This window comes from Haliotis asinina, chromosome 2 (genome assembly GCF_037392515.1).
Source record: "Haliotis asinina isolate JCU_RB_2024 chromosome 2, JCU_Hal_asi_v2, whole genome shotgun sequence".
In the NCBI taxonomy this organism is placed as follows: Eukaryota; Metazoa; Mollusca; class Gastropoda; order Lepetellida; family Haliotidae; genus Haliotis; species Haliotis asinina.
Genome location: NC_090281.1, coordinates 8,673,875 through 8,745,963, shown reverse-complemented (window position 1 = coordinate 8,745,963; position 72,089 = coordinate 8,673,875). Strand labels below are relative to the sequence as shown.

The window sequence follows — 72,089 nt, the reverse complement described above, 5'->3', positions numbered from 1 at the left end:
CACTCTGTCACTGAGGATGACCCCAAGAGGTGGTATGGCTGATACTCATGCTGTCACTCAGTACTATGTCTTGCTAAGTTACTACTGCTGGCTGCTGCCCACCCTGGGTTTACTGCTAGGTAACCGTAGAACCTTTCCTCAAACACACAACAGAAGAACAACGTCACTGAGGGTGTCATGTACCCAATCCAAATCATGCACGAAGATGGACTAACCATCCAACTTACTGCTTACAGACGTCTGTGGAGGAGCCCTCATCCTCAACACGAGTCGAACCGTCTGCCCCAGAAGAGCCGGCTGCTGGCGCCATGTTTCAGAGACAGAGGTCCATCATCGCACGGGGGATGAACTCTGAGTGCTCCATTTGCCTGGAGAGAGAGGTAATTACGTCATGCTGATTGCGGGGTGATGGTACGGTAGCCTAGTAGTGTCTGAGTCTGGGGACCATATTACAGTATGTGTAAGTGGAGTGTCCATGCAACACTTTGTGTGAGTTGGGTGTCCATGTGACACTGTGAGTGGGTTAACCATGTTATACTGTGTCTGAGTGGGGTAACCATATTACAGTATGTTTGAGTTGGGTGTCCATGTGACAGTGTGAGTGGGTTAACCATGTTATACTGTGTCTGAGTGGGGTAACCATATTACAGTATGTTTGAGTGGGGTGTCCATGTGACAGTGTGAGTGGGTTAACCATGTTATACTGTGTCTGAGTGGGGTAACCATATTACAGTATGTTTGAGTGGGGTGTCCATGTGACAGTGTGAGTGGGGTAACCGTGTTATACTGTGTCTGAATGGAGTGTCCATGTGACATTTTGTGAGAGTGGGGTGTGCATGTGACAGTGTGAGTGGGTTAACCATGTTATACTGTGTCTGAGTGGGGTAACCATATTACAGTATGTTTGAGTGGGGTGTGCATGTGACAGTGTGAGTGGGGTAACCGTGTTATACTGTGTCTAAGTGGGATGTCCATGTGACACTTTGTGATAGTGGGGTAACCATGTTATACTGTGTCTGAGTGGGGTAACTATATTACAGTATGTTTGAGTGGGGGGTCCATGTGACAGTGTGAGTGAGAGTGTTTTGTGCGGGCTCCTTTGTATTATTTTTGGATGTTATTAGTGGACTGTTACAATGTTCAGGGCTAACCGTCTGACATGTTGTCCTTGCAGTCCCAAGTGATCTTCCTCAACTGCGGACATATTTGCTGCTGTGTCATGTGTTGTGGACCGCTGACCCTGTGTCCATTGTGTCGAGCACCGATTGTGCAGAAAATCAAGATTTCACAGCAGACAACATGAATGACCTTCCCCTCAGCAGCTCAGCAAAACCAGTTTCTCTTCCATATACAGGAACCTGTGGAGATGTATTGGAGCTATATTATTTTGTAATGGCGAACTGTAGCTTGTGGCCTTTTTGATTGTTTATTAATAGCTGTGATGAGTGTAGAGACCTAGGACCTTGGTAATTGCTGAAGTGACCTGACCTGCCACATGATTGAGGAAGATATACCAATTCCAGATCGTCTTTGTTATTTAAACAGTGGACCTAGAATAAAAGACATTATTGTTTTGTTTTTGTTTTTGCCTTGATGGATTGTACTCCATCCTTATTTGTTTCTCTTTCTTAAAAAAAAACAATCTGAGATATTGTCTTTACAATGAGAAATTTGATTGAAGCTGTGAAATACTGAAGGTCACTGACAGACTAGGTTTTGAGGCTCTTTTATTGTCTGTGATTAAACATAATAATGGAAAGGTAAGTTAAATATCTCTTTCTGTATTTTCCATTATTCTATCTGCAATGAATCCTAGGTTAATATTTTAAGTTAAATATCTGTTTTTGTATTTTCCATTATTATCCTATCTGCAATGAATCCCAGGTTAATATGTTAATACCAGTCTTAAGGTCAAGGTCAGTTGAAGGTCGCCAACTTATGGAATGGCAGGATGATACCGCTTGGTGTACCAAATTTTGCAATACATTGAAGTGTTTAAATAATAGCTATTCATTTTGATATGAAGTATGATTAGACATCTTTTGATACTTGCATGAAATTATATGTATAGTTGATGTACATATTCACTCATTTGAAATGTAAATAGTTTTTGTGTGTGTTTCCATGTTGTTTTCTGCATGCATGTTTAGTGAGTTTTTCATTGTTTATGGACCAGAGATTTAAGAATTATTAGAATATCTGTGATACAAAATGTTGGCAAAGTTAATAACACCTTTGTCTGAGCCTGTAGTTCCATAAACAATGCCTGATTACTTAATGATTAAGTCAGTAAATGTAGGCTGTCCAAATTGTGATACAGATGATTGTGTTGCTCTACTTTATTGTGGACAGTTGGTTGTTCATCCAGTGATCATTTACACTGACTGACACTTCATTGGTTGCAATAAGAAGAGCAGTTTGTAGACTTTCACAACAAATTGGAACAGACAGAATTATAATGTACAAATACTATTAGAAGTGAAAGATGTTAGATATACTAAACAACATTAGAAATACATGTTTTTCGAAAACATTAATATTCATAGAAGTAAGTGTTTATGTCTCTTGTTTGTAAAGTTGACCTAAAAAATGTGTGTTTCTTTTGCCGTTCAGTATAGTTCTACTGACAATACAGCCTGAATGTCAAGATGGATGTTATTCCTGTGATGTACAGTCTGATGGCTTCAGTAGTTACTATGGCATGTGTGAAGTAACATGGCAACCATCTGGACCTGGGGTCTGCTGTTTTTGTTGTGTATATGTTTATATATATACATGTATATCATAGTATAGATTGTGGAGTTGTAGACTCAGTAATGAAATGTACAGTAGTGTTCTCGGTCTACCACAACTGGACACTGATTCGTGTGAATGTTCGAACTGTTGGGGACAGGTCAAAATGGACAAGGGTCTCTGTGTATCAAAGTCCAGCCATGACTCAAGTAATTTGGTGACCGCACGTGAAGTCTAGAGAAGTGGTGGTTTAAATTGTCTCCCCTGGACAGTTACTAAAGTCCTTGACATTGGACACAAGTCCAACAAGAAATTGCCTGCTCCCGGTCATCCCCCTGAGCCATACACAATATGGATACAATATTCTCTGCAAGATTCCAGTGTTATGAATTAAGACTGCCACAATTTAACATGAAGACAAAAGACACCGTAATGTGCGTGAATGTGATTGATAGAAGTATGTCATCATTATCATTGATAATAATCTCTTGGATAACATCGTACTCTAGAGGATTGACTACATAGATTGCCTTAAAGTCAGAAGGAATTTCAAAATGGTGTTTGTTGGCAGAAAAAAATAATAACAAGTGGTGAGGACTGAATTGCATACATACATCCTGCCTTTTGTTTAGAACATTTGTAATACTATTTATAACAGTATTTGTAACACTGTTGGTCACAATCTCCTAGATAACAACGGTAATATCCCAGCTCAATATTGACTCTACATTATCCTAGCCCATGAGTTAACCCCAACTCCAGCCAGAAGACCCCAGCTACTTAACCCCAGCTACATAACTCCAGCTACATAACCCCAACTACCAAACTGTAGCTGGATAACTGTAGCTGGATAACCCTAGCCATGTAACCTCCACTGATTATTCTTGTCACTTTTCATATTTTCGTAAGTAGATGTCCACAAAGATACACAGTGGCGAGTCAATCTGCTGCTCACTGTGTAGACTTTCCTCCCTTAGCTCTTTCCACAGATATTGTCTGTGAGTGTCACTCCAGTTGAAGTCCTCAGCCTGTGACCAGGGGTTAGTTGTGTTCACTTTTTTATTTCCACAGTGTCACTTTTCATATTCTTCAAACATTCAGCTGCCATGTTGTGATTTAGCTGAAATGTGTCCGAAATCCCACACACACTTAATATATTCATACTGTTGAAAAAAATGCATTTAAAATGTAAGTATTTTAATCAATCAGTGTAGATGCATGTTGTATTTAGTAGTGAATTAACTAACCAGTTTTTATGCCACGTATGGAATATTTTCATGAAAGTTATTTTCAAAATATTCAACTTGCCCAGCATTACTGAGCTCTGATATATTCTTGCTGGTGGGGTACACATCATGTCTACAGCTGTCAGATGACTTCTTTGAGAGGCATTTCCAAGTTGGAGCAGTAAGGAAGGATAGAAATACATGGATGAACAACTTCTTTGTTACAGTGACGACGTCATTTCGGTGTCAGTTCTAATACTGCCATCACTTGTTTGGTAATGGTGTTAGAACCTACACCAAAACATCACTCTCGTTAGAATAAAGAGGCTGTTCATCTATACATTGTTATCCTTCCTTACAACTGTCTGGCTTCCACTCCATGGTAGGTTAGATGGCCAGTGTTGGCGTTGCGGAACCTGACTCAGAGAGTGTGCATTGATCGCAGATGGGACCTCCAAAACTGATAGGGTATGTACCTTACTGGCAAAGTGTAATCCCAAATGTAAAATATTTTCTGAACTGATGCTCTTTTCATTCTACTTTCAATGTTAATTATTCAGTTTTGTATTGGTACTTGACATTAAATGTACTTGTTGTATATACCAAAAAACCTGCTGTGGTGTGATCAGTGATGAATTTCAAGTCAATGTTTTCTCATGTTTTCTGAAAATAGAGAAATGTCTGTTCTTATTTCTACAAACAGCTTCATCCATTTTAACCTGATTTAGTTACATATTTTATAGAATGTTTTAGATAAATATATTAATGACTAAATATTTTGCAGCATTTTGTGTTACTATAGCTTCTTGTGTACATGCCCACAACTTATTGTGTTATTGTCTTTTTGAGCAAGGTGAAGTCTTCACTGGTGTGAAAGTACATACGTGTTATGTCAATATGGCTGCAGAGTGATGATGAGGGTTCAGGGATATACGTAAAACATGTAGCTAAAGTTGTCTGCCGTGAACAGTGTTCGGTTTCTTCAAGACATGTTAAAATATATGTGTTAGCTTCACATTATAAGCATAGAACAGTTGTTTTATCATTTTTCTGAGACAGTACTCCATTGAGTGTTTCTGCAGTACCTTGTATCCCTGAAGACAGATTTTAGTTGTATATACAATGTATTAAATATTGATAAACTTTGTTTTTTTATTATTGTTATCATAATGTGTTAGTTCCATAATTGTATATAACAGTATTACTAACAATATTACATTGCTCATCATTTACACTGCTTGGTCTTATTTCAGAGGGCTGTCTTAGCAGTAAGAATGCTGTGACCAGGACACAAAAATGTCTTATTGATGAGACTGTCTAGAGCTTGATATAGGAGTTACAGCAGTGTCCATAGTACTGAGATTGCTTTGGTAAAGGGAGCCTGGAGCTCCGTTCCACATAGAGATCATAGCATGATTGCTTTGTTGGAAGGATCCCAGAGCTCTATTCCACACAGATATCTTAGCGTGATTGCTGTGTTGGAAGACTCTTAGAGCTCAGTTCCACACAGATATCTTAGCGTGATTGCTGTGTTGGAAGGATCCCAGAGCTTCGTTCCACACCAAGATCTTAGCGTGATTGCTGTGTTGGAAGGATCCCAGAGCTCCATTCCACACAGATATCTTAGCGTGATTGCTCTCTTGGAAGGATCCCAGAAGTCTATTCCACACAGAAATCTTAACATGATTGCTTTGTTAGGAGGATCCCAGAGCTCTATTCCACACCAAGATTTTGGTGTGATTGCTTTCTTGGAAGGATCCCAGAGCTCTATTCCACTCAGAGATCTTAGCGTGACTGTAGTGTTAGGAGGATCCCAGAGCTTGCCTCCACACAGAGATCTTAACATGATTGTTTCGTTGAAAGAATCTCAGAGCTTGGCTCCACACAGCGATCTTAGTACTATTGTAAGTCTGTGTCAGAGCAAGGAGTTATGGTCATCTTAGTAGGAAGATGACAGGGCCCAGGTCTCTGGGGAATTTATCATTGGTTGTGCATGTACTTTGTAATATTTTTTCAGTATTGTGTTTTATTTGTTGAATGGATGATGTCACGATTTCTTTCATTACAATACACTATTTTCTTGTCAACACCAGTGAATATATTTAACTGTTATTTAGTTTTGTGAATAATAGAAAAGATCGGACTGACATTTGTGTAGCATCTGCAAGAGGTGTCCATAATTACAATATTTAGGTAGTCAGCACCTTAGCCTTCAATTTTGAGACATACTGTGAGCATTCCTCATTCTTTGAACTGTGATGGTGGGAAGAAACTGAGATGTGTTTACTGCTATTGTTTGAAAACTGAAATCCAACTCCCTGTCATTCACACACAGCGAATCACGGGCCACAATGAAATACAGTGGAAGCTGTCTAAACCGGCACTCACAGAGCTTGAAGAAATAATCCAGTTTTTACACAATGTGCCGGATTATGGAGCTGATGATAACAAGCCATGCTTGGGATCGAGAGTATATGCTGTTGTTGCCAACTTGCCAGATTGGACAGATGCCGGTTATGACAGCTTTCACTGTATTCTATTTACATCCATATTTTCCAGCTGAAGAAGTATTTAGTTTTTTAGTGCTCTTTGCTCTCTAACCTGTATGTGACGAGGCGATAGTCTGCAGGTGCTTGGTACTGAGCAAGGCAGGGATGATAGAATCATTGGTTGTGGCCAGTGATGTAGTAGGACATTTTGAAGTTTCACTTGTTTCAGGAAAAGTCATGAACTAATATTTTGTAATGTCATGTTGGTTTGTCTAAGCACAATTTTATAATTTATTGTTCACTGTCAGTTTGCTGGAATATTGCTGAATGGGTGTAACCAGCAAACAATATTTAGTACATTATTTTCTCACCAACTTCTAGAATACCTATGGCTCCATTGTATAAAATGACCTTAGTGCTGAGACTGTCATAAGTCTTCGTCAAAGTATGAGCGTTATGCTTAACTTAATGGTAAGAACACATTTTACTGGCTAGCTAATCTTGAAACATTGGTAACCCTACCAACTTAAGCCCATTCTTAACAATATTAGCTACAATCAAATTTCAGAATTCTTTGGGCTACAAAAGTTTTGAGAATAAGGGCCCAGGGTTCCATTGTATAAAACAACCTTAACGCTGAACCTGTCAGAAGTCTGCCATAGTGAAGGAGTTAAGCTAACTATGATCACTTACATACAAAGGCATCCTGGGTAGCTGTTCTCAAAACATTTGTGGTCCCACAAACTTAATCCTGTTCTTTAGAAAGTTTAGAATTCTTAGGGGTATGAGCATTTTGAGAATAAGTGTTTAACTCCCAGTAACATGTTAAGAGCTGAAACGCTGGAAGGGTTAAGTGTTTTCAGCATTTCAGTATAAATCCTTTTAGAATATTTCTCCCGAACAGTCTGCATGGATAAGGAGCATGACTAACCAATATTGAAGTTCGTCTGTACGCTGTAGTAAGTCCGTGTCAGAATATTTTGTCTTCACAGTATTCATTCATGCCATGCTCAAACTGAAGAAATGTTCACTCCCCTGCTGTACAGTAGTAGTGTGTTGCAGCTGTAAATATGGTTGCTTATATTAGTAGAGAGGACTCTCATAGTCAGGAACTACTTGTTTAGATGATATTCAGAAAAGTTAGTGCATGAGTACTGACACCAGATGAGATGTGCCTCATGGATATTCTACCAAGATATGGGTGCAAATCAAAATAATTTATTTATCATGTCTTTCAAAAGCTTGAATGAAAGATAATGGAAGAATAACTGTTTATGTAATAGGTATTCATAGAAAAGGAATAAGTTAAATTAATGGAATATTTTGGATGATTCACAAAGAGGAGGACAGACAGGAGGAGTTAACTAGATGGTGGTTTTGAAGTCCTTGTGCTTATTCTGATAACATAGTTAGCTGATGGGTTCCTGTGCAATGGCTTTAGAATGAAGTAGTATTTTATCAATTTGACGGTAATTCTTTTTTTTCACATGACTCTCTTTCAACTGAATGGCCAAATGTTGACAGGTTGAAGACACTGCGAGTTTCAGATGATGTATTCAGATACATTACTGTTTAAATACTATATTTAAGCTGTCCCTTCTGTAGTATGCACCCTGGCCACTTAAAGACAACATCTTTGGTAGTTTACTATCTGACCTGATTCTGGTGACTTTGCTACAAAGAGATGTATTTCAAACCGTTTTGCCCATGAGATATAAGTTGTATGCACCAAACAAACCAGTGATTAATATGATGAGCACACCATGTAGTGAAGATACAAAGACATGCCATCAACCATGTCACCATCAACAAGCATAATGAACGTCAGTCTACAAAACTGGAACAAGATGACATGCATCAGTCACGTCATGGATTTCAGTCACCAGATCTAACGGTCACCATTGTATGAACAGCTTTGATTTAGGATTAGTCCCCCAAATCATGGTCAATTTTCAATTTGTACTGTTAAGTTTGAACAAATTTGGAAATCTTCCTAACTTGAAATAATTGTACAGGTATTGGATAATGTTTTTGTATATGGAAACAGGAGCTCATGTTTGTTGTTTATTACAAACCATGAACATGCTCAGTATGTCATATATTTAATATCAACAGCTTAAAAGTATTGTTTCCTCATGCATGTATCACTGTTTCTGCAGTACAACCCTCTCCACAGAGATACCATGATACTTCTGACAGCAACCTTCTCAATGGAACTCTCAGGGTCAGAGCTATATGATCCAGTGGCCTGCAGCCAGTGTCTAGTCAAAACATTTCTGCTTTGTAACTTTATGAAAACAATAATAGGCAATATATACTAATGGAAACAAATATGGGAACACATGAAAGTTTTTGTTTACTTCCAGAGTTCACCCGCAGTGCAATACATACCTTGTGAAGAACCTCAGAAAAAAAGTAAAGGAACACTTCTACTTTCATGTGTTCTCTTATTTATTTCCATGAATATATTAATGCTAAATACAAGTGACATGTTTTTTAAGTGTAAATATCATTGACTCACTACTAAGACTAAATGTATAAGCAGGAACTGATGCTACATCTCAGGATGTGCTAGAAGCCTGCAGTCTTGGCTTCAAATAAGTTTCCTTCAAGGTCATTCAGCCCTTCGGCTGTGTCCATGTGCATCTACATAGAAGTAAAAATCTAATCACTCTACGTGGCATTAAATATATAAACATGTCACTTATACTGAACACTGCGTATAAGTTTCTTGTGTAATGCAGTACACAAGTTCTCAAGAAATTCTGTTGGAAAACAGGTATTAGGAGCATGGAGAAAATCCTGTTGATAATTAGGCAGTTTTGTTTCATTTTGATGTTTTGCCAACTGTGCACACTTAAAACCTTTCTGGTGTTGTCCGATCCCGGTGATGTCGGGCAGTCTCTGTGTGTGTATATATACTCAGATCTCGTGCCAATATTGTTTTTGTTTTTTATCTCATCTGTATTGACAAGTTTTTCCTAATAAAACTGTTCTATCTCCTAATCAGTTTGTCAATATCTCATTCTGTGAAACTCGTGTGTAATAATCTCTTTGTTGTTGGATGAAAAATATAAACTCATGGGCAAAAGAAACTTATCACTTTAAAATTTCCATTTACGCTTCTAAACAAAACTGAACTAGGTAAAACATACTGAGAAAACATTCGCTAAAACACATTTTTAAGCTGAGTAGCAAGCAAAAAACCCGAGATATTGTGATTTTCGTGAAAGCACGAAAAACAGTGAAAAAGGTTTTTTGAGTGTAACCAAAAGTTCTCGTGCACATTGGTTGCATAAATACAGCTGTTCGACAGTGCAATCATGCATTATCAAAAAGCATATCAAAGTTATGCCACGACTGTCATCGGAGCAACGCAATAGGGCCATCGGTATGGCCCATATGGGGGCGTCACAACGTCAGATTGCCAGAACATTCCACTGCAGCCAGGCAACAATCAGCAACCTCCTGAGACGTTTTCAGCAGACAGGTCAGACCACTGACCGTCCAAGATCAGGTAGACCAAGGGTTACGACGCCCGCCGAAGACCGCCATATCCGTACGATACACCTACGGAACAGATTCGTCACAGCGACGTCAACGGCGACCACAGCCTTGGGACACCGCATCAGCAGACGAACCGTACTAAGACGTCTCCGTGCTGCTGGTATCAGAGCTCGCCGTCCATTCCGTGGAATGCCCTTGACCCGCCAACATTGTCAACGTCGGCTGCAGTGGGCACGAACAGTACGTCGGTGGCAGCGACGTGACTGGCAGAGAGTGCTCTTCACTGATGAAAGTCGTTTCAACTTGTACAGAAATGATGGCCGAGCCCGTGTATACCGACGTAGAGGTGAGCGATTGGCGAGGAACTGCATTCAAGAGGTGCACCCATTTGGAGGAGGTGGTATCATGGTGTGGGGTGGGATTTGTGCTGATCAGAGGACACAGCTTGTCATCCTGCATGGAAATCTGACAGCCCAAAGGTATAGGGACGAAGTCTTGAGGCCAGTTGTTTTGCCCTTTGTGCGTCAACAGCCAAGAGGTGTTCTTTTGCAACAGGACAATGCACGTCCGCATACTGCCAGAATCGTTGAAGATTACCTCAACAACGCCAACATCAACGTTTTGCCCTGGCCAGCACGTTCCCCAGACATGAATCCCATTGAACACCTCTGGGATCATCTCGACAGACAGCTAAGACAACGACAGCAACCACCAGCAAATCGCCAACAATTGGAGCAAGTTCTCTTGGAACTGTGGCAGAGGATTCCTCCTGACGTCATCAGGCGTTTGACGACATCAATGCGGAGACGTGTACTAGCGTGCATTGATTCAAGGGGTGGACACACTAGGTACTGAGTGCTCAGACACTTCCAAGATTCAGTTTTCCACACACTCTGTGAATGCAATCCTCTGTGTAAACTTTCACGTCCACCCCATGTGTCATCTACCTCACTTCCTGCATGCATGAACATTGACAGGGCATCAACAAATACAGTTTTTGCTGTGTAAATGGCTTATCTTTCTTATATAAACATTCTTTCTGACATTTTTTTGTTTTTGTCGTTTTTAACACAAATAATGTCGGGTGATAAGTTTCTTTTGCCCATGAGTTTATTACTGAAGTTTCAAGACATCAAACGCATTGGCTGAAAATGTTGAAACATGGACTTTCTGAGAGAGTTTATGAGTTGAGTTTTATTCCACACTCAGCAGTCTGTAAATAATCGAGTCTGGACCAGGCAATCCAGTGATCAACAACATGAGCATCAATCTGTGCAACTGGGAACCAATGACGTGTCAACCATGATGTGTCAACCATTAGTCGCCTCTTACAACAAGCATAGTCACTTTTTATAGCAAGTTTCAGAGAGAACCATGAGTTACAGTACAGTGTGTACCTTGAAGAGCAAACAATAACTTTTCAAAACAGTGCAACAGTCTAGTAAATCTTTGAATAACACACCATGTAACGAGCTCTGGAGTTTAGCATGGCTCAGTCAGAGTTCCAGCTATATAGTGACAATGTGTGGTGAGAGCTTCACACCATGTAAGGAGCTCTGGAGTTAGCATGGCTCAGGTCAGAGTTCCAGCAATATAGTGACAATGTGTGGTGAGAGTCTTAATTTTTGCCAGTCTAGGACTCACCAAAAGTATGGTGCTGGCAAATGTGGAAACCTGTCACTGCAGGATTCTAGCACAACATTGTGTCATACTCATACTGATTGTCTGAGAACGCATCATATCCATACTTAAATGGCAGTTTAATGACCGCTAATTAAAGTAACCAGTTCACTGTATATGAATACAATGAACTTAATGATCCTTTGTTTGAAAACACACATACTGGACATCAGTGATTTCTACCTCAGCATAAATTGCTGTTTTTGAAGTGAAAAGCAAATGGTTTGAAGAAGACATTTTTTACTCCAATCACATTAGAAAAACATTGATGCAGGAACATTTGTCAGCAGCACAAAAGCAGCAGTATTCTGCCATACTGGGTCTAGATTGGCTCTTAGATTATTTTAGCAGTCTCAAATCAATGATAAAGGATTGCAAAACTGAAAACAGAGTAGCTATATCTTCTAATTTTAACACAATCACAGATTTCTAGGTTGGCAAATACAAAAGTGAATTAGCTTCTGCTTAAACAGTTAGACTACTTGTGCCTGGAAGAGTTTTTACAACTAGTAACATTGCAGGATGACTTCTATTCCATAAAACGTGGCAAATATTTGACAGACTGAACTGAAAAAGAAATTATAAGAAACTTTTAATGCTGATAGTGATGCTGGTTTTATTTGAGTGAATAATAAGTAGGTTTTCTGACATGATCTGCAAATTCCTATATTTTTGGATTGAAATTCCTGAAGACCAGCAAGACCTGTAAATCCACCATTCCCAAATTTAAGGTATTAAGATTAAGACTCAAGACAACTGATTTCTGATCTTTACTTCAGAAGGATGAAGAACATCTTCATCACCATGTTAGTGTTGGAGATGTGTTGCACCAGACTGTTTGACAGCACACGATATCGTTTATTTTCATACATGATGCACAATTATTCGTTAGGTAAAATGGGGTTTAATTTCAAAATTATTGAACTATTGTAGTGATGCATGTAGGCATTGATAATACATTATACAGAAAAAATGTATAATAGTATAATAGTAATAATAATGATGTAAAATAGGGTTTTACAAGATCAAAGCACCTACTGGACAATGTAATGAGCCCTGTACAGTTTCACAGTTAGTCAAGACAGTGAGTGAGTGAGTGAGTGAATGGTTGGGTATGTGGGCAAGTGAGTGAGTGAGTGGGTGGGTGGGTATGTGGGTGAGTGAGTGAGTGGGTGGGTGGGTATGTGGGTGGGTGAGTAAGAGAATGAGTGAGTGAGTGAGTTCAGTTTTACGTCACCTTGAGCAATATTCCAGCAATATCATGGCAGGGACACCAGAAATGGGCCTCACATATTGTCCCCATGTGGGTATTGAACCCAGGTCACCATATATGAATCTCAGTTACCATATTAAACAGGATATATCAAACGATTAAGACTCCAACCTGTTCAGCATTTCATTGTCAAATGATCAGTTATTCAGAATTAAATGTCACTTTGGTATAACAACACTCTACTGGCTTCCAATCTCCTATACCATACTCCTTACTTCTGGCTTGCCATCAATTTGTGTACATCAACCAAATTAATTGTATAAACAACTCAACTTCTCATTCATTGTAACAACAATTCATGTATATATTCCTTCACAAATTTATTACCCTGTACCATTTGCTTAACATCAACAAAAGTATCTATGCCGAAACGTCGCACTAACTGAATAAAAGAAGTTGTATATCCATAAATCATAGTCCTCATTCTTCTGTAAATCATCAAGCCTGATCCAGTGATCAACAGCATGAGCATTGATCTGTGCAATTGGGAACTGATGACAAGTGCGAACCAAGACAGCAAGTCTGACCACCCGATCCTGTTAGTCGCCTCTTACGACAAGCAGTTGCTCTTTATGGCAAGCATGGTTGCTGAAGGACTATTCTACCCTGTACCTTCAAGGGTCTTGTACCCATGAGGGGATTCGAACTGGGCCTTCAGCATGATGAATGCTGTTACCACTGGGCTACCCCACTGCCCCATTAGATCATGAAGATGATAAATGCACAGTAAACACAAACAAAGTGCACTGATTTGTATATGGATTTAATACAAAGCATAACTCTCACTGCTGGCGGTACAATAAAGGTCAACTCAAAACCCTTGGATATCATTTGATTCTTGCATAACATTGCACTCAGCAATGTTTCATCTATATGATGTTGTCTGCAAATATTCAAATCCGGACCACACAAGCCAGCAATCCCAATTATACTCATCACCATTACTGAAGGGTCACCCAAACACGTAGAATATCAAACAATAATGTATACTTATAATATAATATTATATAATATGAGTGCAATGTTTCAGTGTAGGTCCTAACACAGTCATGAAGCAAGTTATCATCGTTACTTTATAAGGATGAGTAAAATAGGATTTACAGTTTAAGAACACGTTTATTACCAGGTCATAACCACAGGACATTGTTTTGTTTAAAAAAAAAATGAACAACTATTAACACGATAAAAGTGCCAAACTGGAATGAAATACCCAGTCACACCAGAACACAAGCGGTTTATCCAAAGCTGTGCCATACAATATAAGTAAAAGCAGGTATATACGGGTTCATTCCAGATATAACTGAACTGTGCTTGTTTGATATCTTTGTATACGTGGCCCCTCAATCCTGTTGTGTTTAGATCTGTTACACCATCATGCTGATATTAGATCACATTGTTCTGAATATGCAACGTTTTTAAGTCTCCTCAAACCTGAAAACTTTCCTGGAATCATATGACACTGTGTCACATCCTGATTAAACATGACCCTGTTTATACCCAGCCAATGAGATCAGCAATACTGAGTTGAGTTATTGATATGGCAAGAGCAGTTAATTTTGTATATTTATACATGAACTTGGAAACTTAAACATGAGACATTATCCACATGTCAGAATAATAATATGAATACTGTCTCTGGCCATCCACCGAGGTAATATAGTTCTATATAGGCAGGTAAACACAGTGAGATGCTGCAATCACCAATATTCCTTCTGTATAATTCCAGCTTGTGAAAAGACAATTCCTGGCCAGAGATTGAAAGCATGAGCCACAACTGTTACCACTGACAATGTACAATCAGTCATGCCACAGACAGACCACCCCAAATCCATTTAAGTTCGATCAAAAGAATGAAGCAGTGACAGAGGACCTACAATATTTGCCCCAATAAATGCTCTCAGTGTTTAGGAAATAGCCAAATGAGTTGCTTATTACAATTTTGTTGGGCAGTAGTGAATAAACTTTAATTCAAATACAAATGTAGTCAATAACAAATATATACCCTTTCCACAGTCATGACTTTTGTGAATAATTTGCAACAGTACAGTGACTACTTAGATGCTGGTTAAGAAGCTGGTTAGTGCAAATGTAAAACAGCATAGGTATTGTATTCTGCTTATTCCCACAAAATTAGCTTCAAGATATGTCCCTGTCAATATCAGTCTGAATCTAGTTACGTGACTTTCAGCAACAAGCCAATAGCATCCCATCTGGGACAAGAGGACTGGGCTTCACATACTGTTCCCATGTTTGGAATTGAATCCAGGACTCAGAAAATTGGGCACACGCTTTAACCACTAGGCCACCAAACAGCAACCTATTGTAATGATACCAGTCAAAAGTTAGTGTTACATATGGGATAAAATCCACTTAAAAATTCCTGAAAATACATCAGCTCAAACATTTTGAGATGATTTGATTTGGTATTTTGTTTATTAATCTTTTGCTGACACTGGTTGAAAGGAAATAAATGCAATAACATGGTATTATTTTGAGCTTGTATCAATATCATGCAAAACAATGATCTCATACATGCACACAAACATGCTCATCATAAAAATATATCTATTGCTATATTATAGCAACATAGCATGATATTTTCATTTAGTTATTTTCAGTAAGTCTTCAGAAAATCAAAACAAAACCATGATTACACGATGCCATTTAGAAAGTGGTCAAATCTAGTGCCTGACTCTGAGGGTGCGGGTTCAAATCCCGGATGGGACTCAACCGGAAAAAAAGTACTAGAATTTGTACTTTACTAAGAAAGTGAAATCCCAAATATGACATATGTTGCAAAATAAAACCATGACTTCTAATAAATATCTTCAAACATCAAACAAATCCCAGTAACAAAACACAAAAATAATTATAAAAGTATTAAAATGATTTCAAAGTAAACTAAGATTGAGAAAGAATTTAAAGGATACTGTATAATAATTCCTGACACCGTTCCTCCATATTGCCTTACAAACAATATCACATGGACAGTCTGTGGAACACTCTTCTCGACTAGTTGGAGTGAAGATCACATAGTTGCCATGGAGACAGTTACAGGTGCCATCCCCCTCCTAGTCTGCACGGAGTCAACACCACCCACTCTTACCTGTAGGCTTGTTACGAACAGGTACAGTAACAGAGGTTACTGTCTAGCTGTAGACTTGTCAGGTCCTAGCACTGTCCTATATCTCATTACAACAATGAAATGCACTTCCCTGGAGATGGCAAAAAGTGTAGACGTGACTGTTACTCTTACCCCACTATCAGAAGATACACTTATCTCCCAAGGACCTCAGTAGTATTGAAGCATAAAGCAGTAATGAGTATTATTGAAGTATACATCAGTACTGACGTAATGAGTAGTACTGACAACAGAAACATAGTGGTGACCATCTCATTGATGTGAAGTAACGTAAGCCCTGACATCATCTCGACAGGCCATTCTACAAGATCCTGTGAGAAAGCAGGTATTAGGTTCCTGGAGGTGGCCGCAGCTGGGACGTATGGTACAGGCTGTGGATGGGGTGTAGAGGGAGGGGGACATTATAGTGATGCCTTCCACTCCTGGAGGATCTTGGCTGCCTTCTCCAGAGTGCTGTCCTCCTGAAACACACAGTCAAGCCCCAATGTCAGACCACAATCACTGGCAAGCCTTACAAACAGTCCACCATCACCGTCATGCCTCACAGTCAATTCACCATTACTGTCATGCCTCACAGTCAGCCCACCATTACTGCTAGGCCGCAGTCAGTCCACCATCACTGTCATGCCTCACAGTCAGTCCACCATCACTGCTCGGCCACAGTCAGTCCACCATCACCGTCATGCCTCACAGTCAGTCCATAATCACTGTCATGCCTCACAGACAGTTCACCATCACCGTCATGCCTCACAGTCAGTCCACCATCACTGCTAGGCCACAGTCAGTCCACCATTACCATCATGCCACAGTCAGTCCACCATCACTGCTAGGCCACAGTCAGTCCACCTTCACTGCCAGGCCACAGTCAGTCCACCACTACTGTCATGCCTCACAGTTAGTCCACCATCACTGCTAGGCCACAGTCAGTCCACCTTCACTGCCAGGCCACAGTCAGTCCACCACTACTGTCATGCCTCACAGTTAGTCCACCATCACTGCTAGGCCACAGTCAGTCCACCATTACCATCATGCCACAGTCAGTCCACCATCACTGCCAGGCCACAGTCAGTCCACCTTCACTGCCAGGCCACAGTCAGTCCACCATCACTGTCATGCCTCACAGTTAGTCCACCATCACTGCTAGGCCACAGTCAGTCCACCATCACTGTCATGCCTCACAGACAGTCCACCATCACTGCTAGGTCACAGTCAGTCCAACATCACGTCAAGCCTCACAGTCAGTCCATAATCACTGATCATGCCACAGTTAGTCCACCATCACTGCTAGGCCACGGTCAGTCCACCATTACTGTCATGCCTCACAGTTAGTCTACCATCACCGTCATGCCTCACAGTCAGTCCACCATCACTGTCATGCCTCACAGTCAGTCCACCATCACTGCTAGGCCACAGTCAGTCCACCATCACTGTCATGCCTCACAGTCAGTCCACCATCACTGTCATGCCTCACAATCAGTCCACCATCACTGCCAGGCCACAGTCAGTCCACCATCACTGTCATGCCTTACAGTCAGTCCACCATCACTGCTAGGCCACAGTCAGTCCGCTATCACTGCCAGGCCACAGTCAGTCCACCACTACTGTCATGCCTCACAGTTAGTCCACCATCACTGCCATGCCTCACAGACAGTCCATCATCACTGTCATGCCTCACAGTCACTAAACCATCACTGTCAAGCCTCACAATCAGTCCACCATCACTGTCATGCCTCACAGACAGTCCATCATCACTGTCATGCCTCACAGTCACTAAACCATCACTGTCAAGCCTCACAATCAGTCCACCATCACTGTAATGCCTCACAGACAGTCCACCATCACTGTCTGGATACAGTCAGTCCACTATCACTGTCATGCCTCACAGACAGTCCACCATCACTGTCACACAAATGAACTATGTACAATGTTAATCTTGTAACGTTGTACAATCTGTTTAGCTCTAAAGCAGATTGATGAAATGTAATCTTGAAAACTAATAAACACAAAATGCTCAAAGAAACACTTATCAGAATGAAAACATCAGACCAAATGATTTTGAAGCATTAATGTTCTAAAAATTAAAAAGTTGTTTAACAAACTACCATTAGAATGTTTGACACTTTCCACTTTTAGTTACAAGGAAGGAGTTCAAAGGAAAGGAAAGCCAGGTGTTTGAGAAGCATGCGCATAAATGCCGATAAAGTCCTTGCTTCATTAATATGCGCTGTGCTGTATCATTTCTTGCACACCTGGCTGTCCTTTTCTCTGCACTCTTCTTTCGTAACAAATGGTGAACTGTGTCAATGTTTTAGTGATAGTTTGTTTAACAATTTTTTATTCTTAAGGCCCTCTTTCTGCAAAAATCTCACAGACTTTGTCTGTTACTTTGATTATGATCAGCATTTCACTGAGTATTCTAAGTTTAGTAGTTTTCGAGTTGCTGCAATTCATCTGCACACTTTTGAGCAAACGGACTGTACATACTGGTAAAGAGCCACACACCTTAATGAAGCAGAACCGGATATAGTTCTCAGCCATGAATTTGTGCTCTTTACTATAGAATGCGGAAGGTGGAATGGCTGCCAATTTCTGGGAACAAAAAGGTCAAATGTCAAAATGAACAAGAATGAAAACACTAGTTCAAGCATAACCGACTGCACATATGCAAATTTTTAAAAGCTGCAGTGGTCGTCTTTAGTTAAATAACTGTCACTTGACAGACAGTATTAATCTTACTACTAGTGTGAGTCAAGCAAACAAATACATATATATAGTTATTCCTGTCATTGTTAAAAGAACACTTCACTGCTAAAGTACTTCAACAAACATCACTGGAATACAATCACCTTCTCCCGTGTCATCCATCGTACAAACTGGAAATCTTTCGGGTCCCCGCTGCCATCATCTGGAACAGCTGTAAAACAGAGTGAGTGAGTGAGTTATAAGGCAGTTTCATACCACCTTAAAGTGTCTTCTGTCTCTATATACTGACATTTTATCCCAGCCGTACATTGTTCCTGCATCAACATCCGACTCAGACGGCCACTACTCACAGAACTTGGAGACGTCTGTCATGATGAAGTATCCCCCCTCAGGTACGATAGGTGTCATGCCCAGATCCTTCAGTGTCTTCACCAGCATGTCCCGCTTCGGCAACAACTCTGCTGGCAGTGCCCGGAAGTAACAGTCAGGTGACTCCAGACGAGATAACTCCTTTTCAAACGCGATCGCAACAGCTTCCTTGGTGCATGAAAAAGAATATTTGGCATTTACAGTCAACCACCATTGTCTCGATATTTATGGGACTAAGAAAAAAATATTGAAATATCCGAACTTCAAGACATACGACCAGGGATTATCATCACATATCACTATAATCCATTATTTTAGTAGTGTTTCGTTGTACAGTGAATACTTCCTAATTAATTCCGTCTTAATTAATTCAAATTAAATAACAAACAAGTGACAAATTTAACTCCGTTAGCCAGTTAGCCCTCATTAGTTAACACTACCATGTGTAAACGTGAGGAAACAACCTCAATTCAGAAGGATACTTGTCTATGATAGGTACGTGAACATTGAGTTTCCTTGCAAATATCAAGTGAAAAGGGAAATTTTGCTCATTGGGTCCATGAAATGATATTGAGAGACATCTGAAACATCAAGGCATATCAGTATCGAACTAAAGAGCTTGAATAACAACAAATTATGAACGATTTTGCCAAGAGCGAGATGTTACTTCAAGTCAACTGAGACACTGAGTCAGAGTTCGATACAGCGGTGGCTGACTGTACCCCATGTTATCTTGATGGGGAGAATCAAGGCAAATGACACAGCGGTGCCTGACTGTACCCCGTGTGACACAGGTCTCAGACAAGTACCACTTGGGTGAATCATGGAAGCTGAGGTGTAATGCTGTGACACCTAGAAACATACTAAGGTTGCCATACCATCACCTGCAGTAGAGTCAGGCATGTGTATATGGAAATGGGAGAGTTGTGTCTGCACTCAAACAGCAGTATATTGGGGCAGGTGTATACAGAACAGGGAGGGTTGTGTCTACACTCACCTGCAGTATAGTGGGGCAGGTGTGTACAGAACAGAGAAGGTTGTGTCAACACTCACCTGCAGTATAGTGGGGCAGGTATAGTTACAGTTGACGTGCATCGTCATGGAATTGAACATCAGATGTTCAGGTCCAATTGTCCACCCGAGCTTCCAACCTGTAGCACTGAATGTCTTCCCTGCACTGCCGATTGTCAAAGTGCGCTCCCACATACCTGGGAGGGAGGCTGCAAAACAGGGGAGATAATCAGCTATTGTGTGAAAATATCTAAGTAACATCCAAACCAAAACTGCTTCAATAAGGATTGGAAGAGGAATGACTATCAGCCATATTTTAGAACATATATTCCAGTAGGCTCATGCTGTTGATCACTGCATGTCTGGTCCAAACTTGGGTGTTTACAGGCTGCCGTGATACAGCTGAAACATTGCTAATTGAGTTGTTAAACAACAAACAAAGATATAACCATATTGTGTCTGGACAGAGATCTGATATGTGGGCCAGACTGACCTATTTTTGTGTGCTGATGTCCTGGGTAGGTCATCCACTCGTACACTTCGTCCGCCAGGCAGACCACATCGTACTTCTTACACAGGGCTGCAATCACCTCTAGCTCTTCCCGTAGAAACACCTGTATATTGAAAAAAGATCACACTGATCTACTTCTGTCATCCATCCATCCACTCATACACTTCACCCACAACATAGATTCTGCTACACATCGCTGACCCCATCATCAACTTGACTCACTGTCATGGTGTGTACATTGAATAATCTGGTCCTACACAGTTTTTCAAATTTAGGACCAGATAAAGAAAAGGACCAAAGTCCCATATGGCGGTACCTGGGCAACAGCAATTTACAGCACACTTCAAGACCTCGTAAGGATGGGAAAGCCATAATAACTTGGTGCACCTATTTGCTGATCGACATAGATTGATCAAGAGATAGAGAGAAAACATAGCTGTGTGGTTATCTGCACTATATAATAATAATATAGTCATCTTATAAACTTAAGAAAGTAAACATCTGTTGTCATGGCAAACACCTCACCTTTCCCAGTGGGTTGTTTGGTGTATTGACAATGATGATTTTTGTCTTCTCGTTGAACTGACTCTCCAGTTCCTTGGGGTCCAGAGTGAAGTCCCCACTGGATGAGGCCTCGCCAGAACTTCTCTACAATCATATACAATCATCCTCTGTCAATAACGCAGGTCCATACAAACACGTATTGACTTCATTACGTCTGTAATTGTTATATTGCATAATAAAGTACAGTAACCTATGAAGATCCCGCAAATGGAGACCCATCTGGGCCACATCTGGGGAATACCATTTTCTGGTTACTTCCATCCTATTTCTAGCAACTCAAGTCAACCAGACCAAACATTTAGTCAAAGCATTTCTGTCAAAGAGTGTATTATTACTTCTAAACCAATGAATACATTCGTTGCCCTAAGAATTCTTAACTTTGATCGTAGCCAATGTGCTAACAAAGGCCTTAAGAATTTTCTAGGGCTTTGAACATTTTGAAAATAACTACACAAATATGGTATTACACATGAAGCAAGGTCATTAAAATCCAAAACATTTCCAAAACTTACCGGTCGAAGGGGCACAAATCTTGGTGTACCTCCAGCCACTCGCACCATTGGCTCATAGCAGTCAAAGAATGGTTCGATGATGATGACCTGTGTTGTACATAACATATCAAAGCATTCTTCCACGTGTGAGCAGGATTTAAGAAGATTTTAAACAGAACTGATAAACTAGAACCATTTTTTCACCAGTTTATTAATATTCTAAATAATTGGTGAGGCATTCATCCTGCATAACACCATAAACACTAAACATGGACAGGGATTATACATATTTGGTGGGGGGGTGGGGAGAGTGTACATCATTATCAGTATGAAACTGTCAGTCTGCATGGACCAATCTGCAAGATCCTACATATGAAATGTGTGAACTACTTGATTCCTTTCATTTGCTCAAAGTTACTTCTCTGACATTTATTGATATTTAATTGATATTAAGTTAACAATCATTGATATTTGTCGATAGCCAGCCAGATCGCGTGACTTCTACCAGCAATCACATAGTTGAAAAGGGCAATGATCCACACTTGCAACCCGAGAATGGTCAAGGTCCTTAGTCAAGGTCAAGCAGGGGCCAATAGCATGAACATTACACATAATGTCTCTATCAAAATTGTTCACCCACTACAAATTTCTAATCAAATCACACACCTCATCTCCAGGATTAATCATTCCCTGTATCGCACTGAACAGCGCTCCGTATGCTCCAACAGACACCAGCACCTGGGTCATTGGGTCAATGTTTTGTCCAATCAGTGGTGAGTTGATCTTAGCCAAGGCATTCACCAGTCGAGGGTGACCCTGAAGAAACAATAAAGCATACTGTGCAAGTCAGATTATGTGCTTGTAATAAATCTTTTGATTTACTTACAGGACAATATAAAATATTATTTGGGCCTTAGATCACCAACAACCACAACTGAAGCCATAGATCACCACCAACAACAACTGAAGTAATAGATCACCAACAACCACAACTGAGACCATAGATCACCAACAACAACTGAGGCCATAGATTACCACCAACCACAACTGAGGCCATAGATCACCACCAACAACAACTGAAGTAATAGATCACCAACAACCACAACTGAGACCATAGATCACCAACAACAACTGAGGCCATAGATTACCACCAACCACAACTGAGGCCATAGATCACCAACAAGCACAACTGAGGCAACAGATCAACACCACCAACAACTGAAGCCATAGATCACCAACAACCACAACTGAAGCCATAGATCACCAACAACAACAACTGAGGCCATAGATCACCAACAACCACAACTGAGGCCATAGATCAGCACCACCAACAACTGAAGTAACAGATCACCAACAACCACAACTGAAGTAACAGATCACCAACAACCACAACTGAAGCCATAAATCACCAACAACCACAACTGAGGCCATAGATCACCAACAACCACAACTGAAGTAACAGATCACCAACAACCACAACTGAGGCCATAGATCACCAACAACAACTGAGGCCACAGATTACCACCAACCACAACTGAAGCCATAGATCACCAACAACCACAACTGAAGCCATAGATCACCACCACCAACAACTGAGGCCATAGATCACCAACAACCACAACTGAAGCCATAGATCACCAACAACTACAACTGAAGCCATAGATCACCAACAACAACAACTGAGGCCATAGATCACCAACAACCACAACTGAAGCCATAGATCATTAACAACTACAACTGAAGCCATAGATCACCAACAACAACAACTGAGGCCATAGATCACCAACAACCACAACTGAGGCCATAGATCACCACCAACAACAACTGAAGTAATAGATCACCAACAACAACAACTGAGGCCATAGATCACCACCAACCACAACTGAGGCCATAGATCACCACCAACAACAACTGAAGTAATAGATCACCACCAACAACAACTGAGGCCATAGATCACCAACAACAACAACTGAAGCCATAGATCACCAACAACCACAACTGAAGCCATATATCACCACCACCAACAACTGAAGCCATAGATCACCACCACCAACAACTGAAGCCATAGATCACCAACAACCACAATCGAGGCCACTGCACTATAGGCCAATGAGACTTCCAGTAAATGTTACCCATCTTGAACCCATAGCAGCATTTACAACATGCCTTTCTTTGCTGGTGTTGTTTTGTTGTAGTGTTGGTCAGTCCCTTTGTCTCAAAACAGACAGATATAAATTGCAGTCTAACTTGAAAACTAAAAACCATAAAATACTCAATGAAACGCATCACAATCAAAACATAAGACTAATTCTGTTGACTTTTGCAAGAATTTATGCCCTAAAATTAAAAAGAAAAAGTTGTTAAACAAACTATCATTGAAATATTGACACAGTTCACTATTTGTTACGAGGGAGGTGTGCAAAGAAAGGGACAACCCAGGTGTGAGAGAAAGAATGGAAACAACACAACACAGGTAAATAAGTCAATAACTTTGTCAGTACTTGTGCATATGCTTCTCAAACAAATGGCTATCCCTTTCGCTATCAAAGCAAGGGACACCAGAAATGGGCTTTACACTATGTACCCATGTGGGCAGTCAACCTGGATTTTCAGTATGACGAGCCAACACTTTAACCACTAGGCTACCCCACAGCCCCAACTGTTAAAGAACATCAACAATGGAAGGGATGTGTGTTCCAGTATCACCAGGTATTATAGATTAACTCAGCCATAGAAACAATTGAGTACTGGGAGCAGAAGATACTCACGAAGCTGCGGGTGTACTGGCTGAGAGAGAAGTTGTCACTGCGGGCACAAGTCTCCAGTGCTTCCAGGACATACTCAGGAGGCTTGAAGTCTGGGAACCCCTGCAGAAATCATCAGGCACATGCCCATCAATGCAGATATTGAACGCAATCAAACTGATGGCATTACTGAGATACATTATAGCTTGTTCGCTTTATGTGACAGGCCCTTAGGGATGGAGTTTGACCTCTATGTCAGACTATAGACATGAATCTATATCTCTATTTAAAGCTAAGCTTGCCCACTGGCCTTTAGGACAAGAGCTAGACTTACATACTGGGATCCAGAGTTGGAGCTAGACCTGCTGCTGGCCTGTAGATCACAATCTAGACCTGCATATTGTATCCAGACCTTATAACCTTGATTGGGACCAGCATACTGGGATCCAGAGTTGCTGCTGGCCTGTTGATCACAATCTCGACCTGCATATTGTATCCAGACCTGATAACCTTGATATGGACCAGCATACTGGCCTGAAAACCTAGATCCAGGTCTGCTTACTGACCAGAAGACCTGGAACCTGACCTGCATATCGGCTGACGTCCAGGGCCTAGATTTTCAAAGCTCTCGTAAGTGCCATGCGTTAACACTAACTTCGACTATCTTAGTGCTAAGAGAGCTTAAAAAATCTAGGCCCAGGTCTGCATATCAACCTGAAGACCTACATCCAGGTCTACATACTGCCCTGAAGACCTGGATCTGGATCTGCATATTGGCCTGAAGACCTGGATCAAGACCTACATATGGGCCTGTAAACCTAGAGCGAGAGCTGAATTTTGGACTAAAAACATGGATCCAGACCTACATACTGGCATGAAGGCCTGGATCTTTTTCTGCATTTGGGCCTGTAAACATCAAGCCAGATGTGAATATTGGATTGAAGACCAGTATCCAGACCTGCATATTGGCATTAAAAACCTGGAACCAGACCTGTATATTGAAATGAAAACCTGGATCCAGACCTGTATATTGAAATGAAAACCTGGATCCAGACCTGTATATTGAAATGAAAACCTGGATCCAGACCTGTATATTGAAATGAAAACCTGGATCCAGACCTGTATATTGGTATTACCATCCTAACATATCTCACATTCATTATCATGTATTACCAATAGAATGGTTTATGCACTGGTCCCAGCTTGCAATAAACAATAGTTCCAGCTTGCACTAAAAAACAGTCCAGTTACCATGACAACATTAGATATTGAATACTGATATACTGATATACATCACAAATCTAAAGCCACCTAATATCAGTACAGTTATTACGCTGCCTTAGTGTAACACTGCAGTAAGCACAAATGATGTCTCAAAGTAACAGGACGTATAGTCCTGTACGTTTCAGAGGTCTGTATGACCCACTTCAGTCAAAGTCATTGAGAAACATACAATCGGACACTAGGGCTTGAAGGTAATATGTGTCAGTGTGTCTGCAGGATCAGACGCTATTTTTGAACACTGTATGAACATTAGTCAGTGGCCATGAATAATCCTGTTCCTTGATGTGGCAACATGTTGTAAAAGTTTCAAATGATAACTATATAATCTCACATCTGTCAAAAAATACTGAATAACTTTAGTTAAGTCAAATGTGTGTAAGAATGAATGATGCGACAACATGTTACTATTACTATGCCAGTAGTTGATGGCATCAAGCTCGGAGCATGAATGAGGTGGATATGCACCAAGCCGTAGTCTTTACGACTGTAGTTTTTGGCACAGATAATGCACTCATGTCTGGCATCTGTGTGCCCGCTATTTACATGGCGTGTGAGGGTGTCCTTCCGCGAAATTTTGTAGGACAAATTGCACAAGTGTATGGTGTTTTCTCCATGTTGGATGATAGTGACGTCGGCAGTTTGTGATGTCATATTGTGACATCAGGGTTTGTTGTGTATACGTTATCAGGGGCGTTGGTGACTTACCAATGTGATTTCACGTGGCCGAGTGAGTGTCTGCTGTGTTGAGGACTAGGTGCCGTGTTTGTCCATAAGGATTGTGATTGATAGCATCAGAAATAAAGAATAGGTAAGGCTGAAGGGATATTTCAGCCTACAATCCTGTCATTGAGTCCTTCCGGGTGGAATGTATGGAGCTCAAATATCCACTATAATTCAAGAGATCTTCTTTTTTTCGAGGTTGTCTCAGAGTCCAGATTGTCTTTGAGTTGGATTATGATTTGGAATTGTAGATCATTTTTGCCATGATGCTCCGAATTGAAGTGAAGTGTGACAGGTTTGTCACGCTTGTGCGTGATATCAGCATAGTGTTCTCTTAATTGGATTCTGAAGCATCTTTTGGTTTCACCTACATATTGTTTCTTGCAGCATTTGCAAGTGAAGCGGTATACTACATTACGGGATTGGCACATGTAGCTTCCGTGTTTTGAAGGCCTTTTTGGTAACGGAACTGGTGAAAGTGTCATTGTTGTTTGATATTTTGCAGATTTTGCAATTCGCTTTGTCGCATGACAATGCCATTGTCAGAAAACGCTGGCACCTGTTAAGTGGCTCAGACATCTGCCAAGACACTTTCCCCTCACCACATATTGCTGCTTACCGCAAAAATAAAACTCTTAAGGATCGCTTAGTCAAAGCCACTTTGACCTATCCGAGACAACTACCACAAATCAGTGGACAAACAGTCAATTTCGTCGACAATATGTGCGACAAAGCGAATTGCAAAATCTGCAAAATCTTACTTTTCGATAATGCCTGTGGGTCATGCTATGTCCTGCACGTAAAATACCCTGGAATGAAGGTCTTGAAGGAACTGGACTTACCTGACCTAGGTTGAGAGCTTTACATTCTGTTGCTAGCTTCCCGAACTCCACCCTGGAAGACACATTACAAGAGTGGGAAGTAGATTCACTTTTCAACAACGAAAGTATTTAACATTTCACATTGTGATCCATATAATATACTGGACAAAATAAGTTAAGGATATTGGCTATTTTTAATTGATATTTTAACAGTGTGTCAGTGAATAGACAGATTATTATTCATAATTTCAAAATATACATTTATCCTTAACTATATTTGTCCAGTATACTTTAATTTTATCAGATAATGCTTAACTTTTTTGTTGAGCATATATGTGTTTAAGTTTGTGTATGTGTGTGTAAGAGAGAGAGAGAGAGGGTGTGTGTGCTCGAAGGCAAGAGAGAGAGAGAAAGAGAGAATGTGTGTGCTTGTAGACTAAATGTTCACATGAGTGTAAGAGTAGTGAGTGAGTGAGTTGAGTTATACGCTGCGCTCAGCAATATTCCAGCTATATGGCGGCGGTCTGTAAATAATTGAGTCTGGACCAGACAATCCAGTGCTCAACAACATGAGCATCAATCTGCGCAATTCTGAACCGATGACGTGTCAACCAAGACAGCAAGCCTGACCACGCGATCCCATTAGTCGCCTCTTACGACAAGCATAGTCAGCTTTTATGGCAAGCATGGGTTGCTGAAGGCCTATTCTACCCCAGGACTCTATCTGTCTGTCTGTGTGTGTGTGTGTGTGTGTGTGTGTGCATGTGTGCGTGTGTGTGTGCGTGTGCGTGTGCGTGTGTTTTACAGGTAGCAACTGTGGACATTGCTACCTATACATACTCTTCAACAGATGATGTTAGGTGTGTGTCTACATGTGTACGTGAGGCTATGGTCAGTTGGGCTCATGAGCTCTCTGTCTGTCTGTCTGTCTGTGTGTCTGTCTCTCTCTCTCTCTGTGTTTTAAAGGTAGCAAACAGGGACACGGATATCTATACACACCTTTCAACTGAGGACTAACACAGAACTTGGGGCGTCCCCGGTGTTCATGACCCTTTCAAGACTGGAAAATGTATTTTTACTTGAAACTGTATCTTGTCTTGCTTGCATGTAAAATTTCACCAACGCCTGCACACTTTTCATAAATAGCATTGTTCAAACTTTCGCGCCTATACACACATGTCCCCACTTACATTGGATGGCATGGATTAGCACTGTCAGACATGAAGGAAGATCAGTTCCTGCTCCATAAAAGTAAATTATTTGTAGATATAGTTTTTGCAGTGTAAGTGTGTCGGTAATTCATTAAGAAGTCGAGAATAATGTTTTTCATCTTTGCTTGCCTGTACTAATGATAGTACTGTAAACTGTCTTATTTCCATGCCTTTTCATTGTCGGGAGTGGTCACTAACCCTTTTCGCGTCTTCTTATTTTCCAGTCACTGAATGTTTTTACACGACACACAGGTTTTATAAAATAAATAAATATTTGCGTAGTGACCTAGAAACAAATGTAATTGATTTCAAAACTAATCCTTTTTCATTGGGTGGTTAGAGCAATGTTCGCAAAAATTAAATGGTCATGAAAATTTGGCTGTTAACAGTATCTAACAGATATGTATTAAATTAAGCTATTACATCACATTATCATCTTCTTCTTGATAACCAACAATACAGTATCAAAAATGATTGTAGGTTACAGTATGAAGCGATATGTTCAGGCTCAGTTTAGTCCCTGGTTTTTATGCAGTAAGAAAGACTTGTGAAGGCAATGTTGTAATTTGATACACTACACCGTGCCCAACTTGCTAGCGGAAAATTACTTCCATATAAATAATTATGTAAAGCAGTTCAAAGAAGCACAAAACTGAACTTGAACAGATAAAAGAAGAAGAAATGAGAGGAATATCAAAGAGAAATAGTTTTCTCTGTTATGAGGAGGGTGAAAAACCAACAAAATATTTTTGTCACTTCGAAAACAGAAACTATACTAACGATTCTATTAATAAACTTTGGTCAAGCAACAATGAGGACTGACAGTGATTCTATACTGAATGAAGTAAAATCCTTCTATAAAAAACTTTATTCTGCTGATAAACAAGAAGGAAAATACTTTACCGCCCTAGATCACATTGAAACCCCTATGCTCAATGATGAATTAAGAAGCAGTTTGGAAAAAGAATAAGACATGAACAAAATTTCCTATGCAGTCAAGAATATGAAAAATAGCAAAAGCCCCAGAATTGATGCATTCCCAGTTGACTTCTATAAATTCTTTTGGAAGGAATTCAAAGTATGGATTTTTAGATTTGTCAATAATATTTCAGAAAAAAATCAAATGTCAATAACTTTAAAAAGAGGAGTAATAACTTGCATACCTAAACCTAACAGAGATAAAACACTTTTGAAAAATTGGAGACCTATTACTTTATTGAATGCACTTTATAAAATTGTTAGCACTTGTATCACTAACCGTCTAAAGAAAACCCTAGATTCCCTAGTACATGCTAACCAAACAGGTTTTATTCCAGGTAGAACGTTTAGTGAAAACACAAGATTATTCTATGACGTAATGTTTGAAACCAACAAAAGAAATATCCCAGGTCTAATTCACTCGTTGGATAAACATACTTACATACGAAACAACATCATGTATCATCCAACATGGTAAACTCGCTGATTTTTTCATAAATGAACATGGATGTGTGGCCGGGATGATTTTATTACTTCTGTATAAATGTTTTAGAAACGTGTTTTAATCTATTTTGTTTCTCTTGCATCAAGTACATGTACAAGCTAGATAACACAAGTAGCATAGTTAGAATACTTTGACAATAGGTTCAACCCAGCACTTACATAACTATTAACTCTTCAACAGCCAGCTTCAATCTTATGCCAAGCGCACTGCATTGTCTGCCTTTTTTCCTATCTCTCCATTATGTAAGTCATGTTGCCCACAGTTCAACTTTTTCTGATCAAGCAGTGGTAAGATAAGAGTGTTACAAGTCAGAGGTCCAATACTTTGCTCAGCAAATAGTTTGGCTTTTTGTGGACCGAGTGGCTGAGGACTTCACCTCTGCTTATATATATAAGGTCAGTTTGTGTTTTGTTCTCATATTTATGTATATATAGATATGCCGGTGTATAGCTATATAAGAATTAAATGCATTAAGCTAATGCATTGATAGGATATATTTCTCTGCTGAACCAACAAATTAACTTGCAATTTATGGTGTGTTATTGAAATTCATATTTAGTGTGTAAGTATATTTATATGTGCGGATATTAGAATGGCTTTTAAGGTTATAGTTTCACTTCTAATCCATGAACTTATGACCTATAGATTTATTGCCATATTTCCTCATAGTTCATAGTTGTGTAACATTTATAGGATATCCTGATTGGACACTGGCAACGCTATGAACTGCCCGCTCATTGCCACACAGTGGTAAGTTAGCTGTACATATTGTATATATATTGGCTGCAGATCTTAAAGTTTGATTGTAATGTGTCAGCCTTGTAGACATATTGTTTATTCTCAAGAAAATAATCTTTTGCAGTTTAACTGTAGTGACTATTCCATTTCTATGTTATTCAGGCATAATTTGTGATATTGTGTGATATGGCTGGTACAAGCAATTTATCCCATGTATGGTAATAGTATATTTATATAATATTCACAGAACTGGAAAACACTGACTGGGCTTGCTTAATAAAGTGCATACTGTCAGCTCACCATCAAGTAGCTGTTCCGTGTTATTTATACAACTGGAACCTCGTCCGCTACTACATTTTTGGTGAGCTGATAAGCTCAAGGACAAGACATTCGCAATATGACGGAGGACGATTGGAGGAGGGTACAGTCCCAAGATCGAACGCTCAGGCCATGGATTGATTGTGTCAGGGCTGGTCGGAAACCCCAACGAGAAACAGTGCCACCAAGCAAAGCCAACTCATCAATCTTCAAGATCTTCGACCATTTTGTTATGGAGAATGGAGTTCTGTACAGGAACACGTGTGTAGGAGAAGAGAAGAGAAGGCAACTTGTACTCCCGGCATCCCATGTGGAAATGGCTTTATTTGGATGTCATAATGAAGTGGGTCATCCAGGACGGGACCGGACCCTGTCCTTACTTAGAGACAGATTTTTCTGGCCTGGTATGCTGAAAGATACAGAAGAATGGATCCATACCTGTGGAAGATGTCTTAGAAGGAAGTCCCCTACCAACGCCAGAGCTCCGCTAGTAAGCATACAAACGACACAGCCGTTGGAATTAGTGTGTATGGACTTTTTATCTCTAGAATCATCACGAGGTTATGACAGCATTTTGGTCATCACGGACCATTTCACCAGATATGCCATGGCAATACCCACAAGGAATCAAACAGCAAGGACCACTGCTGAAGCATTTTATAACCACTTTGTTCAGCATTACGGTATGCCACAAAGACTTCACACAGATCAGGGTGCAAACTTTGAAGGCAAGCTAGTGAAGGAACTCTGCGACATTTTAAAGATCAAGAAATCCAGGACCACACCTTATCATCCGATGGGCAATGGCTTATGTGAGAGGTTCGAACAGACCACCGATGGACTTCTTTAAACTAAAGGCAATCCATGGTTTGGGACGTGCTATGGATTTTTGTACGCAACGTCCTGTTGATAAACACACAGTTAACACAGACATATCAGGACTTGTAGGAAGTTCTTCAGAAGTGGAAGTGACCATCCATGGAGTGAAAACCAGAGCGTTGCTGGATACTGGGGCCACAGTTTCAACTCTAAGCGAGTCTTTCCATCAAGAGCATTTATCTCACATTCCAATTATATCACTACAAAATATCCTGAATGTTGAATGTGCAGATGGTCAGTCCTTACCTTATTTAGGTTATGTTGAAGTGCCACTCTTCTTAACAGGCATGTCCCCAACCGAGCAGCATGGAATATTCTTAGTTGTACCAGACAGCAACTATAACCAGTCTGTTCCTGTTCTGATTGGAACTAACATTTTGAACACATTGTTAGATAAGTGTAAAGACCTACATGGAGAAAGGTTCCTGCAGATTGCTAATCTCTTTACTCCATGGTACTTAGCCTTTAGGTGCCTTCTAATCAGGGAAAAAGAACTGGTAAAACAGAAGAATAAACTAGCTGTTGTGAAATGTGCTGAGACTAAGAGGATCATTGTGCAGCCAAACAGTCAAGTGAAAGTTCATGGATATCTCTACAAACCTCTGAACTATCATTCATCATGTGGAGTTCTTTGTGCAACTTCATTATCAGCTGTACCAGACGACCTCGAGATTGCTCCTAGTTTAGTATCTTACTCAAGGGCGCAAAAGATGGGAGTTAATGTATACATCTCCAACGTTACAACTCGAACGGTATCCATATCACCCCAGGCAATACTTTGTGAGATTCAGCCTGTCAGTATAGAAGATATACCTGAGTCATCTACATCTAGTGCAGATTCCTTGATTAATCAGATGGATTTCAAGGAAGCAGCCGTGACTCCAGAACAGCTGTCTCAGGGCAAAAGGGTGATCCGTGACAACCTGGACATTTTCTCAACTGGAGATACTGATGTTGGACACACAGACAAGGTACTTCACAGGATTGAACTTAGTGATGAGCGACCATTCAAACAACGACACCGACGCATTCCTCCGCCCATGTACCAGGAAGTGAGAGACCATTTAGAACAGCTTTTACTTTGTGGAATTATTCGTAAGTCTTATTCTCCCTGGTCATCCAATGTAGTACTTGTTCGCAAACGAAATGGTAAGCTGAGGATGTGTGTAGATTTTCGCGAGCTGAATAACAGGACCATTAAAGACAGTTATTCGCTACCAAGAGTTGACGAGATGTTTGACGCTCTGGCTGGCTCAAAGTTTTTCTCCACTCTGGACATGAAATCTGGGTACCATCAAGTTGAACTATGTGAAGAACATAAAGAGAGAACTGCGTTTACAGTGGGACCTCTCGGATTCTACGAGTATAACAGGATGCCTTTTGGTCTTTGCAACAGCCCTGCTACATATCAAAGATTAATGAATGAATGTTTTGATGGCTTGCATTTGAAAATCTGTCTGATCTACCTCGACGATATCATTGTGTTCTCAGAAACCTATGAGGAGCACTTAAACCGTCTCACTACAGTGTTTCAAAGAATACGAGAAAATGGACTAAAGTTAACTGCGGACAAGTGTGCTTATTTTAAGGAAAGAATAAAGTTCCTTGGTCATGTTGTATCATCCAAAGGTATTGAAGCAGATCCTGATAAAGTCCAGCGCATCATTGATTGGCCACGACCAACGTCTCCAGAACAAGTCCGTCAGTTTCTTGGCTTTGCGGGTTATTATCGCAAGTTTGTAAAGGATTTCGCAAAGATTTCCAGACCCTTGTCTTGTCTTATGCCACCTCCAAAGCAAGTCAAAAGGAAGATTGCACAAAGTCAATCTTGGTCATGGGGTCCAGAGCAAGAGTCGGCTTTCCAACATTTGAAGCAGCTGCTGTCCTCACCTCCTGTACTGGGTTATCCTGACTACTCAAAGAAGTTTGAATTACATACTGACGCCAGTACTCATGGACTTGGTGCTGTTCTGTACCAAGAGATGGAGACCGGGAGGAAACAAGTCATATGCTATGGTAGTCGTGGGTTAAACAAGTCTGAACAGAATTACTCAGCTCATCGCCTTGAGTTCTTAGCTTTAAAGTGGGCAGTCACAGAAAAATTCAAGGACTACTTATATGGGAATGCATTTACAGTCTTCACTGACAACAACCCATTGACCTACGTTCTCACCACCGCTAAGCTGGATGCAACAGGTCATCGCTGGTTAGCTGCATTATCAGCATATAACTTCGACATCGTTTATCGTCCAGGACAAAGCAATGTAGACGCGGATGCTTTATCGAGATTACCCAGACTAACAGAGGAGGGAGACACAGGAACATCTGAGGTATCTGCAGAATCAGTCACAGCCATCTGCCACACTATCTATGCGCAGCCATTTGTGGAATCCCTTAGCCTCTCTGCGGATGTGGTGGACGTGGAAATAGATCAAGGACAAGACATTCGCAATATGACGGAGGACGATTGGAGGAGGGTACAGTCCCAAGATCGAACGCTCAGGCCATGGATTGATTGTGTCAGGGCTGGTCGGAAACCCCAACGAGAAACAGTGCCACCAAGCAAAGCCAACTCATCAATCTTCAAGATCTTCGACCATTTTGTTATGGAGAATGGAGTTCTGTACAGGAACACGCGTGTAGGAGAAGAGAAGAGAAGGCAACTTGTACTCCCGGCATCCCATGTGGAAATGGCTTTATTTGGATGTCATAATGAAGTGGGTCATCCAGGACGGGACCGGACCCTGTCCTTACTTAGAGACAGATTTTTCTGGCCTGGTATGCTGAAAGATACAGAAGAATGGATCCATACCTGTGGAAGATGTCTTAGAAGGAAGTCCCCTACCAACGCCAGAGCTCCGCTAGTAAGCATACAAACGACACAGCCGTTGGAATTAGTGTGTATGGACTTTTTATCTCTAGAATCATCACGAGGTTATGACAGCATTTTGGTCATCACGGACCATTTCACCAGATATGCCATGGCAATACCCACAAGGAATCAAACAGCAAGGACCACTGCTGAAGCATTTTATAACCACTTTGTTCAGCATTACGGTATGCCACAAAGACTTCACACAGATCAGGGTGCAAACTTTGAAGGCAAGCTAGTGAAGGAACTCTGCGACATTTTAAAGATCAAGAAATCCAGGACCACACCTTATCATCCGATGGGCAATGGCTTATGTGAGAGGTTCAACAGGACACTGTGTGATATGCTTGGGACTCTTGCACCCGATCAGAAGAAAGACTGGAAGAATCATGTTGGACCACTCGTTCATGCTTATAATTGTATACGTCATGAATCCACAGGCCAGAGTCCCTTCTTCCTGATGTTCGGACGTGAACCAAGGCTTCCCATTGACCTGGCATTTGGGATTGAGCATAACCGAGAGAAGAAGTCCTTGTTTCAGTACACCAGGTCTCTAAAGGAACGACTTCGACAAGCATATCAACGAGCTGCTGAAGCATCTAAAACCTCTAAAGAGCATCAAAAGTCCAACTATGACATGAAAGTAAGAGGAGCTACTTTGGATGTAGGAGACAGAGTCTTGGTTAAGATCTTAGCCTTTGAAGGGAAGCATAAACTTTCCGATCGTTGGGAGGAGGATGTATATGTAGTTCTCAAGCAGCCAAATCCTACCATTCCAGTTTTTGTGGTCCAGAAGGAGAACACTGAAGGAAGGAAAAGAACATTACACCGGAACCATCTTTTACCCATTGGCACCATCTCCAGACCAGATGTTCTATCTAGACCGGTTCCTGCTCCACGACAAAATAAAAGGACACGAAGGGAAATGCAGCGAACAGATGACAACTTGAGTGGGGTGACAGAAGTTTCCGAGGAGAGGGAATGGTGTATAGTACCTGATCAGACATGTCAGAAGACAGCAGAGGATCATGACTCAACAGCCGTGAATAGTGAAGCTGCTGCCTGGATGGAGAATTCTGCCCAATTAGTAACTGGTGACGATCAAGGACCTACTGTGGCAGAGGGATCTTCTTCTGGTGGTGACGACCACTCGTCAGGATTGATAGAAGAGCAGACTGACACAGAAGAAAATCCAGATACAGAGCTCGGTCATGAGCAGAACCTATCTGAGGCTCCAGCGGCACTCAGAATAGAGGATGATCAGGAGCTGTTAGGGGCAACTGACGAAGTGGCAAGGCCACATGCTGCCAGACGTTCCAGAAGACCTACTCGGAAACCACCTTGGATGACATCAGGGGAGTACCTGATGAGTCAACAGATTCCAGACCAGGACAGGGAGAGGAGATCTCGAACCATCCAGGAACTCGCTTCCAGTGGAGTATTGGAACATTTATCTCGTGCTTTCATTTCGATTGTGGATGGTAGCATTTAATGACGAGGACGTCATTGATTGGGAGGGGGAAGTATGTGGCCGGGATGATTTTATTACTTCTGTATAAATGTTTTAGAAACGTGTTTTAATCTATTTTGTTTCTCTTGCATCAAGTACATGTACAAGCTAGATAACACAAGTAGCATAGTTAGAATACTTTGACAATAGGTTCAACCCAGCACTTACATAACTATTAACTCTTCAACAGCCAGCTTCAATCTTATGCCAAGCGCACTGCATTGTCTGCCTTTTTTCCTATCTCTCCATTATGTAAGTCATGTTGCCCACAGTTCAACTTTTTCTGATCAAGCAGTGGTAAGATAAGAGTGTTACAAGTCAGAGGTCCAATACTTTGCTCAGCAAATAGTTTGGCTTTTTGTGGACCGAGTGGCTGAGGACTTCACCTCTGCTTATATATATAAGGTCAGTTTGTGTTTTGTTCTCATATTTATGTATATATAGATATGCCGGTGTATAGCTATATAAGAATTAAATGCATTAAGCTAATGCATTGATAGGATATATTTCTCTGCTGAACCAACAAATTAACTTGCAATTTATGGTGTGTTATTGAAATTCATATTTAGTGTGTAAGTATATTTATATGTGCGGATATTAGAATGGCTTTTAAGGTTATAGTTTCACTTCTAATCCATGAACTTATGACCTATAGATTTATTGCCATATTTCCTCATAGTTCATAGTTGTGTAACATTTATAGGATATCCTGATTGGACACTGGCAACGCTATGAACTGCCCGCTCATTGCCACACAGTGGTAAGTTAGCTGTACATATTGTATATATATTGGCTGCAGATCTTAAAGTTTGATTGTAATGTGTCAGCCTTGTAGACATATTGTTTATTCTCAAGAAAATAATCTTTTGCAGTTTAACTGTAGTGACTATTCCATTTCTATGTTATTCAGGCATAATTTGTGATATTGTGTGATATGGCTGGTACAAGCAATTTATCCCATGTATGGTAATAGTATATTTATATAATATTCACAGAACTGGAAAACACTGACTGGGCTTGCTTAATAAAGTGCATACTGTCAGCTCACCATCAAGTAGCTGTTCCGTGTTATTTATACAACTGGAACCTCGTCCGCTACTACAGATGCAAGCAAGGGGACCCTCTGTCACCATATCTCTTTATTTTTGTTGCTGAAATACTTGGTTGTATGATTAGAAATAATGAGAACGTAAAAGGTATTGTTACTGACAATAATGAGTATAAATTAAACCAATATGCTGACGACACAGAACTATATCTAGACGGAAATGAACAAAGCTTAAAGGCTGCTATTGATGAAATTAATATATTTTATAAAATGTCAGGACTTACAACAAATATTGATAAGACAAAAGCAATATGGATTGGAACAAAGAGAAATAGCATGGACATATTATGTAAAGACATTAAGATAGAATGGCAACATGGTGTGTTTGAAGTCTTGGGAATTAAATTCAACACCGATCTTAACAGTCTGTGGATAATCAATACAAGAAAAAGATTAGACGAGATAAATAAATAGACTGCTGTCACAATGGAGGAAAAGACACTTGACACTGATCGGTAAAACTACTGTCAAAAAAACTTTGGCTTTGTCAAAACCTGTTCATATATTCAGTACTTTGCCTAATCCTCCTAAAGACTTCATTACTTCATTGGAGAACATCTTTTTTAAATTCATATGGAATGACAAACCTGATAAAATCCAAAGGACCAATTTGAAAAGAGTACACAAAAATGGTGGTTTAAGGATAGTTGACATTGTAAGTTTTTGTGACGCTTTGAAACTAGCTAACCCGAGATCTTACTGTAGAAAAACAGCAGTTGAAAATCCCTGTAATATTCCTTTCGATGTCATTTTAAAAGCTGGTGCAAATGTTGACCAAATAACGCACATTGACAACCGTTATTGGAGGGAAGTTTTGAAAGCATGGAACAATTATTGTAAAATGAGTCATGTGAGTTCTGATAATATTTACAAAATCCTAGCCCAACCACTATGGTTTAACCATAAATTCAGAAACCCAACACATTACAATAAACACTGGGCAAGTAACAACATTCTTTCAAATAAGGACCTATGTGACAATATCGGATTTTTGTCATTTGACAGACTGAAGGAAATCTGTAACATTAAAGGCACGTACCTGGACTATTTGCATGTCTTGAATATACTTCCTGATTCTTGGAAATATAATATTAGACACTCTAGAAATATCCCAGTTTTTGATTTACTCATAACTGAGTGTCACTGGAATTTATTGAAATCATGCAAAGGAGCTAGAATTTTTTATGACGCCTTGATTTCCGATCAAGATTTACCTAAAATCTGTCTTAAATGGCAAAAATCTTTTGGTAATATTACTTTTGATTGGAATCAGATTTTTATCACTTATCGAAATGGTTTGAAAGATTTTAAACTACTTTATTTTCAATACAAGTTTTTACATGGTATTATCTACACTAATGAACTATTTAATATGAAACTGGTTGACAATACTGTTTGCTGTTTTTGTAATGAGCTGAATGAGAATAATTGTCATGTTCATTGGGAATGTAGAGTAACATAAACATTCTAGAATGAACTTGAAGCCTGGATGAATGATCGTACTGAGAATACACTTAAAATAACAAAATATCTCATTTGGTTTGGAACATTATACACAGACAGATTATTAAATCATATTATTCTTTCTGCCAAAAAGTATATTTATTCATGTTGGATAATCAATATATTCCAAAACTTCAAAAGTTCATATTTATCTTGAGAGAAATTATCAATGTAGAAAAGTTCATTGCGATAAAACATAATAGTCTCCAAAGTCATTACAGAAAGTAGAGATCTATATTCTCAACTTAACAACAAAATTTGTCCCGTAGATGCGTCCAGGGTATAGTGGAGACTTATCGGAATGTATACCCTGGAGATATCGAGGATGACCGCTGACAGCTGTAATCTGCACTGTAAACACAATTTCATCAACCGAGACTAAGTCTCGGTTGACGAAATACATGCTATATAAACACACAATAATCACAAATAAACAAATTGTGATACATATACATAGCCAAAATACTGCATACGACGTATATATAGTTAAGGGACCAAAACAGTTGAAAAACTTATCGCCGTAGTGGAGATTCCAGTTAACTCCAGCCGCCCTCATCAGGTGATAAGGAGAGAGTGACAAGCATGGTCGGTCAGCTGACCGTTTGTGAGGGAAAGGGGGAGGCTACATGTCGGTGAGTGTATTTTACGTCCGCTTCTTTTAGAAGGGAACTTCAATGGATTTCAGGTGTTCCACTACCTTCACCAGGAAGAGGAGACAAGCAATTAAACTTGAGTCAGGATAAGGAAAAATATATGTATTCATAGGTTATATCCCAAATATCTACACATACTTACCCCAATGTGACATAAATGATATTGTATCTCCATACATTTACACTGGTCAGCGAAAGTTAATATGCTGTGTCTATATACGAACATATTTATGACAAACAATCTGAGAGCTTCTACTAACACACTTATTTTAGGATTATGGTTCATCACTATTATCAAACTAAGCTGCATTGACAGAGAAATTAGGAATTCTATTCAACTGGGAAAACAGGTCTAAATGTCATTGTTTTTTCAGCAACATTGTGATGATAATGAGTTAATAACTAAACGATAACTAAACATAGTTCCGACAACATACTTACTAGTGGCGTTTGGGTTCCTGTATGCAAGATGCACCGGTCAAAAGCATCATATTATTATGTTTTGCATAAGTACAGTTTGTCTTGAGCTGTCATAATTTAGCTTTGAAATATCCTGTCATCCATGCACGGTTATGTTTAACCTATTTCTCTTAACCTTGCTTTAAAAAAGGCGATTGATCTACTTAAAATATTGCGTAAACACTGAAATGGTTTAGAGCAAGAAGTGTTGCCACAGTGCACAAAGCTCTGTCAAAGTTGGGGCTCTGTTGTGTATGGAGCAGCACTAGGAAAGTACCCTGAAATTACCTCAATTGCTAAGAAGGTATGTAAAAATATTAGTACAAAGACAGGTGTTTTAGACTGTTAATTCTGTCTCATTGTTAGGTATCCATCAAGAAGATAGTTGTTTACTAAATATTACTTGTGTGAGTAACAAACTGCTGTTGTTCAATTTCAAAAGCCCTCGAGCTGACTAAATAGTTTTTTGTCAAGCAACTATGATAAAGTAATAGAAATGGCAAATTGACTTGCAGTGTTGGCGCTTTGCCGACTGTGGGAACATCAGGCAGAAGGCAGAAAGTATACTGTGCACATCCAGAAAGACATTAGAAAGATGGGAGATGAAGGCATTTCAGGTAAGTGTGAGTTTTCTGAAATTTTGAATAATAAAAAATCATTGTTTGATAATGTTTGTGATAAACTGTTCAGAACCTGAACCGAAAAGTTAAACATTAAAGCATGTCTATTTCACTTTTCAAAGACATGCAGGTTTCATGAAATACTGATTTTCTAGGTGTGATATTTGTCATATGTCAACAAAAATATATGTCTTCAGAAACATTCAACAAACCAAAATACCGGAAGCTAATGGAAGCAACCATGATACCATGTATATGCATGAAATCTAGGTATACTAAACATAGTATATCCTCTATCTGTAGACATAAAGGATGATATGACGAAAACAGACAATACATGGGACCATCCTTATAGGATGATGTTTTTCATACATAACTGTAGATATTTATTCCTTTCTTATGCAATATTAGTCCATGTATTAGGCTTTTTGTTCAGTTTCTACATGTGAAAGGGGCAGATAGAATACATTATTGGAAATGAGACACTGACTTCTTCAAAATAACACGAAGACAATTCAAAATTTTGTCGGACTTATGCACAGAGACTAGATGGTGCTTCCGCTCTTGAAGTTAATCTCAAACGCCAAAGTTCAAGTCCCAGACTGGTCACCTGCCTTCTACTTTAAAGGACCACTAAACTCAATTTTGGTACTCTTTTTATCACTGCATATGAAAGACTTTTGGTTAGTCATAAACGAAACACAATTTTTTTTTTTAAAAAAAACTTGTGGTTAATTAATACCAAGCGCTTAAGAGTTGCTAAAAAGCCATCTGCTTCTCTCTCGCCCGCAAACGAAACTGCAGACAGGTTATGTAACTCTGTCGCCAGAGCCCTACAGTGATGTCATAGAATGAATGATTTCCAGTTAAATGTATAGAGAATGTGTAGGAAGCTCGTCATTTTGCTGATTTCTCGACGTCACCAAAGACATGCCGAATTGTTATGTTACCGTCAATTGTTCCTTTGTGTCACTACGCACAGATTTCCACCAGAGTAGTTTGTGCTTAAATTGGTTGTTAGTGTGTGCAAAGTGTGCTTTGTGGAAGCCTGTGGTATATACTAAATCGGATAGTTCGCCCCTACCACGCTTTCAGGATAGAAAATGGAGTTCAAGTTTCATCGAGTTTATAAAATCAAGACTGCTTACTACACATTGCTGACCAAAAGGATTCTGCACGGATATAACGATAAGGCTTTCTTCCTCGGAAACGAGGTTGTGGTCGAAGTGACAATATTATCGTAAGTAATATTATACTGACCCCTTATACTGACCGATTCCAAGAGTGAAATTGTTATGTTATAAGCAATGTCATGTAGAATCCTAATGTCCATCATTAAAATACATATTTTACTACCAGTAGAAAGTAATTTTGATTTTGTAAGTCGGTGAAAACAAACTTAAATAGCATTCATCCCAGGGAGCCGCCATTTTTGAAAATCGTGAAGTCACGGGTTAAAGTCCGTTAGAATTATTGAGATTATGATTTGTTCTCATCAAGTTAGAAAATCAAAACTACTTTTTACTGGTAGCTAAATATGCATTTGAATCATGGCCAAAAGGATTTTGCATGACACAACTTTTCACATAAGGACTTCTTCCAAGGAAGTAAGGTGGGGGTCGAAGTGACATTTATATTGCAAGCAATGTTATATTGACCTCCACCTCACTTCCAAGAGTGAAATTGTTATGTTATAAGCAATGTCATGCAAAATCCTATTGTCCATCAATAAAATACATATTTTACTACCAGTAGAAAGTAAATGTCCTTTTGTAAGTCGGTGAAAACAAACTTAAATAGCATTCATCCCAGGGAGCCGCCATTTTTGAAAATCGTGACGTCAAATCCATTTGAATTAATGAGATTATGTATGGTTTGTTCTCATCAAGTTAGAAAATCAAAGCTACATAAATATGTATTTGAATCATTACCAAAAGGAGTTTGCATGACACAACCTGTAACATAACCTAAGCGAGGGTGGGGTCGAAGTGAAAATATAGAGCGATAAATTTCTTCACTTGCTAAATTTACTTGGTTTGTAACGTTCACTCACCAGTATGTAGATACTTGTCAATGTACATCTTTATACTTGGTAAATTTACTTGGTTTGTAATGTTCACTCACCAGTATGTAGATACTTGTCAATGTACGTCTTTATACTTGATCTCATAATCCTAATTACTTTTAAATAACTTATAAAAAACTTATATAATCACACTTGTATGCATTTTGAAACTTCATAAAAAGAAGCGATCTGCGAATGTATAAGAGGAATGTAATATGTAGACATTTCATAGTTTTCCTATATGAATCAGAATTCGCACGCACGCCCTAGTGTATGTCGTCTGCATCATTATACTTAACGACGAAAACAATGATTCCGTTGAAAGCTATGACAACTTATTAAAAACAAAAATGCAAATATTAAAATTAAAGTTACAGGGGCAATGTCAGGCTATTACCTTCTTCGAGGAATGTATCCATCAATATGCACAAAAACAAGTGATATATAATTCATCTGCAGATTTCCCAAGTGATGTGTCTTTTAACAGTCTAATATACGAAAACGTGATGTATCTTTTCAGGTTTTTCACATTGCTGTATAGTTTCATTGGTTACCCAAGATAGCACACTTGGCAACTAATTGCATAATGTGCGTCATTCTTTTTAAAAAGTTATTTAGTTAGTCAATAAAGAGCAATCAATCAATGTATTGGCGGTTAATCCTTTGAAAGAAGGGTGTTGTTTTACACAGACACAGACACAACAGAGTGTATTCAGTATAGATTAGTAAATGTACATACATAAACACTACCTTCTGACAAATCCCCCATTTAAATTCCCATAAAACTAATTAATCAATCAGCGTGTTATCAGTTAATCCTTTGATCAATCCAGACAAAAGAAATGCCAAATGGGGGCCTTTGTCGGGTAATCTAAGTGGCGTTACCTCTTATAAATTCATTAACTGAGCATCAAGTGAATGATGACAAATAACATGTAGGTTTATACCACCTAACACGGATTACAACCTAGCGACACCAAGTGATTTTGACAGAATCGTCTATGAAAACAAGGGTTGTAACTCGAAAACTAGGCAAAGCAGGAGACAAAACTAAATGATAGTAGATTGTGAGAACACATAGCTTTCATTTCTCTCAACAGTTTTCGCGATTTCAGGTTTGTACAAACCTGTAAAAGAAATAGTTTAATCCCTGAATTGTAGATGAATACTGCACAGACCCTCATTTCTATACCCACTATTACGTCACGGAGTCGTGCCGCTCTGATTGGTTGAAATTTTGTTTGTGGCTGAGAATTGTGCACTGTTGACAAAAAAGTCGATTTAAGGTAATTAAAGATCGAAATGAGCAGTTTTAATGACGGGGTTTCATTTATAACAATGTCAGCAAGTGATTTTGCATTTGTACCCTATTAGAGTATATGTGGCCTTTAAAAGCTATTTCATCTTTCCCACCTAAAATCTTAATTAATTTGAAACATATCCATTGATAGCATTCTGTAAGCATTTCTCGACACATCTGAACTGCAACTGTAAACCATCTCATTCCTTGTATTTCCAATAACTTCTACAATGTGTCCAGATGTCAATCTTTAGGAAACATAAGTGAGTTATAAGTGATTAACTTCTCCTATCTTGAACACCTAGTTCCGTCTGTGGGACACGTCCTCTCTACACAAGTACAGTCATAGTGACCAGCCAGTACATTATTTCTATATTCCCATTTACATTGATTCTTACAGATACAATCACAATTTCATGCATAATATTAAGCAATACAATACATTTGGTATATTTTGCTAGTAAACCATATTCTGACATTTACCTGATGAAGGGGCAAGAAGTTGCCCAGGAATGTCGTCTTGTAAATACTAAGAAGTTGTATATCCATATCATATATTTAGATATTGTTATTGCATTAAGATTTTATATTTTTCTCTATCATTATATCATATAATTAATGCTTGTACTAGTTGATGCTACATCTGTGCATCAAAAGCTCAAAAGGGATTCAGTCAGACACATGGCTCATTACAGGCACAGGGTAAAAAGACATCATCCTGGCTTATTGGCATAGCGTAGTCACTTGTTTCATGGTTTGTTTGAACTCCTATTTTATTCCTTAAATGGTCGGTCACAAGTAAAGGTTTCATAATACACGTTTCTGTTTAAACTGGATTAATATGTTCGATATATATTTAGAAGTTCTTCAAAACCTGATATCAATTTGCGTGTTAGTTTTTTGTACCAGGACGAACCCTTTGAATGTGGAGGTAAATCTTGCATTGCAAGGAAACCATTCCATGATGTTCTGATAAATATATTACCCTTTATGTGATTGGCTGCTCGATACTATTATGCATCCTGACAGTGAATGCTTTATGCAACTAATAATAGTAATATCGAATTGTTGCCTGCTATACTAGATACTGTGTACTAATGACAGCATCCAAAATGTTTGTAATGTACTTTACATTTAATTAACCAGCATGGATTTGATAGTTATCATGGTACTTCACAGGGACAAGGTGATCCAAAAGAAATACTGTAAATTGACAAAGTTCTCCGTCGTGAATGTTTTGCGAGATAAACAACCCAGTCAATTGTACGTCTTGTTTGTTTTGCGAGTCCACCTCCTGTAAAACCAAGTGGAATTGTTCACAATATATAATTTGTAAAAAGCACACCTCCCAACAACAATAGCGATGTACATACACACACGCTGCCCACCATGACTGATCACGTGATTTACCAGTGTAAGTGGGGATTACAGTCATAATGAAAAGATCAAAGGGTGCTTATGCACACATGCCTTGACATACGTAGTTCATTGTCTTAACTCAGTAATTAATTATTAACTCAGTGTCACATTGTTTGTTTTAAACATCCGGTCGGCCAGTGCTCCTTGGAGAAATTGACAATCTCGTCAAAGATCACATGATAGGCATTCGGAATAGTGGGGGAATCATCAACTTTTCCATTGTTATTGCTGCTGCAAAGGGGATAATAACTCACGAAAACAGATCTCTTCTAGCTGAGAATGGTGGCCCTATTAATTTGAATAAATCATGGGCAGAGTCGTTTCTGAATCGATTAGGGTTTGTGAAAAGGAAGGGTACAAAGGCTGCGAGAAAACTCCCGGACGATTTCAAGAAACAAAAGGACCAGTTTATTTCTGGAGTGGGTGATATGGTCACAGAGTACAACATTCCCCCAGAACTTGTGATCAACTTTGACCAAACAGGGGTTAAGATCGTTCCAGTCTCCAACTGGACACTGGCGACACAGGGGTCGAAACAAGTAGAGATCGTAGGTCTTGAAGACAAGCGGGAGGTGACAGCGGTGTTGGGAAGTACTGCTACAGGTGAACTCCTCCACCGCAAATCATCTATCAAGGAGTGACCGACAAGTGCCACGCCCAGGTCAAATTTCCAGCAGATTGGCATGTGACACACACAGCCAATCACTGGAGTTGTGAGCAAAGTATGCTGGACTACGTTGAAAACATACTGGTGCCTTATACGAAATCAGTCAAAAACAACTTGAAATTGCCCATTAGACAGAAAACTCTTGTAATTTTTTATGTGTTTGCAGCACATCGCTGCGACTCTTTTTTGAACTTGTTGAAGCAGCGACATTTCGTTTGGAAATTCGTTCCGGCTGGATGTACAGGGGAATTGCAGCCGATGGATTTGTCCGTGAATGCCTCCTTCAAGATTGCCATGAAAACCCACTTTACACAGTGGTATGTCGAGTGTGTTGCCAAAAACTTGAAAGACTGTGTTGACAAGCGTGTAGACTTGAGGATAAGTGTCATGAAACCTATTCACGCGAGGTGGATCATTGCAAGCCTTGATGCTCTCAAGACAAAGAAAGAGGAAGTTGTCCGTGGCTGGCAAACTTCCGGCCTTCTTGATATTGTGACGAAGTGAGATACTGTTATTGTTATTGTTGTGTACTGAATGTGTATTGTTGCAAATGCTATTATGCCACTGAAATGATTGAATTTTGTGTAATAAACTATAGTGCCTAGTAATCTGTTTGTGTTCATTAGTACAATAGCAAGTATGGCCGCCATGTTTAATCACGTAAACACAGACTAGGGTTAATTACTGAACAAAACGAGAGAGGTTAATTATTACGTCTGGAAAGTTTAGCGCCTACAGTTCATTCGCAATACTAGCAAAACTTTCCTACTAGCAAAACTTTGTCGATTTACAGTAAGCAAAAGGGACAAGTTCGGCAGTATGTTTGGAACAAGATGGATTTTCCAGTACAGATTAATATGATGGTTCAGGTATGTAACATGTAATGGTTTGATATAAATGACAGGAACATTGACGCATTCAACAAAGTAAAAAATCATATCTTATGAAATATTATTTTTAAAAATTGGCAGTTCCAATGACGTAGCTTTGGTAATCCACTCGTTACAGACAGAGGTGTTTACAGCAGAAGAGATTTTGAAACTGGTCAGTTCCTCCTTAAATATGAAAGTACCGTCACTACAAAGAGTCCCAAAGACAATGACACATACACTTTTGAGGTACAACATAAAGGGTCTACATTTTGGTGAGTTGGATCATCTGATTCATTGGAAACTTCGCAATATGTTAGATATGATATGGAGTAAAACATATATAATATCTAACTGATAAAATATCAATAGATTGTATAGATAAACTGATAAACATTAAAAAATATACTGAAAGTTACGTCACTTGACAGATATATTTTGCACTCGCAGCACTGATGCCACAAAAGAAGATGAACTTCAGGAAGGCTGATTAATGATGAACCTTTATTAAAGGCTCCATGCCAAAGGTTATAGAAGTGGACATCCTGGCTGACTTCATGGAACATGACATCCGAGTTCATCGCCAGTACTATCCACTTCTAGGTAAGACGCTACAGGTGCTCAAAGCTTAAAAACTGCTCTCGACACTTGAACATTTACTCCCGTCAATGAGGTTACCTTGGTTTAGGTTACACCTAAACATTGCATTGTAAATGCCTAAACTTAAACTTGCATTATAATACCAAAATATTTCAGGATCTAGATGACGGACTATAATGTTTTGCATTGTTTCATTTATACATACTGTGTCATGCAATAGGCCTCTCATCAGGGGGTCCCACCTACTGTCACCTAGTGTCCCTGCATGCACACACTCTACGTGTGTGACCCCGGTTCCAATATGAATTATAATACTTGTTTTAAAATATCGTAGAGTTTCAGTCAACATCCAGAGATACGTTACACAGCAGGGTGGGCAACTCTTGTAAATTTGCATGTTTTTTTAGTGTCCCCAGTTACTACCTTTAACGTGTGTGTGTGTGCGTGTGTGTGCGTGTGCGTGCATGTGTGTGTGTGCATGTGTGCATGCGCTTGTAGGCATGTGTGTATGTGAGTGAGAGAGAGAATGTGTGTGGCTGAAGATAAAATTGTCACATGAATACATGAGGCTGTGGTCACTTGGGAGTGTGTGTGTGGGGTGGTGGTGGTGGTGGTGGTGGTTAATGTGTGATTGTGTGGTCAGTTTGTCCTTACATGTGTGAGTGTGTAAGTTTCATTTTGTTTTACAATGCTTTTAGCAATTTTCCAGCAATATCCGACATCAGAAATGGGCTTCACACATTTTACCCCTGTGGAGAATCAAACCCGGGTTTTTAGTATGAGCAATATTTCCACATTATCAGAGCACAGGATACAGGGAATATGCTTTTCACATTACACGTGTGTGGAATGAAAACCCGGGTGTTTGGTAATAACAGATTAAACACTGGGCTATCCCATGTCAAGGCAGTACATAACAAATGACATAACTGAGCAATGACCTTCCCTTCAAATGTTTTGAATGAATGAATTCTTAATTCAAACATATAAAAGCCTGTTCATTTTACCAGCAAACACAAAATATGTCATGCTTCACCCCACTCTCTTAGACAACATTATTATGATTTTTCAACCATGTCAAATACATGGAGATGGGATATAAACAAATGAACAGAGTAAGAGGTCATAAAACAAACGATATCTTTCCCTGTTATCTACAAAATGAATAAACACTGAATGTAGCTGACCATGTGTATCAGCCCTTAAGGTCATGTTATGGTTGTCCCTTGCTGATATAAGATAAGATCTTCCTTCCTTCCTCGCACAGGTAACATTTCAAAGACTAGATACTACATTCCCGATCAGCTAGTTAAAACATCCGCTGTCTTAGAGGTGTATCTCTAACCTGTAAGACAGAGTGAGCGAGCAAGCGAGTGAGTGGTTCATTAATAATTCAGCATAACAACTAATATGACTTTTCTGATTATGATACAGTCCCTATATTACATTACCTATGATGATAGTGTTGAAACATGCTTGGCCTGTAACCTAAACTCCACCTTGGATCAGTGATGCAAATGTTCACTACCTAAACCAAAAGTACTCACCATATATTTTTTTCAGTTCCAATGAGCTTTTTTGAGAGACCAAACTTTGATGATGACATGTTCTGTGGAGAAAGAGAGCAGAGTAAAAGCTGTGTCTGAGTGTGCGGCCAGTGTGTGACAACACTAGGTCAACAGCTGTGTGAATCTGTAACCCTGCTTTACCGTGTATGCCTGCATAAACAACCACCTATTTCATCACACACAAACCAATGTTGGACTTGCATTTGTATTCACAAGTCATTGGAAAATGAGTGTAATGAACAGGGCCCACTTGCACAAAGCAATCTTTGTGCTATAACGATTGTACCTCCCATTCTCCAACATTGGCTTAAAATAATCTTAGCGTTAAGATCGCTCTGTGCAACTGGGCCCTGACGATAAATCTTAAATAAAATTTATAAATGCACATATTTAATAACAAAGTTGAATCAACTGAAGTCTGAAGCCTATATTCAAGCCATATGTCAGCAGTGAAAGAGTCTATTATATAGAAGATCTTTCTTGCTCAAGTTTTCAAACGATCTACTTCGGCCTATTAAAGGAAGATGACTACAACACCATAATCACCATATATCATCAGTAGTCTGTGACTAAAACATTCTCACCCCGTGAATCCAGTGTCTGATATGAGCACTGGTCTTCACAAGTGGGATATGACATGGATGAAGTCAGAGACCCTGCAGCTGCTTACCGAATCCCATCAGTCGCCTGCTACAGCAAGCCATGGGTGCAATGTGTGAAACTCATTTACGGTGTCTCCAGCTGGAATACCAATGGAATGTTGCTAACAGCAACATCAAACCATACACACTCACTCTTACAGCAAGCAGGTGTACCTGAAGACCAATCCTAACCCGGATCTTCATGGGTTTTCTACCATGTACATAAATTGAAACAATTCACTTGTCTGTTAAAGGAATGCTAGCATTTACACGCAACAAAACAATCTACTAAAACCTTTCACAGGGCTGTGACAACAAGCAGAAATGTAGCTACGAAAGTCTTTAAAGGATATGTCAAAGATCTTTGTTGACAAAACAAACAATTCACACGCGAAAACAAATCATGATGACAGTCAGCAAAAACATTAACACCACTGCCAATATAACAGTTACACCACAGTCAGTCAGCAATATAGCATTAACACCACTGCCAATATAGCAGTTACACCAGTCAGTCATCTATATAACATAAACACCTCAGTCAGTCAGCAATATAGCATTAACACAACTGACAATATAGCAGTCACACCAGTCAGTCATCTATATAAGATAAACACCTCAGTCAGTCAGCAAAATAGCATTAACACCACTGCCAATATAGCAGTTACACCACAGTCAGTCAGCAATATAACATTAACACCACTGACAATATAGCAGTTACACCACAGTCAGTCAGCAATATAACATTAACACCACAGCCAATATAGCAGTTACACCACAGTCAGTCAGCAAAATAGCATTAACACCACTGCCAATATAGCAGTTACACCACAGTCAGTCAGCAATAACATTAACACCACTGCCAATATAGCAGTTACACCACAGTCAGTCATCAATGTAACATTAATACCACAGCCAATATAGCAGTTACACCACAGTCAGTCAGCAATAACATTAACACCACAGCCAATATAGCAGTTACACCACAGTCAGTCAGCAATAACATTAACACCACAGCCAGTCAGCAATATAACATTAACACCACAGCCAATATAGCAGTTACACCACAGTCAGTCAGCAATAACATTAACACCACAGCCAATATAGCAGTTACACCACAGTCAGTCAGCAATATAACATAAACACCTCAGTCAGTCAACAATATAGCATTAACACCACTGACAATATAGCAGTTATACCACAGTCAGTCAGCAATGTAACATTAACACCACTGCCAATATAGCAGTTACACCACAGTCAGCTGCAGCCAAATCAGCAACATGACAGCAATACCACAGTCAAATCTGCAGCACAGTTACAACATTTACACCACAACCAAATCAGCAATATAATATTTACACCGCAGTTAAAACAGCAACACAACATTTACACCACAACCAAATCAGCAATATAATATTTACACCATAGTAAGAAGAGCAACATAACATTTACACCACAACCAAATCAGCAATATAACATTTCAATTCCAGTAAATCACCAACATAACTAATATATGACAGATAAGTGGAACATATTAGTCATATCACTCCAGCCTGTGTTTGCTTTGGGACTGTTTGTTTACTGTGGTATATACAGCATGGACCAAGTGTGATCATGACTTGACACATTCAGCTGGTATTTATACACAAACACACACACACCTCATGCGATGGTCATAACTGACCTGTATCCACCATATCATCACAGCCAGTATGCTGACCAGTTGATGGAAACATTTACATGCTGGATGTGTGAGGTTAGGTGATACATACAGGTTTCATACAATGCAAAACAAGATTTGTATCAGTCACAGGGATAAACCTAGGATTTTTGGGGGGGTGGGCCAATACCCCATCTGGATGAAATTTTCAGCTGAATGTACGAGTTTTAATTAGCATGATCATGAACTTTATTAATAAGCTAGTAATATTTTTTCTGAAACATGGTCATCCATGATCATGAACGAAAACTCAAACCGAAAATTACAAAATGAAAAATATTTAGATGATCATATCACAACAACCAATCAAAGATATAATTGCATGTGGATTGGTTCACTTCCAAGTCTTTTATGTGACTGCAGTGAAAGATGACAACATTTATTGCATTATATTTACTTTGGCCACACACACATTTTATGTATGCAGCATTTCCAAATATTTTGTGTCCACAGGACGCAACCCAAATTTCTATCAGCAGCAATTCATATTTTGATGGGAAATATCAAAATGTTTATCCTTGCCGTAACTTCTGTATGTTTTTTTCAGTAATATTCATGCAATAATATGACATGGGGCACCAAAAAAGGGTTAAATACGTACCCATGAGGGGAACTGAACTCTGGTCTAGAGCGTAATAAGTGAATGCTTTAACCACGCACCTACCCATCTGCCCCTATCATGATTATAACATCAGCCATGAATATTTTCAACGGCCAGAGTGTTCTTGTATACTCTGATTCCAACTAGTTCTTCCCAGATATATCCTGTAATGTGAATAACTGAAGTATAACACACCCATATTCACTGACCTGAAACATTCATATCTCAAGATCTGCATTACTATGTATCTCTGGGAGTAACAGATCACGTATTGGTGATAGTGATGCCTGACTGTAAATGCCTAATTGTCTGTAAGTGATCAAGTGAGTATGTTGGTTACAAACATGGTTTTGGCAACTCAGGATTTGAACCCAGTAAAAAGAGAGTTTAGTTTTACACATTAGCAATATTCCAACATCACAGTGGAAAACACATTGTACCCATGTGGGGAATCGAACCCCAGTCTTGAGCATGATGAGCAAAACTTGAACCACATGACTATCCCATCCTCTTCTCAAATTCATGTTTACGGGTGGTCAATTCTGGGTGTAACAATTTATCTGCCAACTTTCCAAAGCAGCATAATGTCTAGGTATGATGTAATCTATCAGGACAGGAATTCCTAACATCCTACCAAATGCAGGTCTCAATTTTACATCACTCATATGTACACCACAAAGTAATATCTGTCTAAACTGAGCTTATTTCACTTTAAGTTTAAGATAAAACTTGTGTCACAAAAGACCAACTGACAGTGTAATTTATCTTCTCTAATCTGCAAATCTGTACAAGGCTGTTCTCCTCAAAAGACAATGTGTTTACATTTACAAAGAAAGATAATGAGAAAGACTGTGACAAAGTCGCAACAAGGATTTGATTAACACACAAAACACAGCACTGACACAAACACTATAATGTTATGCTAACATGATATATAAAAGCGAAAAGGAACAGAAATCTTTTATACATATTTTAATCTGGAATGCTAGATTCTGCTGCTAACCAGAGCATATAGCACTCTTTACAAATGATGTAAAGCGCCACAAAGAAAGCTATGAAGTAGACTACAGGTGCACATAAAGCAAAGTGAAAATGTGAATGAAAAAAAACCCACAACACAATGGTACTTTTCTCTACACAACTTACTTTGCGCATTAATAGACTTGTAACTGGTGCATGTTTTATAAGTGTGACCTCTGACAGCACAGCTGACCAATGCACTGGTCTGACCACCCAAGTCAGGCTCCTAAACATCTCACTGCAAGCTGGAGCAGAAACACTGAAGCAGTTGACACAAGCCAAAAAACAAAGAACAAATCACAAGTCACTTCAATTTAAAAATTGTCCAAGTAGCTTGGGATTCTAAATTTACATTTGTCCTGGGATCTGCATCCATTGTCCACATTTGAGTATACTGGATTCATATTTGTGTGTTGCATAAAACTATATTAGGTTTCACTGTTGACAGTTCTGTTAACTTCTACATAGACATAGTGCTTTGTTGTTTTACCTGAACTGAAACTTGGTAGGAGAATGACCACAAGTGTGTTCATGTTGGTTGAAACACATGTATTGACCTTCCATGTCACAGAATACTGATTTTACAGCCAACTCTGCGAACATCTGCTCCATAGCAAACTGGGAACTTCAACATTTCTAAATAGCTACAGTTGCAGCATCGCCTGGCCTTTTCCCATCATATCTGACACACTGCATTTGGATGTTTTGTATCAATGTTTGTATGTATGACGTTCATTATTTATTATATACCTTCTATTGTGTAATAATCTGGAAAATCCTGGAAAGTGATTAGCTTTCTAGACAGTAGAAGCCAAATATGGTATCTTGGATGCAATACAGAAATTGACATCATCCGTATTGCACCCCTGTATTACTAACCAAAGTTTACATAAGTATGTAATAAAATGTATTATCATTTGGCAAAAGTGTATGGTTAGCAAGATTTGTTTTCAGGGCAGTCTCATATTAGTCAAAAGACCAAATAGATCATAAACAGTCTTCAGTAAAACTTTGTATTTGAGATGCAACCTCAATATATGAACCAATAATAAACCAAATGAAATCACGTATAATATCTTGCTTGCATGATTACATTATAATAGCTTTGTATCTACGACAAACTTGTTAAAAACAAATTTGTTGCTGTATTGCTGGAATAAGGTGACAATAAACGTTTAATTCCCTCTCCCACTTGATGGCAAGTTTCACTCCAAGTGTTACACAAGTATGGACGGTTTTATGCGGTTTTCCACCCATATGACGGCGGGGAGACAAGAAATGGGCTTCACATATTGTAACCATGTTGTGATTCGAATGTTGGTCTTCAGACTTTGACATTGCTAGAAGTGCATATGATGGCAGTAGAGGGGACATATGATCAATTTCTTCTTTGATGGAAAGTGCTAACCTATGGTGCGTACTAAGTAGCATATCTCCAGCATAGAATCAGGCATCATGTTGTTCTTCATTTGCATTTTAAAATGCTTCAGATTCTTAGTGTATCACATCAACTCAAAAGAAGAAACATCTCGTATCAAAAATAACTTCTTGTTTCTCATTACTGCCTGATCCAAACTTAAAAATATTTTTGAAATGGTAAATTTGCATGCACGAAGCTGGCAGATGTGCAAAATCTCTCTCTGTCTCAGCTTCCAGCATTCCTAGTTTGACTGAAATTGTATAAAAATCAGAAAAAAGATAACATCTAAAAAATAACAATAAAATCTCCCCAACCTACTCATTATTTTCAGAAAAGGGGATAAGAAACAAGAAATCTAATTTAAAGGGTCTTAGCAAAGCAAAGCAAAGCAAAGCAAAGCAAAGCAAGGCAAGGCAAAGCAAAGCAAAGCAAAGCAAAGCAAAGCAAAGCAGTTGAGAAACAGATACAGAGCTACAGAGCAGTAGCACAGTTTCTAAACTAAATCAAAGTTTGTTGCCATAGAAACTCCAAAAATGTATCATAAAAAAAATCACAAAACATCAAAACAACATGCCAGTTCACCACTTAACCTATCTATAAGTCAACTTGGTGAAGAAATACTGCATTTTTTCAAGATCTCCATAATGGTGATTACTACCAGGTTCCAGCCAAGTTGTTGCCATAGCAACAGGCATTATTTTTGTTTAACCCCACACCATTAACAAGCACCAGTTCACTTTAGTGAAAACAAATTGTACTGTTTTTCCAGGTATGCTTCGCAAACCTCTTAACAGACCCATGCACACACGGATGGATGGTGTCAACTGTTTTGCCACAAAACATGTTATGTGGGTTAAAATCAGTCATGCATTTGAATATCGGGGTCTAAAGAAGTGGGGCTCATACACACATCCATAAGCTTTGAGATCATAATAATAATAGGCCATTTATATAGCGCCTTTCCACATCCCAGGGAGCTCCAGTTAAAACTATATACAGCCAGCAGGTACAGATGATTAAATGTTACTTGTGGCAGAAAATAGATGAATCTTGAGTCATGTTTTGAATGTACTTAAAGAAGGAGATAATTTTAACTTGATTTGGACTGTTCCACAGAGACGAAGCTGCATATGAAAAGGTTTTTTAGCCAAATGATTCTAGATTATTGCAGAGGACAACTGTTGTGATGACACTAGTGTTCTCTCTACAGAGTAATGAACTGAGCTGGATACCAATGAGCTCGAATAAAATATCATCAGATGAAGAATTAGTATCACCTCACAGTTTGGAGATATTATCATTAAAGAAGATTCATTTAATCTACGTATTTGATAACAGAAACTGCATTCAGCCATTGTGTAAAATATACACAAAAATCAATATCTACAGAAGTTGTATTCCTCTTTCTATTGTGGGAAATATATTGGTCAGTCTTAAATGTCACAAAACTAGAAAATATAGGTCTAAGCAGTGGTTACATTGAAGGGGGAATTAACAGATTTGATGTCCTTTGCTAGAGTATATCAAGTATTTAACTGTTCTACAACAAAGACTGGCTGTCATGCTTACATCAGAGTTATGACGAAGACTTGTTGGCTGTCACACTTATGTTATAATTACAACAAAGACTTGTTGGCTGTCGACAAAGACTTGTTGCCTGTATGGTTCAAAGACTTGTTGGGTGACATGCTTACATTAGAGTTATGACAAAGACTTGTTGGGTGACATGCTTACATCAGAGTTAGGACAGAGACTTGTTGGGGGACATGCTTACATCAGAGTTAGGACAAAGTTAGGACATGCTTACATCAGAGTTAGGACAAAGACTTGTTGGTTGACATTCTCATGTTAGAGTTAGGACAAAGACTTGTTGGGTGACATGCTTATGTTAGAGTTAGGACAGAGACTTGTTATGTGACATGCTTACGTTTGAGTTATGACAAAGACTTGTTGGGTGACATGCTTACATCAGAGATAGGACAAAGACTTGTTGGGTGACATGCTTATGTTAGAGTTAGGGCAAAGACTTGTTGGGTGACATGCTTATGTTAGAGTTAGGACAAAGACTTGTTGGGTGACATGCTTACATCAGAGATAGGACAAAGACTTGTTGGTTGACATGCTTATGTCAGAGTTATGACAAAGACTTGTTGGTTGACATGCTTATGTTAGAGTTAGGACAAAGACTTGTTGGGTGACATGCTTACATCAGAGTTAGGACAAAGACTTGTTGGCTGACATGCTTATGTTAGAGTTAGGACAAAGACTTGATGGGTGACATGTTTATGTTAGAGTTAGGACAGAGACTTGTTATGTGACATGCTTACGTTTGAGTTATGACAAAGACTTGTTGGGTGACATGCTTATGTTAGAGTTAGGACAGAGACTTGTTGGGTGACATGCTTATGTTAGAGTTAGGACAGAGACTTGTTGGGTGACATGCTTACATCAGAGATAGGACAAAGACTTGTTGGTTGACATGCTAATGTTAGAGTTGCAAGAAGTACATGGTGAATTAGTATGGGTTTGTATCACTGAAACAGAAGTGGTTGCAATTTGAACAGAACGATATATGTATAATACCACACAATAAAATGTTTGAATGCATGTTTATTTGTTATTCTACAAATGAAAGTTTGTTGTTGTCACAGAACAGAGACAGTAGTTGCCACTTACTGACCACTGTATGACGTTCCTTTGGCATCAAAGTGCATTACGTCATGGTTATATCAATGACGTCACAATCAATTGTCTACTTGACGTCACAGTAGTTGTAGAAAACAGTTACAGTAAAGTTTTCACAGATCCCGAACTACATCTTCATTGTGTTTTACTGTTCATCTCACTTGTAAAAGAACAAGATTGTAAGACTGAGTTTAGTCTTATGCCACTTTTAGCTACAATACACATTTGGGGCCTACCAACATTGCCTCAGTTTTTTCATCATTAATTTTCATTTTGCTATATGTCATCCATGATTTTATATCTGATGCACATTCAGTTGTTTTCAAACTCTGTCACCCTAGCACTAAAGCGAACTGCAGTGACATCATGCGAGGAAGGTTTTTCAGTTAGTTGTATATAAAATGTATGACAAACTTGTCAATTTGCTGATTTCTCGACATGCCAAATCACTGAGTTGCCGTCAACTGCTCCCAGGTATGGGGGGATGGTGTCACCATGCACAGATTTCCCCCAGACCCCCTAGTTCATGGTAAGTATGTTGTCTGTGAGTGTGAAGTGCGAGCATTGTGGAAGCCTGTACGTACTAAATCTTGGGGTTTGACACCTACCTCTCTTCAAGATTGAAGATGCTATTTAGATTTGTTTTCATAGAGCTAAAAAAAGTCAAAACTACTTACTAGTTGTAAATGATTGATGGCCAAAAGGATTTTGTGCAACACAATTTGTAACATAACAATTTTTTCCTTGGAAGCTACAATAATATTGTAAGTAGTATTATATTGACACTCACCTCGCCTCCACATGTTCTAAGCATGGTCATGAAAAATCCTACTGTCCATCAATCAAACACATATTTTACTGCCAGTAGAAAGTAGTTTAGATTTTGTAACTTAATAAAAAACAATCCTTAATAGCATTTATTCTAAGACTGCTGGATGTTCGCGACAGGGTGTCGCCATTTTTTTAAATCAGGGCATCACAGTCTAAAGTTACTTTGAAATCAATTAGATTATGGGTTTTTTTTATGAAGTTAAAAGATCAAAATTACTTCCTACTTGTAGTTTGATATGTTTTTGAATCATGACCAAAAAGATTTTGCAGGACACCGTTTGTAACAGGATGATTTATAACCATTTTGACAACAAGTGATTTAGACAGAATCGTCTATGAAAACAAGTTGTATCTCGGAAAATAACCAAAGCAGGTGACAAGATTAAATGGCAGCAGATAGTGAAAACATAAAACTTTTATTTTTCAAAACAACATTGCAGGTTTAGACATACCTATAAACAAGATAATCTACTCCTGGAATACATGAATAATTAATTACAATGGTGTTGGACTTATTAGGCAGGTGTGACGGTTTGAAACAAGCTCTTTGAAACAACACCATGAGGTTTGAGTGTTTTTCTTTGAAGGGTAGGATCAATTCTAAAAATGTTCAGGTGTGGTCTAAAGATCATGTTGAAAGTCAGCTGTCGTATCCTTCACAGTTGTTGTTTGCCCTGGGAGCCTCATGACGGAGGTGGCACGAAACAGAGATGGGGGAATGTTCAGAGATCCAGATATGTATAAAGTCATCACCAAAAAAGTCACTGTCCACTCACCATCTAGCTGAATATCTTTTGCTGCTTGCGGCGTCTGTGGAACGTTTTTGGCATAATCTCTGTACAAACACGACTTGACACAGTGAAAGAGCTTAAGATTTGCAGCAACTTCTAGTTTAGTTGCATCTGCTGAACCTGTCAGTAGTTTCTTTCTGTCTTGTTCATATATCTGTGGGATGGTGATGAGTTCCTGCTGGGCTCTTTTCTTCACAGAAACACAGTAGTTCACAGTAGCAGATTACCTCTTTGTTTAAATAACTAACAAATTATCCCATACTAATCGCCACGTTCACACCTTAAAGAGTTGTCCCATAGTGGCCCCTGAATTTGGTAGTTTCATAATAGTGAGTGAGTGAGAAAGTTTAGTTTTAAGCTGCACTTAGCAGTATTCCAGTAATATGGTGGCGGTCTGTAAATAATCGAGTCTGGACCAGACAATCAAGTGATCAACAACATGAGCATCGATCTGCGCAACTGGAACTGATGATATGTGTCAACCAAGTCAGCGAGCCTGACCACCTGATCCCGTTAGTCACCTCTTACGACAAGCATAGTCGCCTTTTATGGCAAGCATGGGTTGCTGAAGGCCTCTTCTACCCTGGAACCTTCACGGGTCAGTTTCGTAATAGACAGAGGGGGCATACACCCATGAACACTACAGCAACCCACATAGGTATGCCTCACATTATGACACGGAGGCGCGCCCATCTGATAGGTTGAAATTTTGTTCGCGGGTGAGAATTGTAGAGTGATATCAAAACGGTCGATTTAAGGTAATTAAATGTCGAAGCGAGTAGGATTTAAAGACAGGGATTCATCTATAGCAATATAAATAAAAGATTTATGTTTTTGTACTCCCTAGAATATATGTGATCTTCAAGGAATAGAAAGATATGCTAAATACATGTCACTCATAGTTGAAGCATCAATGAAAAAAATATAAGAATCAGTCATTAAAAGCAGATAAGTGGACATTACTCTGTAAATTGAAGAAACAAGTCTGTAAATGTGTCTGTCAGAGAGAAGACATAAATTACTGTACAGTCAGCAAGTACAACAGTGAGACCTTTTTATCATGTGTAATAAATGACCAACAAGCCACTATAAGATACACTTTCTGCATTCACGATTCAGCAACATTGTCTAGACTGTCCCAACAACAATTTTTTTTCAGAAAGAATCTAATTCACATAATATTATTGCTATTACACCTGTAATGGTTAAAACAAGGTGATTATGACCATTCTTATTCACGCTTTTTGTATTCTTACGGTAAATGTTACACTCATCACCAGCGCTGTCACATTTCCTCGTCTACTGACTAAGACTTCTATAAATGTGAAGCCTACAGCTCAGTTACTAGGGCTACAACAATTTACATTCATTCAATTCGATTTTCAATCCTGGATCTTCCATTTGATTCTTTTCAAGAGTGGAGCGATGTGTATCAGTTTCAATTTAAAGACTTCATTTTGTCATTTTGCCTCACCTCCATTATTTTTAAAGAATGCACAGTTACCTGCACATTAGAGTCAGTCCATACGGTGCCCTAAGTTCTGTACACTTCAAATAAACAAATATACTGAATAAACCTTGCCTCGATATTTTTGTTTCAAGCTGATTACTTTTCCGGGGATTCCTGGTGTTATTTATAGCATGCAATCGGTCAACTATCACGTAATCACACGAAAGATTTTTACTGGTTAATGTCACGGTTGCCTGCGCAGGCGCCTTCTTTTCGCTCGCACCCAAGAATACAGCAGGCCACGCCTTCGTAACCTAGGACACCTGTTGATTTATTGCGGTATGTACATAAAGTGAACACAGACACCTGAATAGAAACTAAAACGGCCGATTTGAATAGGATTAGATTATATTAACGGCTACAGAACTTTCATACAGACGTATGAAACATTTGTTAAAAAAAGAAGTGTACGGTATTAGGAGATCAGTGGTGCCGAAATAAATATACCTTCTCCTAATATCGTACACTATTCTTTAGCTGAAATTAACACGAATTTGGTTATATTGTTGAAGAACGTAATGGTAATTAGTGTAAAATATGGTTGACAGATAATCTATTAGAATCTGAATATGAAATTGAAACAAATTTAAGGCCTTTTTATTAAACATCAATGTTCTTTTAAGATAATATATATGCTAAATTGCAGATGGCACTGCCAATTAAAATTAGAGAGCAAGAACTGTGGGAAAATCTTTACTGATGTGGATTTTGGGAAGATCGCTATCAAAAACATTCTCATTGACAATGTGTATTTCGAGTCAGAGACTGAAATTATAAAGGAGCTGCTTCTGCGCAGCATAGACAACATATTTTATGGAAATGCTGTGGCCCTTGTAATTTGTGCCATACTAAAGCACCAGCAGGAGATAGACGGTGAAATATCTATGATGCACCTTGCGCGTCAGGTCTTGTATTATATACAAACCCATTACGATTCTACAAACAGGAAATGAAAACCATTGTGGAAGTTTTACAACACTGTGGTTGATACTGAAATAAATAAATATCTTGTTCAGTCATGAAGCTTTTGTTCTTTTTATTCGAATTAATCTACCATTGTTACTTTTCCAGATGGGGAAGAAAAGAACATATACAAAAGAGGACCTTCAATTGGCAATTAATGATGTTAATATGGGCATGTCATTCCGGAAGGTGGCCAAAAAGCATGGAGTGCCCATCATGACCATATGAGACCGCGGCACAGGAAAATCTGAAGGTGACTTGCATCTCGGGCGTCCACCAACAATCTCCACACACCTTGAAATTGACATTGGTAGAAAACTGAAATTAGCTGTGTTGCAGGGTTTCAGAATTACTCGACGTCAGGTAATTATAAAGGTGGCTCGAATTTGCAAACAGTTGGGTATCAAAAACCCATTTAAAGGAGGGATTCCTGGCAAGAAGTGGATAGCGGGCTTCCTGAAACGTCACCCTGACGTGAAGCTCAGAACCCAGTGGCGTTTTCCACAGTGAGAGCAAGGATGTTGAACCCCATCATCGTGGACAAGTATTTTGAAACTTTAGGTGGTATCATAGATACCCTAGGTTTAAGCCAGAAACCACAATTAATATGGAACATTGACGAAACTGGGTTCTCTCTGACTCACCCGCCAGCAGAAGTTTTTGCTGAAACCAGCATTAAAAACATTCCTGGCCAAGTCGGAAATGACCGAGACCGGGTTACGGTGTTGGCCTGTGTTAATAGTACAGGGAACATCATACCACCAACGGCCATTGTGAAAGGGAAAAACCAAAGAAGTTTGGGTGCCTATAACACAAAACTTGGTGTACTGTGTACACATACCAGGAGAGAGCATGGATGGAAGATCAGCTGGGGCAGGGATGGTTTGAAGACCATTTTCTCAAATATTGCGGCTCAGAGAGACCCCAGCTGATCATCCTTGACAGCCATCATATCAAGAGACGCTGGGTTTTCTGGAGAAGGCACGGGAGAATAATGTTACAGTTTTCGCATTCCCTCTCCACACAACCCAGTGGCTCTGTCCACTAGATAAAACTGTTTTTTGTTCCTTTAGCAGGGAATGGAGCTTTGGGTGTTCAGAGTATATGAACAGCAGCTTCAACAACATCATTTGTAAGTGGGAGTGGCCGAGGTTATTCAGAGCTGCTTATGACAAAGCATTCACCACCAGCAACATTACCAATGTCTTCAGGAAATGTGGGATATTTCCCTTCAATACCACAGCCATCCCCAGATCAGCCTGTGTACCATCTCAGCCATTTGATAACACTTCCACATCAAACTCCAAAGTAGCCACCCCTGAAACCCCCGAAGCTCCCAGTGATGCAAGTTGCACTTAAAGTTGCAGCGACTAACGATCAGACACCATCAACATCCGCTCTCCAGAAGCCTAGCCTTCCAGAGTAAGCAGAGGTCTTGACAGCTGAGGAATTTATACTCTCTGTTCTCAATGGAGACGTCCCTTCATCATTAGATGAATCTGGCAATATGATTGTAGAGATTGCAAGTGATGAAGGCTACTAATATCGAATTATTTCAAGATTCGCCATGTCATCACAGGCAACAACACTGTTGGCATGTGACAGCACAGCTCCTTGATTTGTGTGTGGGAGTATTAACCTGTCAATCAATGTAATATCTATGCATGCCCCCGACACTGTTCACTTTATTGACAAACGCTTACATAGTGCAATACGAAACATTGTTTTTGTATAGGAATTTAATATTTAATAATATATAATTCAGTACACTAGCTGTGTGTATGGTATTGAGCACCCTGTACGATATTGAGGGGTTAGGTGTACGGTATTACGGTGAATCCGTACAGCATTTGGGGCCTATGCGTTTGCGGAGAAAATTTAACAGGGACGATAAACTGAAACCCATATAATGAACCGGTTTCTATATTCAGACTCCCCACTGGATAAGCTTCATTCTGGTATATGACACTCCCAAACTGGTACCGCAAGTAAGTGGCTCATTCGTTTGACAACCTAGACCGTACGTACTTAGGAGCACTGAGTCTACCCTATACATAATTATCATCATCACACAGCATGTAATCAGTATAATCTACATTCATTAGGGCTGCATTGAATTCAATATAAGGCAAATATGATATATATCATGAATACGAGTACTGGTTAACAAACAAAATTACAAGTTAGCAGTTAGTGTTTTATTCAGTGAATAATTTGTGAAACACAATAAAAATAAAATACATTATTTCACATAATTTACCATGACAATGACAATGTTTCTGTCCAGCTAAATATACAAGAGTGCTGACTTGGATCCTGACTGGCATAGAGAATTTCCTTTCCATTTTATCTTGTTTTGTCAAATAACACTGACATTAAAATAAAATCATACATTTTTCAACATTTCCGAAATTTTCTAGTGATCATGAACAAATAATTGAATGAGCGATCCTTTTGAATTTATCTTCCCTTCACTAATCCGCTAGGTGCGCTGATCCGGACGATCCAACCATAAACTGACAGCGCATGTCGTATGCGCGATGTGAGCCGTACGTGTGACCATTATACTTAGAGACAGTTAACCAGTATTGCCTTCACCTTCACCAGTAACGTTCACGCTGGTGCATGGACAGAATATCTTTTCCCTTTTACAAAGATTTGTCAAGTGTTATGTCGTAAAATATTTATTCCACGATTCTATGATACACCTGGGACAGGCATGACTGCTTACTTTGCAACTATCAAAAACAAAATGGCAGTTGGAATCAGCTGATTGTTTTCAGGTCATGCTTTGTCGTTTTTCAATCAGTTGTTCAAGTCTGGCACTGGATGTCTCAGTATCACACATTTAAAACTGCAGTGTATTTTCAGTGTATATGTACTCACACCATTTTAGAATTACAGCCGATATGGCTGATGTGGTGCGCGAAATGTGAAACACTGAAAGTCTTTTCATGTAAATTTCGTCAGGTCGTTCATGATGGTGAGTGAGTGAGTGAGTATAGTTTTACGCTGCACTCGATCTGCGCAATTGGGAACCGACGACATATGGTAACCAAGTCAGCAAGCCTGACCACCCGATCCTGTTAGTCGCCTCTCACGACAAGCATAGTCGCCTTTTATGGCAAGCATGGGTTGCTGAAGGCCTATTCTACCCCGGGACCTTCACTGGTTCGTATATGATGGGAATAACATTTTGGACAACACAGATATTTAGCAGGTACAGAGGAAAGTCAGAAACAATGGTCAAGTAATTGTAAAATAACAGTAGCGGTCGAATTATGTCAATCATCACCTACATGTAGCCAGCTTTCAAATGCGATAAACATGGGCATAACTAAAATCTACTTTTTTATGTCTATAACAGTTTATGATGCATGAAATGTAAATTCACTGTATAGGCAAATAATACATAAAGACATTGCAAATTTCTACAATGACTCATTTTAATTATCATCAAATAAGGGTATAAATTAACATGTTTTGTTTTTCTCAAGTTTTAATAAAGGAAAAAATATTAAAATATTAATTTATTAAATAGACTACTTCAGACACAGAAGAAGCAAAACTACCATTAGGTTAAGTACACATTCAAGGGCACTTTCCAAATTCTATTTTCATTACACAACTAAACAATGCACATATTCATAGGTCAGAATTATATGTTGTTCTTTGAGAGAAATCTCTGTAAATGACTATTTATATTAAGAGCTTTAAGTGGTGTTAAACTTTTGTAAGAAATGAACCAGTAAATTCACATATATAACTATGATGACTGGTGTTTCTGATAAAACCGACTAATTGCTTGGATAATAGGTGCATGGCACTTGTATATGTAAACATAAAAATATACAGTAGTGTCAGAATTTTAAAATAAAATGGATTCAGATGAGTGAGGAACTGCTGCTCAAAACATAATATATATGTTTCTAAGTAACTGTTACATTCTATACAGAATTTCTTCAATTGTCAGGGATGTGTAATAATCATAAAATTCTCGATAAAGAACTTCCAGGGGATGCTCATTCGCTGGAGGTGTAGCCCCGATTTTTTACATTGAGTCGGTGGTTGTATAGGAACTATTCGTAAGATTTTAATGAGGCAATAATTAAAGAAATACCGACGGAAAAAACATAACGGCTGATATTAATAGTGATAACATATAAAAAAGAATTTTCATTACTTCACAGATGCTACGACACCCAAGACTTGCTCTGTCTCGTCTTCTGTTGTTGGAAATGCCGTGACAATATACCAAATTTTCATGGCGTTTTCCCTGTTATCTTCTATCGTGTTAATTCGTACTGCTTTTGGAAATTAAACAACAGATGCCTTTCTAAACTAAAAAGCAAAGCAAACCATGCGTCAGTTGATGGCTTTTCGTCGTAAACAATACTTTTTTCAGTTAAGGTGAAACACGGAAACTCGTAAGCTGGGTCCTGTCTTTACATGTAGCAAGTTGTCGCAGTGCATATTGACTCAGGAACCAGACCAGAAGCGAGAAGTTGGACCATAGCTTATATCATTATAAAAGGAGAGTTATCGCCCCTCGCAACAAAAAGATCGCCATTCATGAAGAGATACAGTTTGAATCACCAAATACGCCAATGAATCATAACAACCCAAATATCTATGAATTAGGAAAGCTTTGTACATGTGGCATTCAGTTTCATCAAGTTTCATTCAACCACAATATTTATTCAATTGTCATTTTCCATTCGGGCCTCTGTATACTGTGGGTCATACCATGGACGGTCATCTGAATCAAAACCCATAAGCAAGGTGAAGATAAGATAAGTTACAGTAAACTCAGCACTAAGACCCCATTGTGGAACAGGAACAATCTGGAGATCCACATCATATCTACTGGTATTAATACCACAGTAGGCAATCTCATGGCAGCATCCTCATCTGTATTTGCCAACAGGTACCCCTTGGCAATACCCAAACCGCTTTACTTATTTTTTACCATGTCAGAAATCAAAAACTTGCAAGTGTTAAAAGGAAAAAGAGACTTGAAATGAGCTGGAGGTACATGTCTGGCTTTTTTTCCACATATATAAAATTACAATGTCATAAAAGTCACACAAGGACTGGCCTACTTTCAGAATACAGCACCACAAACTTCAAAAACATGTCCTCCTACTCTTTCATGTAACTGTCGGTGAAATGAGGTGAAATGCGGTGAGGTTAGGTTAGGTTAGGTTAGGTTAGCCCTAACGTCCTCACAAGAAGTTGAGGAGCTGTATTCATTATGTTAAGTGCGAAATACATATTTCATACTTCTTAAAAAAGATCCCTTAGTGTGTATGTCTACACCCAAAACCTATATACATGTGTATATATCCTTCCTTGGTTTATACTTTCGTTTTATTTACTCTGTGTGTGTGTGTGTGTGCGTGTGCGTGTGCGTGTGCGTGTGCGTGTGTCTCGGGGGGGGGGGGGGGGGGGAGTTCTCCAGTAAGGGTGCACGTGTGTATTTTTCTAATTTAACCACCGAGGATCTGCGAAAACACAATTGACAACCGCAAACGACTGTGCTTTGGTCTGCGAACTAACGAACTGGGAACTTGTCAGTTCACTGCGTGAAACAAGCTGCACTAAAAAGTCAAGCGGACTGTTCCAAAAAGCGTGTTGTGATCGAAAACTGACCAAACGTCTGATACTGGCACAACACATTACGACTGCAAGACCGCTGTGACATTCTGTATGAAATACGAGGCCCAAACTATGCTTTAAAAGTGATGCCTAATTCAACAGTCTTTATAATGCACTTGTTGACACAAATTATTATTTGATTATGGAGAAAACATACCTACTTCCAAAACCCCAAGTATGCAGATCCGCTACACGAACTATACTGGGTTGACAGCAGCACAGCGCTTGCGCTTCCGCTCTCGCCGCACTTTCTGGACTATGATCCTTGATCCATGAGTAAGGGACGCAGGACACCAGAGGAGACAACCAAGTCTGTAGTCTATCACAGTCCCTGAATCACTTTATTTTGCCCACCGCCAAGCCTTCTTTGCAGTGTTGCAGCCTTAAATGAAGCCAGTCAAGATTTCCTCAGGTTCTGAATCTCTGGTCACCATGGGGCTCGTTTTCAATTAAGATGGGTTTGTCTGTTACTCTCAAAATTATAATTATAAATTCACTAATTCAGAGACTAAGCTCATGTCAAAAGACCCACTAATCTAGTTCTTCGTCTGCGGAGCTACTATTTTCAATTTACTAGTTGGGGCTCATTTGAAGTTTCCGAATACGTGTTTTTCACCATTACCCATTAATGCTTAAACTGTATGACGTCGGTCAAGAATAAAATAATGTGGACCAGATAATCCAGTGCATCTACAAGCTCAAAAGGGATACAGTAACATGTAATGTGAACAAAGTCAGCGACCCTGACTGCGTGGTACCGCCAGTCACCTCATAACATCCGAGTAACGGTGCCTATGATGTATAAGTCTTGTACCTATTTGGTGCATCGACTGGTGAACGCTAGTAGTAATATATGTAGTAGAACTGCGTCCAGAAACTCCCACGAGTGCCCAGAAACGTCCGGAACGTCTTACAAGACTTTCGGGAATTAAACAGTGCACTTTGAACAGTTAGAGTGAGTTTTGTTTTACGTCGCCTTTAGCAATATTTCTCCATTGCCACTACTGGGTCACCAGAAATAAGCTTCACACTTGGACAGTTAGAACTGGTCTTTCTTGGTGTGGTCGTGACAGTTCTCGTTAATGTAGGGAATATGTACCTATACTGTGAAAGTGTTCCTTTATATGGTATTTCTCAAGAGGAATAATAATCATAGAGCACTTTTTACTGAATAAGTTTGCCCATTAAACTCATGTCTTGGTAAGATTTGTTGCGAATGGAACTGTGGAGCTGGTCATGGTTGACAATACAAACCTGTGGAACAACACATGCCAGTGGACACGGCCATCCCCTCCATTTTGTCACTCTTTGCAGGGATGAACTCTGACCTGTAGCGTGTTCCCAGTTTAATCACCTCTTGCGAGAGCGTTGGAGACCCTAAAAAGAGATGGGACGTTCGGTCGTTAAACCGAAGACCTGGGCTTGATTGCCCAGATGGCGTGAAGCCCATGTTTTGTGTCCCCTCGTCGTGATATTGCTGCAATGTTGCGAAAATCCTCGTAAAATCTTCGCCTCGAAAGAGGCGACGGACAAATTGGTGAAGCAAAAGATCTATGTAAACATATTAGAGGCGCTTCATTCAGTTCACTTCATAGAATATCCCTTGCGTCAAATACCTGATTATAAATTTGCACAACCCAAACATATCAAATATCTTGTTTGGATGATTGGTTTTAAACTGATGTCTTTAATTACGAATGAAGCAGGGTAACCCTTCTAATACATTATTGACACATATCTAAATAAATCGTTTTTGGTGTACATTCTCAGTTACATACGGGTTGTACATATGTCTGTGTTAGCCGCTATAATGAAAAGGGTCTACCGAGTGGGTATGGTTTTACGCCGCTTTTGTCAATATTCCAGCAATATCATCAGACATGGACTTGCACCCAATGCACGCATGTGGGGAATCGAACCCGGGTCTTTAGCGTGAAGAGCGGACGCTTTAACCATTAGGGTACCCCATCGCACTTATGAAATGTGGACTATGGGAGGAAATAGCACATAAAGGTAAAGGTTTCACCGCTGAGAATCCTATTCATCAACGACTGATTAATAACTACTTATAGTTTAAAGCTTTCACATATAAGCTTTCATATATGCTGTCAGGTGAGACTATTGTTGTATATCTATTTTATATGTATATATAGGTATATATGTAATACGTATCCTCTTAACCCTACGACATAGTTGTATATGTTGTAACATCAAGTTGGTATTTGTAAGTGGCAACATTGTAAGCTGGTGTTTTCGGAAAGAACGCAAACACTTTTGTGCTGAGGATGTTTTGTCAGCGGTGGGATCCAGTGTACAACACTGAATCCTGATCAATGTTACATGTGAGCAGTGAATTGATTATCAGTAACCCATGCTTGTCGTAGGAGGTGACTAACGGGATCAGGTGGTCAGGCTCGCTGACTTGGTTGACACACCTCATAGATCGTTGCTCATGCTGTTGATCACTGGATTATCAGATCCAGACTTGATTCTTTATAGACAGCGGCAATATCACTGGAATATTTTACATTTTGTAGTGTATGAAATTCCTACAAAAGCCAGGAAGCCCGCAGGGCTGATAACTAAGAATTGTTGCCGGCCCTGTTAACATGTAACCAGACCTGTATTAAAAATAGGAAATTGAGAAAAGGTGTTAAAAGAAAGTAATTAATGAATTACTTGTACTGAGGTAAACATAAACATGTGCAAAAGCAAATTTTATAAAGTCATAACTTGGTGGTCACTGTTGATTCGTATCGTGTCACTGTCATATGAATCAGAAAAGTAGAAAAGAATGACACCATTCATTGGCTGAATGCAGTCACATTTAGTGTTAGATAAATGGGTAGGTTGATCTGTGGAAGTTACAGTTTGATTGATCATGAACTGTATAGACATCCTCTAGATACCACAATTGTAAACTATTTTGCGAAATATGTCCCGCAGTCCATGACATGGTCAAATATATACCCTTGGAAAATGTACTGCCCCACAGGGCTGGCTATAAAATAAAGCTGTAAGCCCGCCATGACACTAGTAAGCAGCGGGCCACCGGGCAGGCGCTACTTCATACAATGCAGTTTGGTTACCTGGTACTGGAAAACTTTACTTGCATTTATAGATGCTGTTGATCACTGGATTGTCTGGTCCAGACTCGATTCTTTATAGACCGCGACTATATACCTGGAATGTTGCACATTTTGATTACCTGATAATAGAAAACATGTATCGCGATAATTATACGATTTTGATGTAATTTGGATGTATTTATTTCTTAAACATCGGTGAATATGATGCATAGAATTAATCACTAGTGTTTTAATATGGGAAATATCAATCTAGTCCCGTAAATATTTATTTGCTTCACAAAAGTGTCTACTCGGAAATATCCATCGTCGATATCTCTTTTGGAGAGTTGTCGGAACGTAGCACAACAAACGTATACCCTGGAGATATCGAGGATGGAAAATGCCTTGACTCAACTGATCTTTCCCAAACTAAGGAAAAAAGCATTACCCTTTTATATACATATGCATATGCATGTATGTACAACGATATAATATAAGTAAATTTTTATGGCAGTGATACACACAAGAATGATTCCATACATCATGAGTTAGTGTTCATGTGTACTTCACATATACTAGTACTTCATTGTGTTTTTTTAGTTTTTCGGCTATGGTCCGTCTTCTAAGCCCTTCACATGTAAGCTCAGAGCAAAACAGTCTGTATCCATGTTCAGATTAGAGTGAAATTCAGTCGCTTCGTTTTGAAATAAATTCATAAAACACATGAGCTTGTATTTACTTACTTAATTTTCTAAAGTAATGTAATATTATGTTTTCTATGAAACATTGTGATTTGAAAAAAATCGTTTGAAACAAATTCCAAACGTATAAAGATATAGAAATGGTGAAGATATGTTCTGTGGATTTCTCTTTGCCTTATCAGTTCAGAAACTTAAGGCTCTAGATTAAACATTATGTGATTGCAATTCTATGAATGTGTGTATTGATAAAACTGAGATAATATTGAAACACCGCGGCACCACAACGAATACAAACTATAAGTACATAAAACAATAACCTGTTATGACGAACACGTCTAAGTAACACAAAGCACAAACGATGGTTGTGGATTTTGAAAGTGTTATTGTAGTATATATGGAAGTATATTTATTGCAAAAAGTACACCTAAATGTCCAATCCAAATTTCATTCAGTTTACATATCGACGATGTAAGACCACACCGCTCGTGAACTACTGATCAAAAATGGGCTTCACACATTGTACCCGAACATTGTGGGGAACCGAACCCGGATCTTCGGTGTAACTAGCGAACACTTTAACCACTAGACTAGCTTAACGCCCGTATGCAGAAACGACCAGACCATGGATACCGAACGTGATCGACACGTGTGATGAGCGTGTATTCAACTAGCTGGCGTGTCGCACTGTACAACAAGCCAAAACATTACGCGGCGTGGTTTCAGGTCGTCGTCGTCGATGTCGTTGCCAACGAGTCTGCACGATTCGGTCCAAAGTCTCTTTCAACACGTGTTATTGAGTACAGGCTGCTCCGGATGCAGGGTTTGGGAGCAGGTTTGGGGAGGGGGTGCACATAAATCATAAAGTCCAAAGGTTAGGGGGAAATGCTCCCCAGGGAAATTGTTTCAAGGGAGAAGGGGAGAGATGCGCGCGCTCGCACACTTACACGCACGCCATTCTGGATCCGTCCTTTGGGTCACCCGATTAGGTTACAGTCTCCCGACAGACCTCAAGAAAACTAAGATAAAGACAACCCATTATAGCTTGTTAATTCTATATATATACATTCCCTTGTATCTGTCCAGTAATCAGACCAGTGTAGAAGTCGCATTTTGTGAACTGATGCCTGACTGCCTTGGCAGCCATCACCGTGTATACTAAACACAACTGTGTATCCACGCGTGCGAGTGCGTACATGCATGAGTGCATAGATAACTGCTGACTTAAACATGTACTCGTTTGCATGAAAGAGCTCTGTTCGATCTAAATGTTTGAAATAAAACATTTCCCTAAACATATACTCGTTTGCATGAAAGAGCTCTGTTCGATCTAAATGTTTGAAATAAAACATTTCCCTAAACATATACTCGTT

The 72,089-nt window shown here is 39.3% G+C and overlaps 2 protein-coding genes across 3 annotated transcripts in view; one reads left to right on the top strand and one right to left on the bottom strand.

Annotated features, from left to right (window-relative positions):
• The window catches only part of LOC137273212 (E3 ubiquitin-protein ligase LRSAM1-like), a 26,363-nt gene extending 24,789 nt beyond the window's left edge, over nucleotides 1-1,574 (top strand). Inside the window, exons 24-25 of one of the 2 annotated variants that reach the window (XM_067805713.1) lie at nucleotides 237-380; nucleotides 1,175-1,574. In XM_067805713.1, the coding sequence (XP_067661814.1) occupies nucleotides 237-380; nucleotides 1,175-1,303 (273 nt within the window). In that variant the 3' untranslated portion in view covers nucleotides 1,304-1,574. The remainder of the gene's footprint in view (nucleotides 1-236; nucleotides 381-1,174) is intronic. The other variant, XM_067805714.1, reaches the window with a different exon arrangement.
• Nucleotides 1,575-13,654: 12,080 nt separating this feature from the next.
• Nucleotides 13,655-67,152, bottom strand: LOC137273215 (kynurenine aminotransferase-like). Its single transcript, XM_067805718.1, has 14 exons — nucleotides 67,108-67,152; nucleotides 53,219-53,337; nucleotides 49,090-49,151; nucleotides 27,290-27,341; nucleotides 24,468-24,566; nucleotides 22,366-22,515; nucleotides 21,721-21,807; nucleotides 21,170-21,292; nucleotides 20,627-20,747; nucleotides 20,176-20,342; nucleotides 19,104-19,290; nucleotides 18,897-18,964; nucleotides 18,553-18,639; nucleotides 13,655-16,511 (listed from the first exon to the last, which is right to left on the bottom strand). Exons 2-14 carry the CDS (start codon nucleotides 53,324-53,326, stop codon nucleotides 16,452-16,454), a joined length of 1,371 nt encoding a protein of 456 aa, XP_067661819.1. The 5' UTR covers nucleotides 53,327-53,337; nucleotides 67,108-67,152; the 3' UTR covers nucleotides 13,655-16,451.
• Between the last annotated feature and the right edge of the window lie 4,937 nt (nucleotides 67,153-72,089).

Bases quoted from the DNA above. Each gene is read 5' to 3' on its own strand.
- LOC137273215 (XM_067805718.1), bottom strand. From the start codon at position 53,326: ATGTTTAGGAGCCTGACTTGGGTGGTCAGACCAGTGCATTGGTCAGCT. The intron at 18,965-19,103 runs GTGAGTAGTGGC...TCTGTTTTACAG, and splicing joins GACAGACGTCTCCAAGTTCT to CTGTTCCAGATGATGGCAGC. The intron at 16,512-18,552 runs GTGTGTGGCTCT...TGTGTGTTTCAG, and splicing joins TCCGGTTCTGCTTCATTAAG to GAGGACAGCACTCTGGAGAA.